This window comes from Nicotiana sylvestris, chromosome 7, assembly GCF_000393655.2.
Source record: "Nicotiana sylvestris chromosome 7, ASM39365v2, whole genome shotgun sequence".
NCBI lineage: Eukaryota > Viridiplantae > Streptophyta > Magnoliopsida > Solanales > Solanaceae > Nicotiana > Nicotiana sylvestris.
In genome coordinates, this window is record NC_091063.1 from 165,451,224 (window position 1) to 165,523,312 (window position 72,089).

The 72,089-nt window shown below is 38.9% G+C and overlaps 1 protein-coding gene and 1 pseudogene across 2 annotated transcripts; both read right to left on the reverse strand.

Annotated features, from left to right (window-relative positions):
- Positions 1-15,709: 15,709 nt before the first annotated feature.
- Positions 15,710-52,296, reverse strand: LOC104211253 (UDP-glycosyltransferase 73C4-like; annotated as a pseudogene).
- Positions 21,270-24,638, reverse strand: LOC104211252 (uncharacterized). Of its 2 annotated transcripts, XM_009760280.2 has the most exons (5): positions 24,458-24,638; positions 24,227-24,281; positions 22,170-23,271; positions 21,513-21,803; positions 21,270-21,448 (listed from the first exon to the last, which is right to left on the reverse strand). In XM_009760280.2, the coding sequence occupies exons 2-5, from the start codon at positions 24,238-24,240 to the stop codon at positions 21,347-21,349; spliced, it is 1,509 nt and encodes a 502-aa protein (XP_009758582.1). In that variant the 5' UTR covers positions 24,241-24,281; positions 24,458-24,638; the 3' UTR covers positions 21,270-21,346. The 2 variants fall into 2 exon arrangements, with proteins under 2 accessions (XP_009758582.1, XP_070008858.1); XM_070152757.1 differs by lacking the exon at positions 21,270-21,448 and having other exon boundaries at positions 21,469-21,803; positions 22,165-23,271.
- Positions 52,297-72,089: the final 19,793 nt, after the last annotated feature.

Genomic DNA, 72,089 nt, shown 5'->3' on the forward strand with positions numbered 1-72,089 from the left:
TATGCTGAAGTTATACGAAAAAGTGGGTACGCTTACAAATTATTTTTTTTGCAAAGCGAACACAAATTAAAACGTAACCCAAAAAGCGAATATAGATACAAATGCCCCGTTTTTTTTTCATTGAAAGGGTGAACCTAAAGTTCTATGGATTAGTTCACCCCTATTTTGTAAATTAGGGACCGGTGAATCACCCTACAAAAATAAAAACTTTAGGTTAGCTCGAATTGCTCAAGATTTGAACAGTTATCCAATATAGTCCTCTGTCTCCGAGAAAATTTTAAACGAGTTTAACTTATATACTATTAGGTCACACAAATGATATCTATAAATAATTTCATAAATAATTGAAATTTATAAGAAAGGTAAGCTACATGCTATAACAAGTAAATATGATATTCTAGTGTAATATTTTTTTTAGTACGTAAATTAATCTCAAAATAAAATGTAATTATAAAATTTGGTTTAAAAATATTCCATAACTACTTAGCAAATCAAGCATATGATGCAACATACATTGAAGACTAGCTACCATCCATTGAACAAAGATTCATAGCCTTTACAAAATGAAGGATATGTCTCTCCGGAAAGGTTACGTACCTTTCCCTAATAATCACAAATTAGTCCCAAAACTTTGCACCATTTTCATTATCAAGAGCTTTCTAATTGCGTTCTGCTTAGTGGCCTCCATTTATCTAACCTCCAATGCTCATCTCTTCAGCAAATAAGCTTATAGTGCTGCTGCGGCAAAAACCGATCGGTCGACCGATTGGTCGGTTTTTAAAATATTTTATTTTTTAAGTTTTTTACGAAACTGGCCAATTTTGGTCGTTTTCTTTGGCATAAAAATGCGTGAAACTATTTTTGAGTCCCTCGAAATTTATTTTCAAGAAACCAACCAACTTTGGTCGGTTTTAATTTTAAATAAATTAAAATTAATATTAAAAAACCGACCGAAATTGGTCGGTTAATTCGACTGGTCATTTTAAAAGACTGACCAACTTTGGTCGGTTATTTTCGTGCAAAAATACAAATAAAGAGTAAAAATGAAATAAAAGACAGTCTTAAAACAAAATGCACCAATGGTCTAGTGGTAGAATAGTATCCTGCCACACTACATACCCCAATTCGATTTCCACATGGTGCATTTTTTAAATTACATAATTAAAATACCGACCAACTTTGGTTGGTTTTTGTCACGACCCGAATTTTCCACCGTCGGGATCATGATGGTGCCTTGTCAAGACCCGATCCCCGAACCCGGTCGTGATGGCGCCTCTCGTGAAGACAAGGCCAGCCAGACCAAAATGGAACACCTCTTTTAAACAGTTTCATAAACAGTAATAACATATAATATAATGCTCATAAATTGCGTAATTTAACGATAATAACAGCAGGAACCATCCCGACACAGCCCAAACCGGGGTGTCACAAGTCACGAGCATCTATAAGAATGAAATTTCCACTTTACAGTCTAGAATACACTAAACAAGAATAATGAATAACATAGAAAGACAGTGGTGCTGCGAACGCCGGCAGTAACCTCGCTAAAACCTCTACAACTCTGCCTCCACACAGTCAATACCCGCTACCGGGTGAATAAATACATGCAACTGCACGCGAGGTGCAGGGAGTAAAGTGAGTACTCCAACTTAGTGAGTAATAAAGGTAAATAATAACTGAGCAGCATGAAATCACGTAAAGCAACCAACATGCTATATAGAAGCAGTGTAAAACTCCTTGAGAAAAAATTGGTGAAACTGTGCATTCTTAGAAAATATCTTGGCTCGGTTCTAAACCTCTTTTGAAAATGATCTTTTCAATAGTTGTGAAATAATTTCAAAACAATTAGTGCTGCTATGCAAGAAATCCGCCCCTCGGGCACAAATGCCACAGTTAAACAAGTAAAAGACAAGTAAGTATGCAAGATGAACACATAAACCTCGCCCCTCGGGCAATCATATAGAATAGTACCAGCCTCTCGGGCACAAATTAGTTCCTGGTCAACCATTGTTATCTGACCGCACGGTGTTATTCCTGGTCAGTCATTGTTACCTGACCAATGTCACGACCCAAAATCCCCACCCAGTCGTGATGGCGCCTCTCGTGAGCACAAGGCCAACCAATCAACAAAACAATACATCTTTTTATAATTACTTAGCAGGAATAAGTCTAAATCATGGGCAATATAATCTTAAATGCGAAATAAACATGATAGAACAAGAAAAACCCTCCCAACTCAGCCCGAGATCGGGGTGTCACAAGTCATGAGCTACTACAAAATTTACTAATATTTTACAAAGTCTGGAATTATCATAAATAACAAAGATAAGGGAGAAAACGGGGCTGCAGACGTCAACAGCTACCTCGTTACTCCTAGTCACCGCTTGGTCTGGAAAGAATCAGCGCTCAGGAGCGAACTCAGCTCTGCCTGTATCTGCACACATGGTGCAGGGAGCAATGTGAGTACTCCGACCCAGTGAGTAATAAAAATAAATAACGACTGAAAACATGAAATCTCATAACGGCACAATATAGCGCTATCCCAAGCAGTAAAATCAGTTATACAGTAAAATAGTGAGTATCAGATAATTCTTCTTTTAAAACAGTAAAGACAAATAATTTCCACAATAGGGATAAATCAAAAGCTTGCCCCTCGGGCTCAATATGTAAATCTCAGTATAGTATCAACCCCTCGGGCTCACTCCCAACTCACCAACACACAACATCAGCCCCTCGGGCTCACTCCCAACTCACCACACACAAGCAACGGCCTCTCGGGCCCACTCCCAACTCACCTGGGTACCCTGCGCTCACTGGGTATGTGTATAGACTCCGGAGGGGCTCCTACAGCCCAAGCGCAATATCAATAGGCCTGAAAGCCTTCACACATCACACACGAGGCCTGAAAATCTCCTCATATAACACTCGAGGCCTGAAAGCCTCCTCACATCACTCAACATATCCTCACGTATGGCCCTCGGCCTCAATCAGTCCAAAAAATAATCATAAGCCTCTTGGGCATCACTAACAATAGTGCTCAGCTCAACAGCATTATAAATATCATTAAATCTCGAGTTGAGTATAAATGTAGCTGAGTTCACAAAATAATATAATTCAATTGGACTAAGTTCGAATAATATTTCAATTCGTGAAGAAAATAGTGATGTAAATTCACAAAAGATTTCAGATAATTGGCACGAAGCCCAAATATGGCAATAAGCCCAATCATAATGAAAAACAATAAATCTTTATCAATTACGCGGTAAAAATATCAACTGAGATGGACCAAGTCACAATCCCCAATAGTAAATGACCCGGCGCTCGTCATACAACACGTGTCTCATCTCAACATAGCAGTATGTTGTGCAATCCGGGGTTTCAAACCCTCAGTGCATCATTTAAAATCATTACTCACCTCAAGACGGTCCAACGTCTACTCCGTTATGCCCTTGCCTCTCGAATTTACCTCTTCGCGCGTCGAATCTGGTCAAAATCACAACGAATACATTATAATAGGCTAACAGAATATAACCCAATCGAAAAGACTCTAAAAATATCGAAAATCACGAAATTTGCAAAACCCGAGCCCCGGGCCCACTTCTCGAAAAATTACGCAATTCACATCACCGGATTCCTCGTCTTGCCACGAGTCCGTACATATCAAATTTACCAAAATCGGAGTTCAAATGACTCCTCAAATCTCCATTTAATTCTCTTAAATTTCAAGCCCTAATCCACCATTTTTGTTCATAAATTACTTGAGTTTTCAGCTATAATCCATGTGTTTAACTTGGAAATAAGTAGAAACAACTCACCTTTGATGCTTGATGAAATCCCCCTTGAAATCCTCTCCAAAATAATCCAAGCCAAATGAAAGAAATAAAAGAAATAAGCCAAATCCGTGTTTAAAGAATCTGCTCGTGCTTCGTCGAGGTGTACCTTGCACTTGTGCTATACAAGTTGTACATCCTATTAAAATTTTCCCTTGTCGGACACCTTCTGCTTAAACACCCATAACGTCTTGTATAAATATCAAAATGACAAATGGTTTGAAGATTTAGAAACGAGACTCGAAGATATTTAATTTGATAGGTTGTATACCATATAACTCTTTATATATCCCGAGATATGAGCTTCTAAAGCGCATCCGTAAATTCTGTCAAAATCGCTCTACCAGCCATTTTCGATCCATCATAACTTTCTGAGATAATATCCAAATCATGAATGGTTTAACTTTCTGAAAACTAGAATATAAGGGATACAACTTTCGTGTTTTGCAATTTTTCTTATTTCTTATTGATTACAAGATATGAGCTTCCAAACTGGACACCTCGTGCCTAAAATTTTCTGGGCACAGGAGAAGCCTAAAATTTTCTGCAATTTTTTTTCAAAGATGAAATAGTCCGTTTAACCACCCAAAACTCACCCGAGGACAGTGGTACCTCAACCAATCATGCCAACATATCCCATAACATCGTTCAAAGTTGTTCCAACTTTCGTAACGCTCAAAACAATATCACAACACCAAATTCGCATCGGATTCAAACCTATGAACTTTGAAACTTCTAACTTCCACATCCGATACCGAAATACGTCAAAACTAGTCCGAATGACCTCAAATTTTGCAAACAAGTCCAAAATGACATAACGAAGCAACATCAACTCTCGGAATTCCATTCCGACCCTCAAATCAAAATCTCACCTATCAACCGGAATTCGCCAAAATACTAACTTTGCCAATTCAAGCTTAATTCTATACCGGTCATCACAAAAATATTCCGGACACACTCCTGAGTCCCAAATCACCTAACGACTCTATTCGAACCATAAAATTTGCATTTCGAGCTCTCTAACACAAAAGTCAATATTCGGTTGACTTTTCCAACTTAAGCTTCCTTAAAAGAGACTAAGTGTCTCAAACCTTACAAAAATCATTCCGGAATGACTTCAAATTTTGCACACAAGTCACATTCGACATTATGGAGTTGCCCCAACTTTCGGAATCGCATTCCGACTCCGACATCAAAATTTCCACTTCCGGTCGAATTTTCTCAAAAACCTTCAAATTTCTATATTTAGCCAAATGACTTCAAAATGACCTTCGGACATCCGAATTCACTTACGATCGCGCACCCAACTCCAGAATCACCATACGGAGCTATTCCCAGACTCGGAATCCCAAACGGACATCTATAACTCTGAAATGCCTTCCAACCCAAATTTATGAAATTCTTCTAAAATACTAACCTCCACAATATACGCCGAAATGCTCTCGGGTTATCCAAAACCAAATCCGGACATATGCCCAAGTCCGAATTCATCATACGGACATGCTGGAACTTTCAGATCCCAATTCCGAGGTCGTTTACTCAAAATTCCAATCTTAGCCATTTTCTTCAACTTAAGGTTGCCGCAATGAAAAGTTTCTTTCCAATTTGACTCTGAATTTCCCAAAATTCAACTCTGACCATACGTACAAGTCAATACACCTGAAATGAAGTTGTTCATAACTTCCAACTGCTGAATAATGTGCTAGAGCTCAAAACGACAAGTCGGGTCGTTACAACCAAATTGCATCATACAGTGTCATTTTTACCATTGTAACCTCACAATCACTCATATTAGCCCCTCGGTCATAGTATCAATCACTCAGCATAATGGTCAGCCAATGTTACCTGACCAAATTGCATCATACAGTGTCATTGTTACCACTGTTTCAAATCACATGGGTACCCGTGCTCACTGTGGGTGTGCAGACTCCGGAGGGGCCCCTTACGGCCCAAGCGCTATATCAAGCCACCTCGTGGCATCATCACTCAACATATCCTCTCATCACTCAAGACACCTCGTGGCATATAAAGTATCTCAGGCCCTCGGCCTCATATCACTCAGCATATCCTCACATATGGCCCTCGGCCTCACTTAGTCTGAAAATCATCACAAGCCCCACGGGCATTAGTAAAACAGTAGTTCTCAGCCAAAACATCATTTAGAAATATCATTTAAGTTTCAAATCTGAGTAAAAGTGGCTGAGTTTGAAAACAGTAGATATAAAGAGGACTGAGTTCAAGTAATAAGTCAAAACAGTGAGGAAACAATGATAAAAATCCCCGAAGGGTTCAAATAGTTGGCACGAAGCCCAAATATGGCAATCAGCCCAAATCATGATGATAACAAATGAATTTCAGTCAAATATTCAGTAAAATCATCAATCGGGATGGACCAAGTCACAATCCATAGTAGTGAAAGACCCCACGCTCATCATCCAGCGCTTATCTTGCCTCAATATAGCACTACGATGTGTAATCCGGGGTTTCAAACCCTTAGGACATCATTTACAACCATTACTCACCTCGAACTGGCTAATTCTCTAGCTCACGATGCCTTTGCCCCTTGAATTGGCCTCCACGCGCGTCGAATCTATCCAAAATCAGAACGAATACGTCACAATATGCTAAGGGAACAAAGCCCAAGCGAAAATATTCGAAAAATATCAAAAATCTCGAAATTAGCAAAACCTGAGCCCAAAGACCACGTCTCGGAATCTGGTAAAATTTACATTTTCAAAATCCTCATACCCTCACGAGTCTAACCATACCAAAATTATCCAATTCCGATACCATTTGGTCCTTCAAATCATCATTTTACATTTTTGAAAGGTTCCACAATTTTCTTCCCAAATTCCATCTCAAATCACGAATTAAATGATAAATTCAGTGATAGATTCATGTACTCTAACCAAATCTGAGTTAGAATCACTTACCCCGACCAATTTCTTGAAAAACCTTCGAAATATTGCCAAAATCCGAGCTCTCTAGGTCAAAATATCAAGTAAAACCCAAAACCTCGTATTTATAGAGTACCCCTAGGATTCCGACACCGCTGACCGCACAAAAATGACCGTGGTCTGAGCAAAATCAGCGGGGTCCTCGCAAAAACGACCGCGGCCGCGCAGGTCTTGCTCTCCAAGGATAGGCTTTGGTATTTTGGCCATACCTTTCGCTACAGATGTCCCAATTGCAATATCTTTACCTTTCTGGAAACTAGACACGAAGGGCTAGAACTTTCGTTTTTGAATCACCTCAAAATTACTTGTGGATCAAAAGATATGAGCTTCCGCAGTATGACCAGCAACATGCAGTCTTCACGACTGCGGCCACGGCCACTCACTAGGCCAGCACGCCCAGTGCGAAAAGGAGCACGGTCCGCGCCAAAACTGTTGCTCCCTCCATTTTTCTAAGTTCCGGGGTGTCCGTACTCGCTCAAAACTCACCCGAAACACACCTGAGGCCCCCGGGACCTCAACCAAAAGCACCAACGCATCCTAAACATTATTCAACCTCGTTCCAATCATCCAAAACACTTTGACTAACACCAAAGTCATCAAATCACATCGAATTCAAGCCTATGAATCACAAGAAGTTCCAAATTCCATTTTTGATCAAAAACCCAACCAAACCACGTCCGAATGATCTCAAATTTTGCAGACAAGTCCAAAATGACATAACAAAGCTACAACAACTCTCAGAATTCCATTCCGACCCTCGAATCAAAATCTCACCTATCAACCGGAATTCGCCAAAATACTAACTTTGCTAATTCAAGCGTAATTCTATACCGGTCATCACAAAAATATTCCGGACACACTCCTGAGTCCCAAATCACCTAACGACGCTATCCGAACCATAAAATTTGCATTTCGAGATCTCTAACACAAAAGTCAATATCCGGTTGACTTTTCCAACTTAAGCTTCCTTAAAAGAGACTAAGTGTCTCAAACCTTACCAAAATCATTCCGGAGTGACTTCAATTTTGCACACAAGTCACATTCGATATTATGGACTTGCCCCAACTTTCGGAATCGCATTCCGACTCCGACATCAAAATTTTCACTTTCTATCGAATTTTCTCAAAAACCTTCAAATTTCCATATTTAGCCAAATGACTTCAAAATGACCTCCGGACATCATAATTCACTTCTGATTGTTCTCCCAACTCCAGAATCACCATACGGAGCTATTCCCAAACTCGGAATCCCATACGGACATCTATAACTATGAAATGCCTTCCAACCCAAATTTATGAAATTCTTCTAAAATACTAACCTCCACAATATACGCCGAAATGCTCTCGGGTTATCCAAAACCAAATCCAGACATACGCCCAAGTCCGAATTCATCATACGAACATGCTGGAACTTTCAGATCCCAATTCCGAGGTCGTTTATTCAAAAGTCCAATCTTAGCCATTTTCTTCAACTTAAGGTTGCCGCAATGAAAGGTTTCTTTCCAATTTGACTAAGAATTTCCCCGAAATTCAACTCTGACCATACGTACAAGTCAATATACCTGAAATGAAGTTGTTCATGACTTCCAACTGCTGAATGATGCGCTAGAGCTCAAAACGACCAGTCTTGTCGTTGCAACCAAATTGCATCATACAGTGTCATTGTTACCATTGTAACCTCACAATCACTCATATTAGCCCCTCGGTCATAGTATCAATCACTCAGCATAATGGTCAACCATTGTTACCTGACCAAATTGCATCATACAATGTCAATGTTACCACTGTTTCAAATCACATGGGTACCCGTGCTCACTGTGGGTGTGCAGACTCCGGAGGGGCCTCTTACGGCCCAAGCACTATATCAAGCCACCTCGTGGCATCATCACTCAGCATATCCTCATATCACTCAAGACACCTCATGGCATATAAAGTATCTCAGGCCCTCGGCCTCATATCACTCAGCATATCCTCACATATGGCCCTCGGCCTCACTTAGTCCGAAAATCATCACAAGTCCCTCGAGCATTAGTAAAACAGTAGTTCTTAGCCAAAACATCATTTAGAAATATCATTTAAGTTTCAAATCTGAGTAAAAGTGAATGAGTTTGTAAAACAGTAGATATAAAGAGGACTGAGTTCAAGTAACAAGTCAAAACAGTGAGGAAACAATGATAAAAATCCCCGAAGGGTTCAAATAGTTGGCACGAAGCCCAAATATGACAATCAGCCCAAATCATGATGATAACAAATGAATTTCAGTCAAATATTCAGTAAAATCATCAATCGGGATGGACCAAGTCACAATCCACAGTAGTGAAAGACCCCACGCTCATCATCCAGCGCTTATCTTGCCTCAATATAGCACTACGATGTGCAATCCGGGGTTTCAAACCCTCAGGACATCATTTACAACCATTACTCACCTCAAACTGGCTAGATCTCTATCTCACGACGCCTTTGCCACTTGAATTGGCATCCAAGCGCGTCGAATCTATCCAAAATCGGAACGAATATGTCACAATATGCTAAGGGAACAAAGCCCAAGCGAAAACATTCGAAAAATATCAAAAATCTTGAAATTAGCAAAACCTGAGCCCCAGGACCACGTCTCGGAATCTGGTAAAATTTACATTTTCAAAATCTTCATACCCTCACGAGTCTAACCATACCAAAATTATCCAATTCCGATACCATTTGATCCTTCAAATTATCATTTTACATTTTTGAAAGGTTCCACATTTTCTTCCCAAATTCCATCTCAAATCACGAATTAAATGATGAATTCAGTGATAGATTCATGTACTCTAACCAAATCTTAGTTAGAATCACTTACCCCGACCAATTTCTTGAAAAACCTTCGAACAATCGCCAAAATCTGAGCTCTCTAGGTCAAAATATCAAGTAAAACCCAAAACCTCGTATTTATAGAGTACCCCTCGGATTCCGACATCGCTGACCACACAAAAATGATCGCAGCCCATGCAAAACCAGAGGGGTCCACGCAAAAACGACCGCGGTCGCGCAGGTCTTGCTCTGCAGGGACAGGCTTTGGCATTTTGGCCATACCTTTCGCTACAGATGTCCAAATTGCAATATCTTTACCTTTCTGGAAACTAGACACGAAGGGTACAACTTTCGTTTTTGAATCACCTCAAAATTCCTTGTGGATAAAAAGATATGAGCTTCCGCAGTAGGACCAACAACCTGCAGTCTTCACGACCGCGGCCGCGGCCAACACTAGGCCAGCACGCCCAGCGCGAAAAGGAGCGCGGTCCGCGCCAAAACTGCTGCTCCCTCCATTTTTCTAAGTTCCGGGGTGTCCGTACTCGCTCAAAACTCACCCGAAACACACCCGAGGCCCCCGGGACCTCAACCAAAAGCACCAACGCATCCTAAACATTATTCAACCTCGTTCCAATTATCCAAAACACCTCGACTAACACCAAAGTCATAAAATCACATCGAATTCAAGCCTATGAATCTCAAGAACTTCCAAATTCCATTTTTGATCAAAAACCCAACCAAACCACGTCCTAATGACCTCAAATTTTGTAGACAAGTCCAAAATGACATAACGAAGCTGTAGAAACTCTCGGAATTCCATTCCGACCCTCGGATCAAAATCTCACCTATCAACTGGAATTTGCCAAAATACTAACTTCGTCAATTCAAGCCTAATTCTACACCGTACCTCCAAAACCATTTCCGATCACCCTCCTAATTTACAAATCACCTCCCGAAGCTAACCGAACCATCGGAACTCATATCCGAACCCTCTAACACATAAGTCAACATCCGGTTGACTTTTCCAACTTAAGCCTTCTTAAAAGAGACTAAGTGTCTCATTTCTTACCAAATCCTCTCCGAACTTGAACTAATCATCTCGATCCCATAAAACACGGATAACGAAGCGTAAAGAAGCTGAAATGGGGGAAATGGAGCGGTAACCCATGAGACGACTGGCCGGGTCGTCACATGCCTACTCTTGAAAGCTAGGCAAGCCAACAGATACATTTCTAGCGCATTAATTATTAACCCAAACAGTAATAAATCATGACTAAAACTAAGCAAATATAAAGTGCGGAAGTTTCATAACAACTCAAAGTTCTAAAACAAGACTACCCCAATGATCTGGTGTCACAATTTCACGAACATCTAAGGAATTCTACAAACACTGGTTTAAAAGGAATACAATTGTTCTCGAAATGAAAAGAAACAGAAAATCTAAAACATAAGGAAGGGGACTCCAAGGTCTATCGACACCGACAGATCTACCTCGAGTCTCCTGTAGACTGAAGGCAGCCACCCAAACTCTACTCACGAGGTCTGTCACCAAAATCTGCACAGAAAATGCATAGTACAGTATCAGTACAACCGATCCCATATACTGGTAAGTGTCGAGCCTAACCTCGGTGAATTAATGACGAGGCTAGGACACGACAAACAACATAAACCTGTGCAGTTAAACAATATACTAACAGAATAACAATAATAGAAGCTAAACAGAAATTAATGGGAAGGGTAAACATGCTATGAGGGAATTAGACTAAGGAATCACAGTAATAATGGAAATTAAACAATTAGTGCACTTGAACCGATAACAACAAATAATCACAGCAAATAGTAAATGCACGACATCACCATTAGTGCTTTATCACTCTTCTTCACCATATGAATAATAGAAATATGCATGGCATCACCCATTGTGCTTTATCTCTCTTTCTCACCATATGCGTAAATGTAAATGTAAATGTGCACGGCACACCCTTCGTGCTTTGTCACTCTTCCTCAGTATATGCATAAAGATGAATGTGCACGGCATCATCCTTCATGCTTTATCACTCTTCCTCACCATAAGCATCAACATAAATAATAACAACCCGACAAGGGCATCTCAATCAAATAACTCCGTTTCATCATTAAATTTCACAACAAAAATCTCAACTTGGGCCAATACCCAGCCAATATCCAAAACTAGGAAAAATATAGTAATACTTACTTAAGATGAGTAATAACCAGTTTCAGCAGGAACAATACGTATAAAGGAACACAACTGTCACATGTGTAGAACTCACTTGCATGCTATGACCCGACAACGACATATAGATACTCATCACCACATTTATACGTTGTACTAAACAACTAACATGCAGCAAATAGGGCAAACAATACCTAAACCCTCAAGTTAAGGTTAGCCACAATATCTCTGAGATACTTTGCATACTAAGGCACTTCCTGCAAAATTTTCACTAGAGGAAAATTCACACGCACTTGGCTTAAAATATCTAAGAATTTCTTGTACTTAGCATCTTCTTTTTTCTTCTGCAGTCTTTGTTAAAGGGAGGTGGTGACCTTGTCACAATTATTGGCTCTGATCCTTTGCTCTCTTTCTCGTTCTCCTCAACTGGCTTGGGAACTAATTCTCCTTCAGGACAAGCTGTATACTTCTTTTTCTTTGGAACTTCTTCTAATACTCTTCCATCTCTCAAGGTAACCACATTTACTTGATCTGTAGGGTTAGGCTTAGTATCACTAGGAAGAGCCCTAGCTGGCTGATTATTTTGGACACTAGCAAGTTGCCCCATTTGTCGCTCCAAATTTCTCATCGCTGATGCTTGGGTTTGCTAGTCATCCATTAATTTCTTCATTATCTCCTCAAGGTGACTCGTAGAGTTTGCATGTTGTTCAGCCTAAAGTGGTTTATATTGTTGTTGAGGTGCTGGTTTCCACCCCGAGAGATGTTTGGGTGGTTCCTCCAATTAGGATTGTAAGTGTCCCCATAGTGATTTGTCTGGCCTCGATTTTTATTACCCATAAAATATACAGACTCTGGATTTGCTAGGCATAGATTGATCATGTTACTTTCTCCACAGACTTCACAAAATATCTGGACCTGTTGCATTGGCTAAGCTTGTTGCTTGTTAATAAACAGGATCATTTGATTGACTTGGTTGTTCAATATAGAAATCTGCACTGATAATGCAGAGACGACATCTAACTCGAGAACCCCTGCAGATTTTTGCATTGTGTGTCTTTGCCCATCTATCCTTGCTAATCAGGATTGCTTTTGGAGAATTTGTTCAATAACGCATATATCTGATCAAAGCTTTTCTCCAACACTTGACCTCCAACTGCATCATCTACCATAATCTTTGTCTCATGATGTAGCCCTTCTATGAAAGAGTGAGCTAGCACTTTGTTTGTCTGATTGTGATGAGGACAATCTCTTAGCAACCCCTTGAACCTCTCCCAAGCTGATTATAACACTCCCCTCTTACTAATTGAAGGCGACTATCTCACTTCTAATCTTTATAGTTTTGCCTGAAGGGAAGAACCTTGCAAAAACTTTTCTTGCCAGATCATTCCATGATGTAATAGAATTAGCTGGTTCTGCCTTCAGCTATCACTTTGCTTCACCCAACAGAGAGAATGGGAAAAATATGAGCCTCACAGAGTCTGGAGTGACTCCGTTAGTGATGTAAGTATCACTAATCTCCAAGAAGCTCAGGATATGCTATTATGGATTCTTGTGTGGAAGAAACTGCCTATTCGCATATAGTAGCTGGATCATGCTCTCTTTTAGCTCAAAGTGCACGGTGATTCTGGGCATCACAATGCTTGAGGTGACATTAGCAATGCTGGCATCACCACCTCCTGAACATCCATATGTTTCTCCTCTACCATATTCACAGGAAATTGAAGAAGTGCCTGAAGATTATTTGTGTCCCTTGCTTCCCATAACCTTCTATGAAATGTTCTCTCAGGTTCGGGGTCAAAGCGTTGAAGTCTGTCATGGCTTCTGACCCTTCGCATTCAATCAAGGTTCCTAAGAGCAGAGCAACAATCAAATAACGTTAAACTTGATGAAATAAACAATTAAAGCAAAAACTAGAATGTAGTCAGTATTCAAGTCCCCGCAACGATGCTAAAAATTTGTTGTTCCCAAACACACACGCAGGAATACATGATTGTACAAGTAATAAAATGATAAGTCAAGTGTCGAACCCACAGAGACTTGTATTAACTACCACTAAATTCACCAAGATTCTTATTCAGTCGAGCCGAGTCGAGTTCAAAAGTGTGATTATACTAAACAATAATTCAAAATAGTAATTAATTTATCAAGCAACAAAATAATTGTTGTGTACTCCGTAGAGACAAATATTTCAGGGTTATGATCAAGCAGCAAAATAATTGTTGTGAACTCTCCCTTTCATATAATTCACTCATAGTTGCTAATTAATCAAACAATTGCTCTCGTAGCCTTCTTCTGATGTACTACTTGCCTATTCAAAATAGATTAACGTAAATATTCCTATGAAATCAATCTATTAAGAAGGCATTAAGATTATGATATTTAATTAATCACGGTAACTAGGTATATTCCTATCCTAACCACAAATCCCCCCCCCCACCTCAAAGTTAAGATCGCGCCCTCTTCAATTTTTCTCTAATCTAAACATAGTTTTCCCAAGCATTGCATAGATAGTAAATAGAACCTAACTGCTGGCCAGACAATTAAGCAATTAATTACAGATTTGAAGAAATAACATATTGGTGAATTATAATCAAGGTTAAGTCAATGTTAAACAACAATATTCATAGCTAAGTCACAACCCCAAAACTATGGGTTTTAGCCACTCATGATAATATCAAAAATTTCATAAGTGTTGGATAATTGAAAATACTAAGAAAAGATGAAGAAAACTGAGATCTCCTCGCTCCTGAATATTTCTCGTGTGTAGTTTCTTTTCAAAGTGGCATCTCCCTTCTTAAAAAGTCTTTCTTTTATACGCGTTAGGTAAGTCTAGGGCCGAAATAACCTTGTCTCGGGCAAACATGGATAAATTCCCGTCAGCAGCATCCAGGGAATCGTTGGGCGCTGGCTTGCTGAAGTTTTTGCCCATGGCGCTATAGGTGGCGCGGCCTGTGGCGCTGAAATTCCACATTTCCCATTTTTCCTTTTTTGGCTCTAATCTCACACCTTTCGCCCCAGATTACTTTCGGATGATTCCTACACATAAAAATACTACGGATTAATATAAATCAATACATTTTTCATCCTAATTCCATGAAACACGAGTAAAACATGAGGCAATATTCATATAAATATATATACTTTAAGCTAAATATCAATCATTTTTGAAACTTTAGCTTGTAGTCTCGAGTAAAGTATTCAGCCCAACAACTAGCATCAGAGCCAACGGTTTGATGGCAAAAATATGGAAATGGCATAGTGTTGCGTGGGGGGGGGGGGGGAGTGCCTTTGCCTGTCATGAGCCGGTTTACCACCCTTGCCCCTAGCTTCAAAGTCGCATGGGCTTCAGTCACTATAAATACTCGGATCATGTGGATTGCACCCGTAACTTCAAATACGCATACACAACTGCTGTACTTGTAAAGCGAAGTGATCTCTTAAAGGTTCAATTCCCATTTCTATTTTGTGATTTAAATAAGTAATTTTTTTCTGGCTTTCTTTCTCTATTTGGTTTATTATTTCGAAATCCCCAAGTTTGACATGAAATCTCCATTCTTGTTTTTTTAATCAATGATTCAAGTAATTCTCCAAACATTTTCTTACCTAGATATATACGCGAAAAATTACTTTAAAAAAAAAGACTTGATTTATAATTTCAAAAGTAAATCACGGATATGTCTATTCATAATAGTGCATTGATTGTGAAATCCTGGATCTGCCGCTGATTTCATATACTCCCTGCTTCCTAAAAACCTGATTTTGAAGTCCACATATTGCAGAGTACGGATTATCTCTATATTTCCATGCTGCCATTTGCCATAGCTTTAATATCCACTGCGTAAAACAAAGGCGAAAGTGCCCGTCTAAATGGAAATAGACAACGCCCACTACAGATTGTAAACAAAACATACTGTATCATTATCAGTTTGCTAAAGCTTCAAATGAAAAATGTGTGCAGTACGTATATTTCATTATCCCAATCAAACATTAGACTTCAAATAGATTTCCCAAAATTAGCTTGCTCTTTGACATCTTGTATTAGTTTTGTCAAGTTCAGGTAAGAGAACCCCCTTCCTCCACAGTCTTTCTTGCAATTTCTCCAAGCTTTTTAGCTCTTTCTCTTCTCATTTCTGCTTCCTCTTCTTCACCCATTAATTTTTTAATAACCATTTTAATGTCATCTTTGTTCACTTGTGTATCCACTTTTTCCTCCTCTAAAAACATAACAGGATTCTCGACGCCAGACTATACTCCTATCTTGAGAACATTTGCAATTAGCCTCTCGTTACAAAATTGCTCAGCAAATAATGGACAAGTGATCATTGGCACGCCAGCAGATATTCCTTCTATACTCGAATTCCATCCACAATGAGTCACGAATCCCCCGACAAATGCAAGTGATAATATTAGTACTTGTGGGGCCCAACCATGGATTAAAATCCCTTGTTCTTTAATTCTTTCTTCAAAATTCTCTTCATTTAACCATTTTCTGAATTCATATGAGATATGTCTAACAACCCAAATAAAAGGTCGTTTTGAAAACTCTAATCCAAGTCCGAGTTCTATTATCTATGATGTTGGCAAGCGCGATAAACTTCCAAGACAAACAAAGAGGACAGAGTCTGGTTCCTTAGAATCGATCCATTTCAAGCAGTGGTGTTCATCTATTGAGGCTTTGCTTCCTCTTTCAGCTTTGTCTTGTTTCTCTTTGTTGCATAAGGAAACCGGACCAATTGTCCAAATCTTCTTACCTGTTCGAGACATAATATAATTTAGTAATTAAAAGTATGCTCCTTCTAATAACTTAATGTTAGGGATATACTAGATATGCCCTAGATCCAATGTCATATTTGATGATTTGAACATATTTTTTTGTGAACATTATTTCATATAATATATATATATATATATATGGCATTTGATATTCTTTTACATTGTTATTAATTACTTGATTTGATTAATTTGATAAGGTCCTTGGTTAAATTTTGAGACTTGACATTGTGATGGAGATCATGATAATGAGAGTGAAGTTTCTTATAATTTAATCTAAATTTTGTTCTTGATCATAAGATTATTAATTTGGACATTAATAATCTGGTTAGATCAATATCTATGTGATCATCTTTATTGGATAAAGATTAGTTGATCTCATTAACTAAATCAAATAGATAGATGATGCATATAGAGATATGATCATTGCACCGACTCATTGGATAATTCCTAATGGTTAGAATTACCATAAAATGTCAATGGGATATTCTCTGGAAGAATGTGATGTAAGAACTTCCTTTGACCTGATATCATCATAGTAATTGACAATTTATTTATTGTACTTTGATACTAGACACCTATAGCCCTAGGGCGATAGTTGAAAGGATATTGAGTATGATTAAATACTTGTAGAATTAGTGATTGATCAAGATGGAATCTGTCAACTCTTGGTAATGAGTTTATGCTCCATGTTACCATGAATTATAACCGACCAAATTAAGACCTTGGTCAGGGCGATTGAATGAAAAAGAAAAGAGTTTCTTAGGTCATTCAATGGTTGATTATATTTTGACATGAACACATAGTTGGTCGCCTATTAGGATTTGACAGTTGAACCATATCCTAGGGTGACCCAAAGCTATAATGACAGAAGGAATTAATAAATTATTCTTCTACAGGTTCTTGAGAGTAAATTGTATACTTCATGCTATCTGGTCGTTAAGGAGTGTTGCTAGACGCCACCCGTGATTAGTATATTGATGTGATTAATTTATTACCGGCTTAGTATTGAACCTATGGAGTCGCACAGTAACGAGTGTTCTGATCATTGCTAAAGGATTAATTGCTTTATTATTTGATAATTAAATTAAAGAATTTAATTAGTCAAATAAATTTAGTTATTATATTGAAATATTATTATATTTTTTGCTAGCACAGAGGATATAATTAATATTGTGAACAAATTAAAATATTCTATTTGGAATAGAAAAACGAAATTATAACTCTTGGTTAATATATATATATATATATAATTAGCACTTATTTTATATAAGAGATGTTATATAAAATATTAATAAAGTCTTGTTAGTAAATCCAATTTTTAATTGGATTAATTAACATGGAAAGTCCTTATGGTATTGTCTACAATTGTCAACCCATTTGATATGGGAGTTAATTTTTTAATAGGAAAATATTAATAAGTAGAATTCAATTTAAAATTGAATTCTATAAATGTGTTGCATGTTTTTATTTTCAAATATTGACTAAGTTATAGAACTCAATTTAGAATTGATTTCCATAAATGAGTTACATGTTTTTACTTTAAAATGGTGACTAAGTTGTAGAATTCAATTTAGAATTGAATTCCATAAATTAGTTACATGTTTTTTTAAATGGCGACTAAGTTGTAGAATTCAATTTTGAATTGAATTCCATAAATGAGTTACATATTTTTATTTTAAAACGTTGACTAAGTTGTAGAATTCAATTTAGAATTGAATTCCATAAATAAGTTACATGTTTTTTTTAAATATTTACCATAAGACATGTGATTTGTTATTTCCAATGAAAATTATGTACATATATATGTGTGAGTCCTAGTTAAGAATTAGTGACATAGATCTTATATATATTGTAAAGAAACCAAGAGAGTTATTCTTAAGAAGAAAATTACCTTGAGAAAATAATAGTGCAATATAAAACCAAGATAGAAAATACTAGTACAAGAAAACTGTTTCTTGTTCTTCTACCTTTGAGTTAAGATTTTTGAGAAATATTTCAACACAATATTTTCATTCAATTTCTTTACGGGGTTTCATTGATCAAAGAGTTGCTAGCAAGGACCAGTCTCGGTGTGGATACGCATAGGGTCTTCGCTCTATCGAAGAAATTTTGAAACAAGATTCTCTTCACCAGGTATGTCTTAGATCCGATCTTTGATATGTAAATAAATTTTAAACACGAAAACTTTTACCAAGGATTATTATTATCTTCCGCTGCGTGTTATGAACACCTCTATGCAATCTAACACTCAAGCTTTTAAATAAGATGATCACTCAACTCAGTGTGATATTAGAACAAGTATGGGTCATGATTTAATTCAAATCTCACCACTACCCCAAAAGCAAAGAAAATTTTCATTTGCTTATCCCAAGAAATAGAACCAAACCACATATGTTTGAGATATAATTTAATTATTGCAATTAAAATTTATATTTTCTGTAACAGCTTAAACTTTTAGATAAGATGCTCACAGAATTCAACATGGTATTAAAGCAAATTGAGGTCATCGGTGGCATAATATAATTCTGCAATTAAAAGTGTATTTTCTCTAACAATGTTAAACTTTTAAATTAGATAGTGACACAATTCAACATGTTATTGGACTTAGCAGAGGGCGTGGCTTCAAATCTCTATCGACATCCAAAAGCAAAGAATATTGGAAGTTTTACATTCCTATGCCATATAGTAAACTATATTACCCTCCATGCTTAAATTTTAATATAATTACCTTCTATATACCTAATTACCATTTATGTACCATTTTAGGATTTTAATGGTATTAATTAGTCTCCTAATTTTACTCAACCATATATTCTCACTCTCCCAAGTTTCTCTCTCCAAATCCCCATGATTTCCTCTTCAAACACCCACGTTTTCCTCTTCTAAAACTAGCGAAAATCTATAACTCCTCCGCCATTGACAACCATTAAAACGTTTTGAAGCTTTAAATTCGAATTTGGATTTTCAAAAGATATTGTTTGTTTGGATTGAATGTTGTTGCAAAGAATTGGAAATTCTCTGCACGTCTCTCTATCTCGCGATCCCAAATTTTAGTAATATAAGAGGAAAGGAAAAGAGAGTAGCAATTCCACCATTGACAGCCATTAAAAAGCTTTGAAGCTTTGAATTCAAATTTGGGTTTTCAAAAATTATTATTTGTTTGGATTGGGTGTTGTTGTAAATAATTAGGAATATAGTTTGGAGTTTATATCTCAATTTTGAGGGGTTTTGGTGAAGATTAGACTTGGTTTTGTCTGAATTTCAGATTGAAACTCGAAGAAGCAGAAGACATGACATACATTATATTGCAGAAATTGTAGATAAATTGTAGACTATTATTTTTGAGCTTTGTGTTTTTTGTGTTAACAGTTTTGATGGGAGCTTGTTATTCCACTTCGTCTGTTTTGGAGCTAACTTGTGCAGAGGACAAGATATTTTTTAAGTTATATATATTGCTATACCTTTAAATTCAAGAAAGTATGGTTGTATTGTATTTAAAGAGGTGTGAATTTATAGAATAAGTTGAATGTGAGGAATGAGTCAAATAAGACTCACAATGCCTTATTTTCTACATTTAATCTACAACAAAACTACATATTATTTGAAAAATTAATATGAAAATACAGAATTTCAATATTTCTACAAATTATCTACAAAGTTTCTACAAACTGTTCATAACAGAATTTATCTTTATTTCATGCATGTCCGTCTGAAACACTAAAGTTAATTGATATGCCAACATCTCCCGTTATAGAGGAATGCAACTTACCTACAATTTTCTACAACTTTTACACATTATTTTCACCTAGTTAAATATAACTACAATAACATAAAATTTGAGGTTTGTGTTTTTGTGTTAAAATTTTGGATGGGAGTTTGTTATTCTACTTCGTCTGTTTTGGAACTAACTTGTGCAGAGGAGAAGATATTTTTCAGTTATATATATTGTTATACCTTTAATTACAAGAAAGTATGGTTGTATTGTATTTAAAGAGGCGTGAATTTGTAGAATAGGTTAAATGTGAGGAATGAGTCAAATAAGACTCACAATGGCTTATTTTCTACATTTATTCTACAATAAAACTACATATCATTTGAAAAATTAATATGAAAATACAGAATTTCAATGTTTCTACAAAATTTCTACAAACTGTTCGTACACTACAAAAAAACAGCGTTTAACGACGGCCGTTTTCCGTTGCTAAATCAATGTTTTCCGTCGCTACAGTTGTTTAGCGACGGATTCAAGTTGGTCCCTAAAATGCTCGTAGCTAGGCTTATAGCGACGGAAAATACCAAACCGTTGCAAAATTAGCGACAGATTAGCGATGACATATATCTGTAGCAAAGGTTAGCGAGGGGAATAACAGTCGCTATATTTGCTTGTTTCTGTCACTATTTTGAACCTTTCATCGCTGCAATACATAGTAAAATTCATCGTTTATGCTTATAGCGACGAAAATCGTCAGTCGCTATACGTTATAGCTAATTCTCCCAAAGTCTTTTGTCACCAATTCGTCGCAAGATTTAATTTTACGCGATAAATTTAGCTACGAAAAGTATCTGTCGCTAATTAATTTTTAATATATTGCTGATTTTTAGAATTCTTTTTATTTAATATTTTTAAATGTACCATGTTCTAGCATATTACATAAAAGCTATTAAATACACTTAATAAAAAGTCACTGATATTGATATAAATTAACAATATATTCAACAAGGTCCAAAATATAGCATAATGCATATAACAGTATCGTTAAGTACAACAATCCACAAGGATCAACAATAAAGTCCAAACAAAGTAGGCTAACTATGCGAGGCTGGAGAGTTACGATCATCATCAGAACCCAATGCATGAACCTCATCAATGTTAGCAGCAGTAGAAGATATAGGAACTGTAGGTGTCACCTAATGGGCGGTTGGTAAGATCAGTATTTGGCTTATGCGAGGGTAAGGAAACTAATTCGCGTACCTTGTCAACGATTACAGGAACTATATGATCTGTCAGTGCAGGAATCAATCGCATCACTAACTCATCCAGATTCCCTGCCGATGTTGATTGAGCATGTGGAGGTGTTGCTGACGATGTAGCATCAGATCCAAAAGAGCCATCAAGATTTGGCCCGTAGTAGCATTTTGCTTGAGATCCAAGACCATATACTCTTCTTTTCTTTTCTCCTCCCGCGGCTTGATAATATGCTTTACAATGATCAATATCAGATTGAGTTTGTGTTTGTTGTTGTAATATCTCTTGATATTTTTCCTGTAGAAGAGTTAAAAATTAGTGAAATAAAAAGACTAAATAATATTGAGAATATGCTGGAAAGTCATTGATTGTCCACATCAAAGCGGCCCTTAATTGAAAATTTTATTTTTTTGAGATGTCAAATGCTTCTACACCCGTCTCCCACAACAAGGCCAATTCCTTTATTAAATGTTGTAGATAAAGATCATTTTTTCATTTAGGGTTGTTTGGCCCTGGAACAATGATAGTTAAGAACATGTACGCCTCTTTCATACACATCCCTGGAGGCAAATTGTATGGAGTGAAAATCACTGGCCATGAAGAGTATTTCCTTCCTGAATGACCAAAGGGCTGAAAATCATCAGTACATAGTCCCAACCTTACATTTCTTGGTTCAACAGCAAAAAAAGGATGCGTTTCGTTGAAATGCTTCCAAGCCTCAGAGTGTGATGGATGACGCATTACGCCCTCCTCTTGTATGTGCTCATGATGGCATCTCATATCAGCGGCTGTAGCTTGAGATGCATATAACCTCCGCAATCTAGGAATCAAAGGAAAATAATACATTTTTTTATAAGGGATTAACCTCAGCTTACGAGAACCGACACGACGTTTGTACCTCTGGTGGCCACAAAACTTGCAAGATGTGAGGTCCTCATCTTCACCCCAATACAACATACATCCAGAATTACAACAATCAATCTTTTCAACCGGCAAACCCAAGCTACGCACTAGCTTCTTGGTCTTGTAATAGTTATCAAGCATTGTGTTATCTTCTGGTAAAGCCTCTTTCAACAAATGCATCATTTGGTTATAACCTCTTTGGGATAAAGTATTCTCCATTTTAATATTTAGCATCTTGGAAACCACTGCGAGTTGAGAGAGGGAAGAACCAGGGTATAATTTTGTATCAGCGGCCTGTAGCAAATCATAAAACCTTTGGCACTCAAGATTTGGATCCTCCTCCATTGAAGGATTAGGCTCCTCATCCATTGAAGGATTAGGCTCCGCCTCCATTGAAGGATTAGGATCCGCCTCCATTGAAGGTTCATAAGAATAAGACGACTCAGGTTCAGTATTATTATAAGACTGCCAGCTCAAACCATGGCCAAAATTGGGTCCAGCTGCATCCAAGACCATTTGTCGATATGGATTCTCATATCCCGATTCAGGTTGAGCACCACTATCCAAATCACCACTAGAAGACATCTCACCGGTCACATCTTTTTCTCCTTGATACTTCCAAAGAAAATAGTTCTCAACAAATCCATACTGATAAAGGTGCAATTTAACAGTTTCAACATCCATGTATTTAATGTTGTGACATTTTTTACATGGACATCTAACATTGTCACCACTCATGCGATTGCGCTGAGAACAAGCAAACTGGAGAAACTTGTTCACACTAGTTATGAAACTTGAATTAATGCCTCCTCGGCCATCCAACCTTTTGTACGTCCAATCACGCTCTAGATTATCCTTGTTCCTATTTAATATTAAAATGAACAAGAAGTTGTTAAAGCTTGTTAAAGTTGCAGGAGGTATAAAAGCAAGTGCAGCTGCTGCTGCTATGACTGCTGCAGCAACTGCTGCCAATTCAGGATCCAACTGCAGCAATTGAAGGCTTTTCAGCAAGAAGTAAAAATGTTTGAATAAATGTCATCATTGATTTGATTAAACTTGTATTGACTTTATGAACGAGAACTCATATATTTTCATATGATTTCTCCTGGAAACACTGAAAATCTGAAATGATTGTTCTTGGATACCAAACAACTTGAAGTTTACAAGTTTGTGTTTTCAAGTGTTTGAATGAATGTCAAGATTGATTTGTGATGAAACTTGTAATGATTTTATGAGAAAGAGATTATTTACTTCTTTTTTTTATATAATAGTATCACTTCCTACAAAACTGCACTAGGAATTTCGGTTCAATTTTTGGACATGATTATTGAACAAAACCATATCTCAAAAAGTTCAGCAGCTCAATAATATTAACAAAACCACTTCACATTCTCCTTCGCATTTACATAGGGAGAACATAAGAAACATGCGAGATTTTGGCAAACTGAAGGAAGTGACAAATACTAATTCTAATATAAAAATGATGTGCTTCCTTCATATTTCACAAAACCAATTCGGCTTTCAATACAAGACGTTGTTACCAATCAGATTTTAGATTAAGAGACATTTCAATCACAGAGAAAAGGAAGATAGATCATATCCATATATTAAGGGAAATTCAGAGAATGAGCTTTCGATTAAATTTAGTAAAGAGTCCAACCTGACCTAAAATATAATAAAATTAGCAAAGAAATCTGAAGGGAGAGTAATATCTGCAGCAAGATCAATTCCAGTGAACAAAAAGGCAAATGGAGAAAATTTGAAAAGAAAACACCAAAGTAAAGCACAAAATAAGATAAAATCACAAAGAAGTTTACCTTATCAAGGACATGCAATCCCTAAAATCAACGCACGACTTCGAGTTTCAGAATTCTACAAACACACGACTTCGAATTTCAGAGATACGCAGCAAAAAATTGCAATTTCAAAGGTTTTCTTCTATTTTCAGATAGGTATAAAAATTACTTTTTTTAACACAAGAAAAGTAACGAAATTGTCAAAGATTTGACACTTAATTTGTCAAATATCAGAAGAAAGCAAGCCCATACCTCTGAGAACAAAATCCCTTTGCAAAAATGGGAAACCGTCGACTGAAAACCTACGCTGTTGAGGTCTCCGTCTTTGTTGAGGACCGTCGACTGAAAAAATTGGGGTGCTGAAGTCTCAGCGTTTGTGCCTTCGAAGAAGAGGAAGAGAAGAAAGAGGAAGAACAGCGGAGAAATTAGGGTGTTTGTGCCCTAATGGTTGGGAAGGTCTTTTACCTAGGGTAATTTAATTTTGGGGACGAAAATTTAACGACGGAATAGCGACAGACCGAAATGTTGTGGCTAATAATAATTAATGAAATTATATTTTAGAAAATTAGCGACAGAATATTTTGTCGCAGATAACTTTTGAATGCCTTGATAAGTAAAATGAATTCTGCGACGGATTATTGAACGTTAAATCCGTCGCTACGTTTCAATAATTTTTGTCGCCTAGCATTCGTCGCTAATTTTGTAGGTAAAATAAAGGCGCTAATATTTAGCGCCAATTTTAGCGACGAATATAAGCTTTTGTCTCAAATCCGTCGCTATATTTGGTACGAATTATCCTCTAGTTTATTTTGCGACAAAATACAAATTTCATCGCTAATCCGTCGTTATTTAGCTACGGAATATCTCTTGTCGCTAAATTCCATCGCTAAACGCTATTTTTTTTTGTAGTGATAACATAATTTATCTTTATTTTCATGCATGTTTGTCTGGAACACTAAAGTTACTTGATATTCCAACATCTCCTGTTATAGTGAAATACAACTTATCTATAATTTTCTACAACTTTCATACATTATTTTCACCTAGTGAAATATAAGTACAATAACATAAAACTTACATACAAATATTATACAATATGCCTTTTGTATATTTTGTATCTGATTTATACATAGTAAAAATAATTTTTATACAACTAATTATATATTATACAAATTGTCTACAATTTCGTACATTATTTCTACTAAGTTATATACAACTACAATATAATACCACTTTAATATAATTTTTATACAATGTTGTTTAAATTTCATACAATATGTAAATGAATAAAAGAAAAATAAATAAACAACAGTCTACAATTTTTCTACAATTTCTGCAATATAATGTATTCTTCTTCTTCGAATTTCAATCCGAAATTCAGCCAAAACCAAGTCTAATCTTCATCAAAACCCTTCAAAATTGAGATATAAACTCCAAACCATATTCCCAATTATTTTCAACAACACTCAATCCAAACAAATAATGATTTTTGAAAATCCAAATTTGAATTCAAAGCTTCAAAACTTTTTAATGACTGTTAATGATGGAATTGCTGCTCTCTTTTTTTTTGCTTTGTATTACTGAAATTTGGACATAATTGCGTTTGTTGCAGAAGAATTGTAGAAGATTTAGTCATGTTTGATTTGTGAAATCAGAAAAAAGGTTGAAACAGAGTGTATCGCAAAAACAGAGTATGAAAAATTTGAAACGAATCCGACGATAATTATGAATGTGCGTGATTTGCGTTGTAGAAGATCTGGAAGAATATTTAATTCCCCAATTTTAGCGCGCATAAATAAGTAATCCTACAGCTACAATGATTCCTTATTTAATGCATTGTCTATATTTTGTAGAAATACTATTAGCATGAAGGGTAATATGCAAACTATGAACATATTTGGTTATATAGTTTCCTATATGGTATAGAAATGAAAATTATATTTTGACCTGTTTGATGCATGAAAATAATTAGGCCCTTACATATTGATACATAATATAAGTAATTAATAACGTAATTAAAAGTATGCTTTCCCTGACAGTATAAGTGTTCAGATAAGACGGTCACACACTAAAGCAATTCAACATTACCTTTGGCCTTTTTCAATCTTTTTACATATTCTGGTTCCAACTCCTCAAAGCTATTCACCACTATACCATAAGCTTCATCTTCTGCCTCCTTTATTTTGTCCCCAAATTCTTTCCCACTACTAAAAATTAGGTGATTTCCGTCCAAGGCGTTCCGACCTAAATCGGTCGAAAATAAGAGTATTTGATCGCAAAAGTCAATACAAATTTCCTGACAGCAAACAAATAAAATTTTCGACCGAAATTGGTCAAATATTTCTTGTATTATGTACAAAAATAATTATTTATTAAAAATTTACCAAATTTCCGACCGAATTCAGTCAGAAATTGGTCAGTATTTTGGTCATACTTGTATATTATGTACAAAAATAATTATTTATTAAAAGTTTACCAAATTTCCGACCGAATTCGGTTAGAAATTGGTCAGATATTTGATCATACTTGTTAATTACGTAAAACAATAATTATTTATTAAATATTTACCAAATTTCCGACCGAATTTGGTCAGAAATTGGTCATATTTGTATATTATGTACAAAAATAAATATTTATTAAAATTTACCAAATTTCCGACCGAATTCGATCGTAAATTGGTCAAATATTTGGTCATTCTTGTATATTATGTACAAAAATAATTATTTATTAAAACGTTATCAAATTTACGACCGAATTTGGTCGAAAATTGGTCAAATATTTGGTCATATTTGTATATTATGTACAAAATAATTATTTATTAAAAATTACCAAATTTCCGACCGAATTCGGTCGGAAATTGGTCAAATATTTGGTCATACTTGTATATAATGACAAAAATAATTATTTATTAAAAATATACCAAATTTCTGACCGAATTCGGTCAGAAATTGGTCAAATATTTGGTCATACTTGTATATAATGTACACAAATAATTATTTATTAAAATATTTCCAAATTTCCGATCGAATTCGGTCGGAAAGTTTGAATTTTTTGTTTCCCGCCCAAGACAAAAATTATATATATTTAATTAACCAACCAAAATAATTATAATTCAATATTTCCGATCGAATTCGGTCTGATAAATGCTTTTATACAAATTAAAATATAAATTTAATAATATTTGTGTGTGTTAATAATAAAGATGTTTTAAATAAATAATATTTAATACTTATATATATATATATATATATATATATATATATATATATATATATATTTGTGTGTGTGTGTGTTTTAAAATTAATTTTATATGGACACTATGTACTATATCTATGTATGTGTGTGTGTATAAATATATATATATAAATGAAAAAAAAATAAAGTTATCGACGTAGTCAATCCTACTGCATTTACATAATAATTTGAATTTTGTTCTTACAGTACCGATGGACTTCCGTCGGTAATTTAACAGCTTGTTTGGATGGTGTCACGACCCAATTCCCGAACCTGGTCGTGATGACGCCTCTCATGAAGACAAGGCCAGCCATTCAAACCAATTCATCCTTTTAAGATAATTAATTAACACAATTATAGTATAAACATGGTTTAATAATATCCAATAGCGGAAAGTATAGATAAAATACGGAAATCCAACCCAACTAAGCCCTAACCGGGGTGTCACAAGTCATGAGTTACTACAGAGTTTACTAAAATTCTACAAAGTATGGAATTAGGAACAAAGTTTGAAGATATCATAAATAACAGAAGATAAGGGAGAAAACGAGTCTGCGAACGCCATGCAGCTACCTCGATAACACCGATGAAAGTTGAACAGTAGAAAACTCGCTCTATGCCTCAGGAATACCTGTACCTGCACACATGGTGCATGGAGTAATGTGAGTACTCCGACCCAGTGAGTAATAAATATAAATAATGACTGAAGGTACGAAAACACGTTAAGGCGCACAACATTCTATACAGAAGCAGTGAAATCATTTAAAATAACAATTCAGTGAAATATCATGTGAAATTTCTTTTAAACCAGTAAAACAGGTAATTTGGCAGTAAAATGACGAGTAGAAATCTGCCCCTCGGGCTCAATATCAAAACAACAAGTAGAAATCTGCCCCTCGGGCTCAGTATCAAAATAATAACTAGAAATCTGCCCCTCGAGCTCAGTATCAAAATAATAAGTAGAAATCTGCCTCTCGGGGTCAGTATCAAAATAATAATTAGAAATCTGCCCCTCGGGCTCAATATCAAAATAATAAGTAGAAATCTGCCCCTCGGGCTCAGTATCTCCGAACAGTATCAGCCCCAGAGGCTCAGAACAGTATAAAGCAACCAGTCAATAAAATAAGAGCACATAATTATTATGGCAGATAATGCAGATAAAGAATAAATGCATGAGTGCAATGCAATGCATATGACGGTACCCTCTGGTACCCACTACGGCGTGCAACCCGAGCCATCCATATTTATTTATCGTCGACGACGCTCACTGGGGGTCTGTACAGACTCCGGAGGGGCTCCTACAGCCCAAGCTCAATATCAAGCCATCTCGTGGCATCAAATCTAGGCCCTCGGCCTCATATCAATCTCAGTATAATCACCGAGGCACTCAGCCTCAATATCAATGTAATCAACCAGGCTCTCGGCCTCAATATCAATGTAATCAACCAGGCTCTCGGCCTCAATATCAATGTAATCAACCAGGCTCTCGGCCTCAATATCAATATAACACTGCTGCAGCGCGCAACCCGATCCATGCTCAGTTCAGAAATCATCATAAGCCCCTTGGGCATTTGTAAAACAGTAGTTCTCAACCCGAAATATCATTTAAGTTTTCAAATCTTAGAAAGATGGCTGAGTTTGCAAAACAGTATTTAAAACCTTGGACTGCGGTCAAATGATATGCAAAATATGCGAAAGAAGTAATATCAATCCCTAAATGATTCAAATAATTGGCAAGAAGCCTACAATTAGAAACATGACTGAGGATATAAATTCTTTAACAAAATAAGTGAGGAAAACTAGTCAAAAATCCCCTAAGGGTTCTACAGGTCGGCACAAGGCCCCAAGCATGGCAACAAGCCCAATTCACAATAATAAAGTATACGTCTCAACCAAAAATTTAGTAAAATATCTCTCGAGACGGACCAAGTCACAATTCCCAACGGTGCTCTACCCCACGCCCGTTATCCGGCGTGCAAGTCACCTCAATATAGCGTTACGATGTGAAATTCCGGGGTTTCAAACCCTCAGGACATCATTTACATCAATTACTCACCTCAAGACGGTCAAAGTCTAGCTCGCTATGCCCTTGCCTCTCAAATTACCCTCCTCGTGCGCGTCGAATCTGGCCAAAACCACAACGAATACATCACAATAGGCTAAGGCAATATAACCCAATCGAAAAGACTCGAAAAATATCAAAAATCACGAAATTTGCAAAACCCGAGCCCCGGGCCCACGTCTTGAAATCCAGAAATTTTTACATCAAAATGTTCCTTATCTCGCCACGAGTCCATACATACCAAATTCACAAGAATCGGAGTCCATTTGACCCCTCAAATCCCAAATTTAGAATTTCAATCTCAAGCCCTAATTTCTTATAATTTGGCTATGTTTTCATGGATTTCTAGGATGATTCTTCAATAAAATCATGTATTTAACTCATAAAACTTACCTCCAATCGATCTTAGTTGAAACTCCCTTCAATCCCCGTCCAAAACCTCTCAAAATGACTAAAAATGGTGGAGAAATGGGGTGTTTTTCGCGAATGAAATGTAAACATTCTGTCCAGAATTTTTCGGAATTACTGTTCACCCCGTGTTACTGTTCACCCGTGGTACTGTTCATCAGTGTTACTGTTCACGGATACTGTTACGAGGTACTATTCAGGACACTATTCACAGATACTGTTACGGGGTACTATTCATGGCACTATTCACGGATACTGTTACGGGGGTACTGTTCACGACACTATTCACGGATACTGTTACGGGGTACTGTTCACGGTACTATTCATGGATACTGTTGCGGGGCACTATTCATAACTACTGTTCACAGTGCTGTAAAAAAATGCAGCAACTTTATTTTTGTCGTGCCTAAATCGATCCGTTAAACTTCCGAAATACACCCGAGGGCCCCAAGACCTCAACTAAACACACCAACATGTCTTAAAACATTATCCAAACTTGCTCCAATCGTCAAAACACCTCAAATAACGCCAAAATCATCAAATTATATCGAATTCAAGCCTAAGTTCTTTTAAAACTTCTAAAACACACATTCGATCAAAAACCCGACCAAACGATGTCCGAATGACCTGAAATTTTGCACACATATCCCAAATGACACATTGAAGGTATATCAACTCTCGAAATTTCATTCCGACACCCGGATCAAAATCTCACCTATCAACCGGAATTCGCCAAAATACTAACTTCGCCAATTCAAGCCTAATTCAACACCGGACCTCCAAAATTACTTTCGGTCATGCTCCTAAGTCACAAATCACCTCCCGGAACTAACCGAACCGTCGAAATTCACATCCGATCCCTCTAACTCATAAGTCAACGTCTGGTTGACTTTTCCAACTTAAACCTTCTTAAAAGAGACTAAATGTCTCATTTCTTATCAAAATTGCTCCAAATAAATTCTAATGCACCCAATACCGATAATGAAACACGAGGAAGCAGAAAATGGGACGAACGAGACAGTAACTCATGAGACGACGGGTCAGGTCGTCACATTCTCCCCAACTTAAACAAACACTCGTCCTCGAGCATACTCAGAGTTGTCCTAGAAGCCAACCAAAAGCTGAATGACCTTATCAAGCATAAACCCGGGGATGATCCCATGTCACCCTATCTCACATGGGTCCGATAACGTGTTGTAACTAAGATCACACAATCTAGTCTATCCCATAAATCATAGAGCCACATTTCACCTTTTCGGAATCATAGACAAGATCAGAACCTCACACCTACATTCAGAATAAGTTTGAACCAGCTGTAATAGACCATGCCTGCAACCTTAGGTGCAATTGTATGATATACCAATAACTCAAACAAATGCAGCAATAACTTCCATTCACAGCAGCTGCCCACAACAACCAAATACCGATAGAAATCTCTTATTAGCCAATGTCTCATTCCAACACTCTCATATACTGCCAATGATAATTGAAACACGCAATAAATCATAACCATTGTTCAGATCAACCATTCATGAGGCCATTTCTCCTCTAGCAATTAGAGTAACAATTGTTTTTTTTAAACCGAAACTCGATATTTACCCATCAAACATGCTGAAATCAAATCCATTCGTATTAATCAATGACCCCAATGATCACCTCGAATCCAACACACCACTCTGGTGATATGACACCTCAATACAGGCCTAAGCCACAACTTTCATAATACGCGCACCAATAAGAAACGGCTTGAACATACTCAAGTCATGAAAAATAACTCAAATAAAAGAGCCGTACCTCAAGCTCATCAGTACCATCAGCGGACCCAACAAGAACATGTCGCAATACTACCGAAATATCATTAGTTTAATAACATTACCTTTTTATGAGACATATACTCTCGTCAAGTCACTTTCAATTAGCAATACTATTCCCCAATCATCCGAAGATCATTCGCCCTAATCATCTGAAGCTTTTTTTTTCTCTAATCACCTAAAAGAAAATCGCTACACATCTCATGTTCTGCATGATGTACATAGGTATTGTTCTAAATATTACAATATTGACATGACGGATGAGGTATGCATAAATTCATGACCACTGTCGAGACAACAATTCCTTGGTTCTATACTCCTGACAAGAACTATCACCTCATTTTGAGCAAAATCATGGTCTTAGCTCCTTAATTTACTTCATATACTCAGATTGCACTAATCTCAAATTCAATGATCTCGTCTTACCCAGTACGAACTGCTCATGCAATAAGCCACCCCAGACATAATCAAAAGTCGCATATGATGCCTTAATATTCCAATAAGCTACCAATTCAAACACGGTACAAAAGGAAAACAAACTCTGGAAGGAATTACCAATCTCACACACAAATACAGACTTTCCTTAGAAAATAGGAAACAAGGCATACAAAATAGCATATAGAAAACTATACTCAACATCACACTGTTGCGGCGTGCAACCCGATCCAGATAACATACCCATGGCGTCGTGCCGCCCGATCCACACATACATCTCACATAAGGAGATGCATATTGAGCCAAATTTGCTCATTACAACAAAATACCGAGTATCAGTCGTAAGCATGCTAAGTGCATAATAATATCTCTGAGGGACATATAGCGTTATAAGCTACAAAACTCAAGCACAACTGAGGTGCGATGTACAATCTGAATTTCAAGAGCCAAGATGCTCATATAACGTCATTCCTACACAGATTCTCAACACATAGCAATTTCTCAAGTCGTCTCACAACTCACACGGCGCAATGTATCACTACGCGAAATATCTGACAATGAAACATCAACCTAACTACTCCTCCATGAGGACCGCGTTACTAAAATGCACACATCTGGCCTGATATAGAGCCATTATTCACATTAAATCTATCCATCGACTTCAAGCCGATTCTGATCACACTGAACTAGTTTGATAACCTTTCAAAGGTCCATAATAACTCCCATTTTTCTCATAACACACAAGAACAACAATCATAATTGGGGTAATCCTCCCCAGTTCACAACCCAATATGCCAAGTGCCCTCCAGGAATGAATCTTTAATTTAACGACACCATCACAAACTTCATACTTGGTTTACATCTTTAATCAATCAAGTGATCACATGCCACACTTATATAATCTTCCCGTAAGACACACTCCCACAACCTACCACAACAATATCTGGAGCGTACCTCCAAACCATCGATCGCACTAATGCTGAAGAGCGATCAACAGTCATTAACCGGGACGCAAAAACCTTTTTACAAAACACCGATCTTAGGTGTCGCTGAAGACAATTCCAACTTATCGTAAACATCGAAACTTATCTCCTACTCATTCGAGCTCATGACATCTTGTCAAAAAATTTCCTTCACTCGTGCCATTCTCGGCCTAATTTCCACAACCAGAACTGATTCACCAGCATCCATCAAATTGGAACTAACATAGTACATAACCGTACAATCCGCTAACCAATAGCAAGCTCCCCAACTTGGCTCGAAGCCATAGATCACAACACATATACTCTATTGCTGCCGTAATACCATGGTGAGATTAAACTCACTCCTTCATAAGCTTGTGGAAACACGAATCATCGGAAATTTTAACTCTTCTGCAATTTTTGCATTCATTCACACAACCGTTAAGCCCACTCTTTAGGTGACAATTTTTTTTTACTAAGTCCCAAATTTTTCAAAAATTTCAGCAGAGTTTCCTTTGTAATTGGGCCTATCCACCTGCCAGAGAATCACCAAAACCATCCTAACAACACGTCCACAACTTGACAAAGCATCACAATGCATATAAACAACATTAATCTCAATATTACATGTATTATATTATAAAAATTGATAAATGGACATGCGTTGCACCTATTTGAATCATAACACATAGAAAATACATTTCAATCCTCCATTATTGGGCTATTCAACCGAGTAAGAACATATTCTTTCTTTGATGTTTTCTACCCTCAAGGTGGTCTCCTTGACTCAACGATTTCGTCATAATACATTTACAGAAGCGATCTCAGCTCCCAGACTTATCTAACTAGTATGACAAATAGATTCCCCTCATAAGCCAATTACCCACTAGCTTTACCTTTAGTTAATATTTTTTGTATACCTTCCACTGCCATACACATTACACAATCACTTAATCTTCCTGAGTCTAAACTCATACTGTAACATGAAATTTACTTCACTCCAAATAGGAGACATAAAAAGATTCTTCACGCACCCATAACTTGGGACTACACATCCTATCACAATGGAAATCATACACTCAATAGTTCATCTATCATCCAGTAGACCTTCCTCGTCACTTCCAAGTCATATAGATACATCTCGCAGTACTATCATACTCCTCACGTAGCTATCCAGCCATGATTCCCACTAATAGGGACAATACCGAACATAAAGGTTCAAAACACTTGCTCGCACAATCAGCACCTCAGTGCTCAAGCCATAGGCAAGATCCGGCCTCAAGTCCTCCAGACTAGCCTAACATCAAACTCACCGAGATCACATCTCGCCCTTCTATCGGGGAATTACAAGCCATCAAGGTAAATCGAATACTGAGTGCTCGTTCGCGCATACGAACATGTGGAAGGAATCGTAAGAGTTACTTTTCAAGCTGAATCAAGGACGCACGATAAGAATTCAAGAATGTGAAGTTTTCCTAAAGGTTCTGCAGCCTCTCGAGGATAAATACAGACGTCTCGGTACCGATCCACGAGACTCTACTAAACCTGCTCATGACTCGCAAGACCTAGTAACCTAGGCTCTAATACCAACTTGTCACGACCCAATTCCCGAACCTGGTCGTGATGACGCCTCTCATGAAGACAAGTCCAGCCATTCAAACCAATTCATCCTTTTAAGATAATTAATTAACACAATTATAGTATAAACATGGTTTAATAATATCCAATAGCAGAAAGTATAGATAAAATACGGAAATCCAACCCAACTAAGCCCTAACCGGGGTGTCACAAGTCATGAGCTACTACAGAGTTTACTAAAATTCTACAAAGTATGGAATTAGGAACAATGTTTGAAGATATCATAAATAACAGAAGATAAGGGAGAAAACGGGTCTGCGAACGCCATGCAGCTACCTCGATAACTCCGATGAAAACTAAACAGTAGAAAACTCGCTCTATGCCTCAAGAATACCTGTACCTGCACACATGGTGTAGGGAATAATGTGAGTTCTCCGACCCAGTGAGTAATAAATATAAATAATTACTGAAGGTAAGAAAACACGTTAAGGCACACAACATTCTATACAGAAGTAGTGAAATCATTTAAAATAACAATTCAGTGAAACATCATGTGAAATTTCTTTTAAACCAGTAAAACAGGTAATTTGGCAGTAAAATGATGAGTAGAAATCTGCCCCTCGGGCTCAATATCAAAACAACAAGTAGAAATCTGCCCCTCGGGCTCAATATCAAAATAATAACTAGAAATCTGCCCCTCGAGCTCAGTATCAAAATAATAAGTAGAAATCTGCCCCTCGGGCTCAGTATCAAAATAATAATTAGAAATCTGCCCCTCGGGCTCAGTATCAAAATAATAAGTAGAAATCTGCCCCACGGGCTCAATATCTCAGAACAGTATCAGCCCCTCAGGCTCAGAACAGTATAAAGCAACCAGTCAATGAAATAAGAGCACATAATTATTATGGCAGATAATGCAGATAAAGAATAAATGCATGAGTTCAATGCAATGCATATGACGGTACCCTCTGGTACCCACTGAGGCGTGCAGCCCGAGCCATCCATATTTATTTATCGTCGACGGCGCTCATTGGGGGTGTGTACAGACTTCGGAGGGGCTCCTACAGCCCAAGCGCAATATCAAGCCATCTCGTGGCATTAAATCTAGGCCATCGGCCTCATATCAATCTCAGCATAATCACCCAGGCTCTCAGCCTCAATATCAATGTAATCAACCAGGCTCTCGGCCTCAATATTAATGTAATCAACTAGGCTCTAGGCCTCAATATCAATATAACACAGCTGCGGTGCGTAGCCCGATCCATGCTCAGTTCAGAAATCATCATAAGCCCCTTGGGCATTTGGAAAACAATAGTTCTCAGCCCGAAATATCATTTAAGTTTTCAAATCTTAGAAAAATGGCTGAGTTTGCAAAACAGTATTTAAAACGTTGGACTGAGGTCAAATAATATGCAAAATATGTGAAAGCAGTGATATCAATCCCTGAAGGATTCAAATAATTGGCAAGAAGCCTACAATTGGAAACATGACTGAGGATATAAATTCTTTAACAAAATAAGTGACGAAAACCAGTCAAAAATCCCCTAAGGATTATACAGGTCTGCACAAGGCCCCAAACATGGAAACAAGCCCAATTCACAATAATAAAGTATATGTCTCAACCAAAAATGTAGTAAAATATCTCTCGGGATGGACCAAGTCACAATCCCCAACGGTGTTCGTCCCCACGCCCATTATCCGGTGTGCAAGTCACCTCAATATAGCGTTAAAATGTGAAATTCTGGGGTTTCAAACCCTCAGGACATCATTTACATCTATTACTCACCTCTAGCCGGCCAAATACTACTCCGTGATGCCCTTTCCTTTTGTATCGACCTCCTCGCGCGTCGAATCTGGCCAAAACCACAACGAATACATCACAATAGACTAAGGGAATATAACACAATCGAAAATACTCGAAAAATATCAAAAATCACGAAATTTGCATAATCCGAGCCCCGGGCCCACGTCTTAAAATCTAAAAATTTTTACATCAAAATGTTCCTTATCTCACCACGAGTCTATACATACCAAATTCACAAGAATCAGAGTCCATTTGGCCCATCAAATCCCAAATTTAGAATTTTAATCTCAAGCCCTAATTTCTTATAATTTGGCTATGTTTTCATGGATTTCTAGGATGATTCTTCAATAAAATCATGTATTTAACTCATAAACTTACCTCCAATCGATCTTAGTTGAAACTCCTTTCAATCCCCGTCCAAAAGCTCTCAAAATGACTAAAAATGGTGGAGAAATGGGGTGTTTTTCGCGAATGAAATGTAAACATTTTGCCCAGAATTTTTCGGAATTACTGTTCACCCCGTGTACTGTTCACGGGGTACTATTCATGGATACTGTTACGGGGTACTGTTCACGTCACTATTCACGGATACTGTTACGGGGCACTGTTCATAACTACTGTTCACAGTGCTGTAAAAAAATGCAGCAGCTTTATTTTTTTTGTGCCTAAATCGATCCGTTAACCTTCCGAAATACACCCAAGGCCCCCGAGACCTCAACTAAAAGCACTAACATGTCTTAAAACATTATCCAAACTTGCTCCAATCGTCAAAACACCTCAACTAATGCCAAAATCATCAAATTATATCGAATTCAAGCCTAAGTTCTTTTAAAACTTCTAAAACATACATTCGATCAAAAACCCGACCAAACGATGTCCGAATGACCTGAAATTTTGCACACATATTCCAAATGACACAATGAAGCTATAACAACTCTCGGAATTTCATTCCGACACCCGGATCAAAATCTCACCTATCAACCGGAATTCGCCAAAATACTAACTTCGCCAATTCAAGCCTAATTCAACACCAGACCTCCAAAATTACTTCCGGTCCTGCTCCTAAGTCACAAATCACCTCCCGGAACTAAACGAACCGTCAAAATTTACATCCGAGCCCTCTAACTCATAAGTCAACATCCGGTTGACTTTTCCAACTTAAACGTTCTTATAAGAGACTAAATGTCTCATTTCTTATCAAAATCGCTCCAAATAAATTCTAATGCACCCAATACCGATAATGAAACATGAGGAAGCAGAAAATGGGACGAACGATATAGTAACTCATGAGACGACAGGTCGGGTCGTCACAGATGGTTGTTACCAATTATATCTGTCACGAACCAAAATCCACTAAGGATCATAATGGCACCGGACACCGTTGTCAGGCAAGCCAACAATAAATAACTAGAAACTTATTGTTTTAACACTTATTGAAATCATTCCTTTTATACATTTAAACAACAAGTAACGAAATTCATCGAAATAAGGAAATGTTTTTAACCAAATTTAATATTGAACAGTCCTATAACCATCCCAGAACCAGATGTCACAAGTGCATGAGCAATTTCTAAGAAAAAATGTAATCCAACCTTACGGAATAAAATATTAGACCGAAAATAAATACAGTAATCTGAAAGAGGCTTTCTGGCTGCGGGTTGTCTCGGAAATGTAGCTCACCTAGGTCCTCGTGTCAACCATGCTGCTAGGCTTACTAGGCCACTAGAGATGCGTGTGCCTGTGCAACAAAAAATGCACAGAAGTGTAGTATGAGTACGAAAATAACGTGTACCCAATGAGTATCCCGTCTAATCTTGAAGAAGTAGAGACGAGAGTTCGACTTCGACACTTACTAGTGGTCCAATAATGACATATCAATACTGTATTTGTCACGACCCAGAATTCCCACTCTCGGAAGTCGTGATGGCGCCTACTAATGTGAGCTAGGCAAGCCAATCTTTAATAGCTTACTTCATTAACAAATCACTTCTTTTAACGATTATCAGTGATAACATAAAAATAACGGAATTTAATAAATACACGGAAGACTTAAATTAAAGAAACTGAACAATAATACGGAAATGAACATATGCCTCTACCCAAGAACTGGTGTCACATTACTCACGAACTTCTAAGAGTACTAAATACAACCATTTGAAAGAAAAATATAAATTGTTTGTCTCGAATACATGAGATAACAGACTGAAATAAAAATAGAGGAGACGCCGGGCCTGCAGATGCTTGCAAGGCTACCTCGGTGTCTCACTGGACTGAAAGCTGGCTCCCGCGCTATTGCTGCTGTCCAAGACCTGGATCTATACAAAAGAGCACAGAGTGTAGTATCAGCACAACCGACCCATGTGCTGGTAAGTGTTTGGTCCTAACCCCAGTGAGATAGTGACGAGGCTAGGACCAGACTCCAGATAAACCTGTGCAGTTATATACTATATGACAGAAAAGTAAAAAGGTAATAAACAATCAAAGCTGGGAAAGGGGAAACATGCTCCGGGGGTAGCAGATAAAACAGAATATCAAAGAATAGTAAGGAAACTACAATTTAACTTCTAACACGGATAAAGAGAAATAAGGCAACTTTCACTTTCAGTTTCATCTTGTTGCAGATGTGCAACCCGATCCTATTCCTCATATCTTGTGGTAGGCGTACCACCCGCTCCCATTTCAATATATCCTGTGGTAGGCGTACCACCCGCTCCCATTTCAGTATATCTTGTGGTATGCGTACCACCCGCTCCCATTTCATCATATCTCGTGGTAGGCGTACCACCTGCTCCCATTTCATTATATCTTGTGGTAGGCATACCACCCGCTCCCATTTCATTATATCTTGTGGTAGGCGTACCACTCGCTCCCATTTCATTATATCTCGTGGTAGGTGTAACACCTGCTCCCATTTCATTATATCTTGTGGTAGGCGTAGCACCTGCTCCCATTTCATTATATCTTGTGGTAGGCGTACCACCCTCTCCCTTTTTCATTTCATCACACAATCACAAGAAATCCCGGCAAGGGAACATAAATAATATAATAACTTCCCGGCAAGGGAACACAACAATATTATAATTTTCCCGGCAAGGGAACAACAATATCGAAATAGTCATTCCGGCAAGGGAACACAACAATATTATAATTTTCCCGGCAAGGGAACAACAATATCGAAATAGTCATTCCGGCAAGGGAGAATCAGCTATAACCAATCTCACTTAGCTGGTACTCGGTCCAATTAATGAAAATGCTCAATCATCGAAGATCATTAAGTAAAGCACCCAAGTGTCATTTAAGAACACAACAACTTTCAATTTAAGACTCACGGTCATTCTTGACACCAACGTATAGATACTCGTCACCATGCCTATACGTCGTACTCAACAAGAAGCAAGTAGCAAGTAGCAAGTATGACTCAACTCCTAATCCCTCAAGCTAGGGTTAGACCAAACACTTACCTCGATGCCTTGATTACCACTCAAGTCTCAACTATAGCTTTACCCCTTGATTCCACCACCAATCCGCTCGAGTCTAGTCACAAGTTACTTAATTACATCAATAAGTGCTAAATGAATCAACCCCAATGCATGAAAATGAGTTTTCTAAAGTTTTACTCAAAAGTCAGAAATCACCCCCGGGCCCACGTGGTCAAAATCCGAGGTTCAGACCAAAACCCGGTTACCCATTCCCCCACGAATCCAAATATATAATTTGTTTTGAAATCGGACCTCAAATTGAGGTCCAAATCCCCAATTTTAGAAAAACCTAGGTTCTACCCAAAACACCCAATTTCCCCCATGAAAATCTTTGATTTGAAGTTGAAATCATGTTAAAAGATGTCAAGGAGTGAAGAAATGAGTTACAAATCACTTACCAACGTTTTGGAGAAGAAAAGTTGTTTGAAAAATCGCATCTTATGTTTTGGGATTTTGAAAAGTGAAAAATAACTGAAATTGCCGTTTATTTATACCCCTCTTAGACCCCCAGTGCGGACCGCATCAAAAGGATTGCGGCCGCACAGCCTCCACCGCGAACCGCGGCCGCGCTAGCCCCCTCCTGAAGACCTGCAGTTCAGCACCCTATGTGGACCGCACAAAGGCGACTGCGGCCGCACAACTTCCACCGCGGACTGCACAAAGGCGACCGCGGATGCGTTGGCCCCTCCGCGGTCACAAGCGATTTCTCGCATACCGCAATAGAGGGTTCAGAGACTCTGGCTTCCTGAACCTGCAACACCTGACTTTCTAAGCTTAAGGCATCCCGGAACCTACTCGAAACTCACCCGAGCCCTTGAAATTCCAACCCAAGTATACACACAACCTCAAAAACATCCTACGGACATATTCGTGTAATCAAATTACAAAACTAACATCACGAGCATCGAATTAAACCTCGAGATCACTAAAATTTCTCAAAACTCTTTTAAACATCAAATTTCTCAATTAAGGTCTGGATCGCGTCAAACGACGTCCGTTTTAACCAAATTTCACAGGAGTGACTCAAGTCATATGTAAGACATGTACCGGGCACCTGAACCAAAATGCGGGCCCGATACCATTGCTTTCTAATCAGTTTTTATTTCAAATTTCCTTAATTAATTTCTGGAAACAATTTCACTTAAAAAATTATTTCTCGGGCTTGGGACCTCGGATTTCGATTTCGGGCATACGCCCAAGTCCCACATTTTTCTACGGACCCTCCGGGACCGTAAAATCATGGGACCGGGTTCGTTTACCTAAAATATTGACCGAAGTCAAATTTATTCATTTTAAATTCAAAACTTAACATTTGTTCACATAATTTCATATTTAAGCTTTGTGGCTATGCGCCCGGACTGCGCACGCAAATCAAAGTAACTCTAAATGATGTTTTCAAGACCTCGGAAGCACATAATGGGTACGAAAATAGGTGATGACCCTTTGGGTCGTCACAGTATTAAATCGTGGATTTTTATAAACATGATTTCTATTCAATAGAATGAAGCAAGTAAACAATTCTTTATTTTATAGGAAATTTCCAAGTTCCTTGTCATCATTTACACATATATTCTCAAGCCAGGAAGAAGCATTAACAACTTCAATAAGTTTCAATGCAAGCAATACATGCATGCACAAATCATGTCGAGGTCGTACGGGCCCGATCCAACATTAATATAAAATGTGCACTGCCGAGGGTCGAACAACACGAACCATAGATGCATCTATTTCCCCTCTCGCGAACCATACATGCGACGCGGTCAACATAAATAAACAAATACCCTGCTCGCGAATCATAACTGACGGAAATAGATGATTAAGTAAATAAACAAATACCTATTAACAATGGATGAGATCCAAATACCCGTTATTTGATGGTCCTGGAGGGTCCGTAGGAAAATATGGGACTTGAGAGTATGCCTGGAATCTAATTCCGAGGTCCCAAGCCCGAGAAATGAATTTTTGAAAGAAATTATTTTCTAAAATTATTTATAAGGTTTTGAAATGAAATTTTATTAGAAGATGATGGTATCGGGCCCGTTACAGGTCTTATATATGATTTAAGATATTTCTGTAAAATTTGGTGAAAAACGGATGTCATTTAATGTGATTCGGACCTAAATTGCTAAAGTTGATATTTGAGAAGTTTGAGAAAATTCTATGATTTTGAGGTTTAATTCATTGTTATTGAGGTTATTTTGGTGATTTTATTACACAAATAAGTTCATAGGATGGTTTTGAGGTTGTGTATATATTCGGGTAGGATCCCCGAAGGCTCGGGTGAGTTTTGGATAGGCCACGAGATGTATTTTTGAACTTAAAAAATTGTAGAAATTGCAGCTGAGCATAGCAGGCCTGCAGGCTTCGCATTTGCGAAGACTGGCTCGCAAGTGCGATATCGCAAATGCGAGTGGCTTTACGCAATTGCGAAGTAAGCCCAGACCATATCCTTCTCGCAAATGCGAGGACGATCATCGTAAATGTGATGCCCCTGCTGTCGCAAATGCGACCTTTATTTTGCAAATGCGAAACTTTCCAGCCTAACCAGTGATCGCAAATGCGACCAATGTGTTGCAAATGCAGAAGTCACAAATGCGAAGGTCCAGCATTTCTGAAGGGTTCGCAATTCCCATAACTGAGACCTGCAACTTTTATACTTAGCCGATTTTACAACCCATTTTTCATATTCCCTCAAACATTAACACACTTAGGCTATTTTTCAAGGATTCCTTCTTCTCCAAATTAATTGTAAGTTATTTTTAACTAGTCTTCTTCAATCATTAACATCTTTTAACATGATTTCGACATCAAATCAATGATTTTCATGGGGGAAATTGGGTGTTTTGGGTAGAACCTAGGGTTTTCAAAAATTGGGGATTTGGACCTCGATTTGAGGTCCGATTTCAAAACAAATCATATATTAGGGTTCATAGGGGAACGGGTAATTGGGTTATGATTCGAACCTCGGTTTTTGACCATGTGGGCCCGAGGCGATTTTTGACCTTTTAGGTAAAACTTTAGAAAACTCATTCTTATGCATTCAAATTGATTCATTTAGCGTTTAATGATGTAATTAAGTAACTTGTGACTAGATACGAGCGAATTGGTGGTGGAATCAAGGGGTAAAGATATAATTGAATCGTGAATTCTGTTCGTGGCATCGAGGTAAGTGTTTGGTCTAACCTTAGCTTGAGAGATTAGGAGTTGTGTCCTATTTGCTATTTGCTTCTTGTTGTGTACGACGTATCGGCATGGTGACGAGTATCTATATGTTGGTGTCAAGCATGACCGTGAGTCTTCTATTGTGATTTTCATGACTTCGTTGTATTATTCATTCCTTGGTGAAGATTTCTATTTGTTGTGTAAAGTTGTGGAAAAGAATTGTGACCTATGAACATTGAGGGGCGTTGGCTCCAGTTGTATAACGAATTGTGAAAGTATAAGTGATAATTAAAACTCTAGAGCATTGGCTCGAGTTGTGAAGTGAATGGTGAAGTAAAAGTGAGAAAGAGAAGAGATCATTATGTTGCTCTCTTGCCGGTCTATTGTTGAGTTGTGGTTTCCTCGCATTGTGTTCTTAAATGATATTAGGTGTCAGAATGAGGTTGGTTATAGCTGAGGTAGTTAGGTGTGGTGACGAGTTTGGTTATAGCTGAGTTGGTTAGATGTTGTACAAGTTTGGTTATAGCTGAGGTAGTTAGGTGTTGTAACAAGTTTGGTTATAGATGTGGTAGTTAGATGTTGGAACAAGTTTTAATATAGCTGAGGTAGTTAGGTGTTGTAACAAGTTGGGTTATAACTATGGTAGTTAGATGTTGGAACAAGTTTGGTTATAGCTGTAGTAGTTAGATGTTGGAATAAGTTTGGTTATAGTTGAGGTAGTTAGGTGTTGTAACATGTTTGGTTATAGCTATTTCTCCATTGCCGGGATGTAATAACTAATGCCGTCGAATCCTTTGCCGGGATAGTGTAGACCTTATTGATCCCTTGTCGGGACACTCGTTATAATTGAAACAATATTATATATGGATCGGGTTGCACGCCGCAACAATATTATAATTGGGAGCGGGTAGTACGCCTACCACAAGATATAAAGAAATGGGAGCGGGTGGTACGCCTACCACAAGATATACTGAAATGGGAGCGGGTGGTATGCCTACCACGAGATATAAAGAAATGGGAGCGGGTGGCACGCCTGCCACAAGATACAGGATATGGGATCAAGTTGCACGCCTGCAACAAGATGTGAAAAGAAAGTGAAATCTGCCTTTGTTTTCCTTATTTTTGTTAGTGGTTGGATTTTGATTTCTTTATAGTTCTCTTGATATTCTGTTTTTACCTGTTATTCCCTGAACCATGTTTCCCCCTCCCATCTTTACTTGTTTATTCCTACTCTACTTTCCGCTGTATATTATATAACTGCACATGTTTATTTGGTGGTCTGGTCCTAGCCTCGTCACTACTTCGCCGCGGTTAGGCTAGGCACTTACCATCACATGGGGTCGGTTGTGTTGATACTACACTCTGCACTCTTTTGTGAAGACCCATGTGTTGTGGACTTCAGACCGCAATGAGATTGTTGATTCTTGATCATTAGGCGACCCAAGGTAGTCCTGCAGTTGTTCACAGGCCTTGACATCCCCTTCTATCTACTTTCCTGTTACTTATACGTATTTCTGGAGACAGTGTTATATTTAATTCATTCAGACCTCTATGTGTAGTATTCTTAGGCTGTCTGTGAAACTGTGACACCAGTTCTGGGTAGATGAGACTCAAATAGTTGTATTAGATATTCATGTTCAGATAACTTATTGTTTTTCTTCTGCTTGTTATATTCCGCTGTTTAAATGATATCCCTTCGCAATTGTTAATGAATATAAAATGGGTTAAAGAGGTAAACTGTTCACATAATTGGCTTGCCTAGCTCACATTAGTAGGCGCTATCACGACTCCCGAGGGTGGAAATCCGGGTCGTGACAGGTTGGTATCAGACCTCTAGGTTACATGGGTCTCACAGTTCACAGACAAGCTTAGTAGAGTCTGAGGGATCGGTACGGAGATGTCTGTATTTATCCTTTAGAGGCTATAGAGTTGGGAAAAACGTCACATTCATTCTTTCCCGTTGTGCAATTTTGTTCTCTTAGTGCTAAATTGAAACCCCTACCCTTGTCCTTTCATGAATGGCGAGGTCATGTACTGCTTATTCAGCCAAACAACAACACAGACCGGTGATAGATCAGCTACGTCTTCGGAGGCTTTGTGGAGGTTGGATATGTTTCACCAAGCTCTTCACTACTACTTTCAGCGGTGCATCTTCTGAGGATCCCCAACATTATCTAGACAGATGTCATGAGGTTCTCAGGAAACATGGGGATCGTGGAGACCAATGGAGTCGATTTTGCTACTTTTCACTTGTCTGGATCCGCCAAGACCTGTTGGAGAGATTATTGATTGGCTATACTAGTTAGGTCATCAGTTTTGACTTGAGGACAGTCCATGCAGCTATTTCTGGAGAATTTTCTCCCCATCAAGAGAGATGTCTATCGGAGGAAGTTTGAGCGTCTCTAGTAGGGTTCTATGACTGTTACTCAGTACGAGATCAGATTCATCAACTTGTCTCATCATGCTCTTACTATAATTCCCACTATGAGAGAGAGTGGGGAGGTTCATTGAGGGACTCGACCAGCTCGCTCAGTTAGCTAGAGGTGGAGGTAGAGGTAATAAAGGTGGAGGTAGAGATGCTAGAGGTGGAGGTAAATGTATTAGAGGTGGAGGTGAAGGTACTGTTCTGGTTTGTGGTAGAGAAGCTTCGGTTTTATTTTACGACGTATCTGGTCATGCCTAGGTGATTCTATTGTTGTGGATTGCGTCCATTATTTATGTATAGTGGTTATCGGAGGTCTTGAGACTCGTGTAGATTTGCTTCTTCTGGACATGGATGATTTTGGTATCATATTAGGGATGGACTGGTTATCACCTTACCATGCTATCTTGGACTGTCATGCCAAGATTGTGACCTTAGCTTTGCTGGGTTTGCCTCATTTAGAGAGGAGAGAGACTCCTGGTCATTCTACCCGTAGTGTTATCTCTTTTGTGAAGGCTCGACGTATGGTCGAGAAGGGGTGTTTGGCCTATTTGGCATATGTTCGTGATTGTAGTGCTGAGGTTCCTTCTATTGATTCTGTGCCCGTTGTTCGTAATTTTCCTGAGGTATTCCCTTTAGATTTGCCGGGTATACCACCAGACAGGGATATTGATTTTTGCATTTATTTGGCTCCGGGCACTCAACCCATTTCTATTCCACCGTATCGTATGGCCCTGCCAGAGTTGAAAGAGTTGAAGGAGCAGATGCAAGACTTGCTTGATAAGGGTTTTATTAGACCTAGTGTTTTGCCTTGGGGTTTGCCGGTGTTATTTGTTAAGAAGAAGGATGGGTCGATAAGGATGTGTATTGATTACCGGCAGTTGAACAAGGTTACAATCAAGAATAAGTATCCATTGCTGAGGATTGATGATTTGTTTGATCAGCTTTAGGGTGCGAAGGTATCTTCAAAGATTGACTTGAGATCTGTTTACCATCAGTTGAGGATTAGGGCATCCGATGTCCCTAAGATAGTTTTCCGCACTAGGTACGGGAATTATGAGCTCTTGGATTTGATGAATCGAGTGTTTAGGCCTTACTTGGATTCGTTCGTGATAGTCTTCATTGATGACATATAGATTTATTCCCACAGCCGGGAGAAGCACGAGCAGCATCTCAAAATAGTTTTTCAGACCTGGAGGGATAGTCAATTATATGCTAAGTTCTCGAAGTGTGAGTTTTGGTTGAGTTCAATTGCATTTCTGGGTCATGTTGTATCAACAGAGGGTATTCAGGTTGATCCGAAGAAGATTGACGTAGTTAAGAACTGGCCTAGACTAGCATCAGCTATAGAGATTCGGAGTTTCTTGGGATTGGTAGGCTACTATCGTCGGTTCGTGGGGGAGTTTTCATCTAGCGCAGCCCCGATGACCAGGTTGACCCAGAAGGGTGCCCAGTTCAGGTGGTCGGATGAGTGTGAGGCGAGCTTTCAGAAGCTCAAGACAGCTCTGACTACGGCACCAGTGTTGGTTTTGCCAACAAGTTCAGGGCCTTATACAGTTTATTGTGATGCATCTCATATTAGGCTTGGTGCAGTGTTGATGCAGGATGGCAAGGTCATTGCTTATGCTTCGCGGCAGTTGAACATTCATGAGAAGAACTATCCGGTTCATGATTTGGAGTTGGAAGCTATTGTTCACGCATTGAAGATTTTGAGGCATTATCTGTATGGCGTGGCATGTGAGGTGTTCACGGATCACAAGAGTCTTCAGTATTTGTTCAAGCAAAAAGAGTTGATTTTGAGGCAGAGGAGGTGGTTGGAGTTGTTGAAGGATTATTATATCACTATCTTATATCACCCGGGAAGGGCCGATGCCTTGAGTAGGAAGTCAACCAGTATGGGCAGTCTTGCTTATATTCTGGTCGGTGAGAGACCGCTTGCTTTGGATGTTCAGGTTTTGGCCAATCAGTTCTGAGGTTGGATGTCTCTGAGCCCAGCCATGTTCTAGCTTGCACAGTCGCTTGTTCATTGTTATTGGAGCGTATCCGTAATCGACAGTATGATGATCTCCATTTGTGTGTCCTTAGAGGCGCGGGGCAACGTGGAGGTGCCAAGCAGGTTACCTTAGATGTTGATGGTGTTTTGAGATTGCAGGGTCGAGCGTGTGTGCCTAATTTAGATGGGCTTCGGGAGTTGATTTTAGAGGAGGCCCATAGTTTCCGGTAATCTATTCATCCGGGCGCTGCAATGATGTATCTGGATCTGCGACAGCATTATTGGTAGCATAGGATGAAGAAGGATATTGTTGCATATGTGGCTCAATGTTTGAATTGTCAGCAGGTTAAGTATGAGCATCAGAGGCCTGGTGGTTCATTTCAGAGGATTGAGCTTCCCGAGTGAAAGTGGGAGCGGATTACTATGGATTTCGTTGTTGGACTCCCGCAGACTCGGAAGAAGTTCGATGCAGTATGGGTCATTGTTTATAGGTTGACCAAGTTAGCACATTTCATTCCTGTGGCAGTCTCCTAATCATCCGAGAGGTTGGCAGAGATCTATATCTGGGAGATTGTTCGTCTTCATGGTGTGCCCGTGTCTATCATTTCGGACCGAGGTACGTAGTTTACCTCGCATTTCTGGAGAGCAATTCAACGAGAGTTGGGCACACAGGTTGAGTTGAGTACAACATTTCATCCTCAGACAGATGGGAAATCCGAGCGAACTATCCAAATTTTGGAAGATATGCTCCAAGCTTGTGTCATTAACTTTGGAGGCTTGTGGGATCAGTTTTTGCCTTTACTGGAGTTTGCCTACAACAACAGCTACCAGTCGAGTATCTAGATGGCTCCTTATAAGACTTTATATGGTAGGCGGTTTCGGTCTCCGGTTGGATAGTTTGAGCCGGTAGAGGCTCGGTTGTTGGGTACGGATCTGGTTCAGGATGCCTTGGACAAGGTCAGGATCATTCAGGATAGGCTTCGTACAGCTCAGTCCAGGCAAAAGCGTTATGCCGACCACAAGGTTCGAGATTTGGCTTTCATGGTCGGTGAGCGGGTATTACTTCGAGTGTCGCCTATGAAGGGCGTGATGAGGATTTGGGAAGAAGGGAAAGCTCAGCCCTAGGTTCATTGGCCCGTTTGAGATTCTTGATCAAGTGGGAGAGGTGGCTTATAGACTTGCATTGTCGCCGAGCTTATCAGTCGTGCATCCAGTGTTTCATGTGTCCATGCTTCAGAAATATCACGGCGATCCATCCCACGTGTTAGATTTTAGCACTGTCTAGTTGGACAGAAATTTGTCTTATGAGGAGGAGCCGGTAGCTATTCTAGACCGGTAGGTTTGTCAGTTGAGATCGAAGAGTTTTCCTTCTGTTCGTGTTCAGTGGAGAGGTCAGCCTCCTAAGACATCGACCTGGGAGTCCGAGTTCGATATGCGGAGCCATTATCTATGATTTTGAGGTTTAATTCATTGTTATTGAGGTTATTTTGGTGATTTTATTACACGAATAAGTTCGTAGGATGGTTTTGAGGTTGTGTGTATATTTGGGTGCGAGCCCCGAGGGCTCGGGTGAGTTTTGGATAGGCCACGGGATGCATTTTTGAACATAGAAAATTGCAGAAATTGCAGCTACGATATTGCAAATGCGAGTGGTTTTTCGCAATTGCAAAGTAGGCCCAGGCCAGCCCCTTCTCGCAAATGTGAGGATGATCATCGCAAATGCGATGCCCCTGCTGTCGCAAATGCGACCTTTATTTCGCAAATGCGAAACTTCCCAGCCTGACTAGTGATCACAAATGCGACCAATGTGTCGCAAATGCGAAGGTCCAGCATTTCTGAAGGGTTCGCAATTGCGAATCCCAGTTCGCAATTGCCATAACTGAGATCAACAACTTTTATACTTAGCCGATTTTAAAACCCATTTTTCATATTCCCTCAAACATAAACACACTTAGGCGATTTTTCAAGGATTCCTTCTTCTCTAAATCAATTGTAAGTCATTTTTAACTAGTCTTCTTCAATCATTAACATCTTTTAACATGATTTCAACATCAAATCAATGATTTTCTTGGGGGAAATTGGGTGTTTTGGATAGAACCTAGGTTTTTCAAAAATTGGGGATTTGAACCTCGATTTGAGGTCCGATTTCAAAACAAATCATATATTTGGGTTCGTGGGGGAATGGGTAATCAGGTTTTGGTTTGAACCTCGGGTTTTGACCATGTGGGCCCGTGAGCAATTTTTGACTTTTTGGGTAAAACTTTAGAAAACTGATTTTCATGCATTCAAATTGATTCATTTAGCGTTTATTGATGTAATTAAGTAACTTGTGACTAGATACGAGCGAATTGGTGGTGGAATCATGGGGTAAAGCTATAATTGAATCGCTAATTGTGTTCGTGGCATCGAGGTAAGTGTTTGGTCTAACCTTAGCTTGAGGGATTAGGAGTTGTGTCCTATTTGCTAGTTGCTTCTTATTGAGTATGACGTATAGGCATGGTGACGAGTATCTATACATTGGTGTCAAGCGTGATCGTGAGTCTTATATTGTGATTTTCATGACTTCGTTGTATTATTCATGCCTTGGTGAAGATTTCTATTCGTCGTGTAAAGTTGTGGAAAAGATTTGTGACCTATGAACATTGAGGAGCGTTGGCTCCAGTTGTATAACGAATTGTGAAAGTATAAGTGATAATTGAAACTCTAGAGCATTGGCTCGAGTTGTGAAGTGAATGGTGAAGTAAAAGTGAGAAAGAGAAGAGATCATTATGTTGCCCCCTTGCTGGGCTATTGTTGAGTTGTGGTTCCCTTGAATTGTGTTCTTAAATGATATTACGAATGCTTAGGTTGAGAATTCTTTGTGTTGGGTGGGGATTATGGGTATAGCTGAGGTAGTTAGGTGTCAGAATGAGGTTGGTTATAGCTGAGCTAGTTAGGTGTGGTGACGAGTTTGGTTATAGCTGAGGTGGTTAGATGTTGTACAAGGTTGGTTATAGCTGAGGTAGTTAGGTGTTGTAACAAGTTTGGTTATAGCTGTGGTAGTTAGATGTTGGAACAAATTTGGTTATAGCTGAGGTAGTTAGATGTTGGAACAAGTTTGGTCATAGCTGTGGTAGTTAGATGTTGGAAAAAGTTTGGTTATAGCTGAGGTAGTTAGGTGTTGTAACAAGTTTGGCTATAGATGTTTCTCCATTGCCGGGATGTAATTACTTATGCCGTCGAATCCCTTGTCGGGATAGTGTAGACCTTATTGATCCCTTGTCGGGACACTCGTTATAATTGCAACAATATTATATATGGATCGGGTTGCACGCGCGCAACAATATTATATATGGATCGGGTTGCACAACGCAAAAATATTATATATGGATCGGGTTGCATGCCGCAACAATATTATAATTGGGAGCGGGTGGTATGCCTACCACAAGATATAAAGAAATAGGAGCGAGTGGTATGCCTACCACAAGATATACTAAAATGGGAGCGGGTGATACACCTACCACAAGATATACTGAAATGGGAGCGGGCGGTATGCCTACCATGAGATATAAGGAAATGGGAGTGGGTGACACGCCTGCCACGAGACACAAGATATGGGATCGGGTTGCACGCCTGAAACAAGATGTGAAAAGAAAGTGAAATCTGCCTTTATTTTCCTTATTCTTGTTAGTGGTTGGATTTTGATTTCTTTATAGTTCTCTTGATATTCTGTTTTTACCTGTTATTCCCCGAAGCATGTTTCCTCCTCCCATCTTTACTTATTTATTTCTGCTCTACTTTTCATTGCATATTATATAATTGCACAGGTTTATTTGGTGGTCTGATCCTAGCCTCGTCACTACTTCGCCGAGGTTAGGCTAGGCACTTACCAGCACATGGGGTAGGTTGTGCTGATACTATACTCTGCACTCGTTTGTGCAGTCCCCAGTGTTGTGGACTTCGGACCGTAGTGAGATTGCTGATTCTTGATCATCAGGCGACCCGAGGTAGTCCTGCAGCCGTCCGCAGGCCTTGGCATCTCCTTCTATCTACTTTCCTGTTTCTTACACTTATTTCCAGAGACAATGTTATATTTAATTCTTTCAGACCTCTATGTGTAGTATTCTTAGACCGTCTGTGAAACTGTGACACCAGTTCTGGGTAGTTGAGACTCAAACAGTTATATTAGATATTCATGTTCAGATAGCTTATTGTTTTTCTTCCGCTTATGTTATATTCCGTTGTTTAAATGTTATCCCTTCGCAATTCTTAATGAATATAAAATGGGTTAAAAAGGTAAACTGTTCACATAATTGGCTTGCCTAGCTCACATTAGTAGGCGTCATCACGACTCCCGAGAGTGAAAAATCCGGGTCGTGAAAATATCGGAAATTAAACAACTTGATAATGGATTTAATTCTCGCAACAAGTCTACTACTTGCGACTCAAGCATTTGAGTAGCAAGAAAGAAATTCTTCATCATATCTATAGATGGAAGCATGTCACAGTTTTCGCAACCTTCTGGTAGCCCTGCTTCTATGCTTGGAAAATAGAGGTCAATTACTTGAATTTTTAGTCCTGTTTCTGTAGCGCGGGTAATGACTGTATTGAATCTGTTGGCATTTGAGGGTGTTAAAAGAATTGTGATAATAGCACCTCGTTGTGCTAATAATCGAGCTATGTCTATCATAGGTATCATATGGCCTTGTGCCATGAGAGGAAATAACACAAAATGTGGTTGCTCATGAGTAAGAACTGCCATTTGTGTTGAATTTAGTAGAGAGATTGGAGAATATGAACTGTTATTACCTTATTTTATATGGAAATGCTCGCTACAAGCCTTGGGGAAAACGGAAAATTTTGTGGCGGGACATTTTTTGGCAAATTATCTTAATTTCTTTTGCTAATTAACTTGGAGGCCACGTCTCCTTATGAGCTTCTGTTCAGAGACATGCATCTAAAGCAATTAAAAGTTGTTCTGTGGAAAAAAAAAATAAAGAATGTGAGGGAGTTTATTTAGTGTGGAATAATCTCTTCAATACTTTATTAATTGAGAGTAAGATTCGGCGATGGAGTCAGAATTTTTCACTAAGGAGATTCAAAGTTTAAATAAACAAACACACATCGAGGGTATATATCATCTTGAAGGGGAGCTTTAGAGCAAAGGTAAAATTGTCTTCGTGTGACCTAACATGTTCATTATGTGGAGGCAACCTCTAATGCTTGCTTGTGGCCCTTTCCCAAACCCTGGCGATCGCAGAATCCCTTATGCATCGAGCTGTCCTTTTTTTAATTATTATCTTGACCTCCTATATGTTGCGGAAGCCAAATGTATATAGTGTGAATGAGTCACAACTACTATACCAAAAAATATGGCAGCCACCAAATAATAAATAAGACAATAAAACAACAATAAAAAGAACACCAGAATTTACGAAGTTCGACCAATTTTGCCTACTTCCTCGGACACAACTAATATTTTATTCCACTTCAAAAATACAAGTGAAATAATACTAAAGAGAGAAGATACAAATGCCTTAAGAAGATAAGAAGGCAAATGAGAGGTGTGTTTAAATCTTAAACATTAGGACTCCTTTTATAGGGTGAAATTCCCCCCAAATTTTATGTCCAACTGATGTGGGATGTTTTGATATATTCAACAAATCTCCACCTTGGCAAAATTTCACATCTTCAATTTTTTCTCAATAACAAATTTTTGTTGTGTCTTCATCTTCAATCTTCAGTGTTCAACAATGTTGATCAAATCCAAACAATGTTGAAACTTGACCGCAGTCACCACTTTTGTTAGCATATCAGCAGGATTCTCCGTAGTATGAATTTTCTTCACCGTGACTCCACCTTCTTCTATGATTTCTCGTACGAAATGGTACCGAACATCAATGTGCTTCGTCCTTGCATGATAAACTTTGTTCTTCGCTAATTGAATAGCACTTTGACTATCACAAAAAATTGTGATACTTTTGTCTCCAATACCAAGCTCTTTTAGCAATCCCTGAAGCCAAATTGCCTGCTTCACAGCCTCTGTAATAGCCATGTACTCTGCCTCTATTGTAGACAAAGCAACTGTTGACTGCAAAGTAGACTTCTAACTAACTGGTGCCTTTGCAAAAGAAACACATAACCAGTAGTTGATTTTCGTTTGTCCAGATCACCCGCAAAATCTGAGTCACAATATCCAACTATAGACTGATTGCCTTCCTACTCAAAAACTAACCCAACATTTACAGTATTATGATTATACCGTAGAATCCACTTCACAGCTTGCCAATGCTCCCTTCCTGAATTATGCATATATCTGCTAATAACTCCAACAACTTGTGAAATTTCAGGTCTCGTACAGACCATTGCATACATCAAGCTACCAACAACATTTGCGTATGGTACCTTTGACATATACTCTTGTTCAGCTTCATCTTTTGGCGGCGTAAAAGTACTTAGCTTAAAATGGGGAGCAAGTGGAGTACTAACTAGCTTAGTCTTCTCATCTATGCTAAAACGTTGTAGTACTCTTTTTAAATATTCTTTCTGAGATAAATAAAGTTTCTTTGAATGTCTATATCTTATTATCTCCATGCCAAGAATTTTCTTTGGCTCACCCAGATCCTTCATCTCGAACTCCTTCTTCAGTTGAATCTTCAACTTATCAATTTCTTCCGAATTCTTGGAAGTTATCAACATATCATCAACTTATAGGAGAAGATATATAAAGGAACCATCTTTAAGCTTGCACAAATACACACAATGATCGTACTTGCTTCTCTTGTACCCTTGCCGCAACATAAACTTGTCAAATCGTTCGTACCATTGTCTATAAGATAGTTTTAATCCGTACAACAGTTTTTCAAGTTTGTACACCATATTTTCTTTTCCAGCAACTTTGAATCGTTCTGGCTGAGTCATGTAGATTTCCTCCTCCAAGTTTACATCCATCTGAACTAGTTCCAAATCCAATTGTGCTACCAAAACCAACATAATTCTAATGGAGGAATGTTTTACAACTGGAGAAAATGCTTCATTATAATCAATTCCCTCCTTTTGAGCATATCCTTTGGCCACCAATCTTGCTTTGTAACGAATACCTTCTTGGTTAGGAAAACCTTCTTTCTTTGCAAATACCCATTTGCACCCAATTGCTTTCTTTCCCTTCGGGAGAGTGGCCAATCTCCATGTATGATTCTGATGAAGGGATTGTATTTCATCATTCATGGCAATCCTCCACTTATCATCTTCTGAGCTTTAGACTACATCTTTATAAGTGGTAGAAACGTCACCCGCTACAATTGAGGTGGCACAAGCAACCGTCTCTATAAGACGAACATGTTTTGTTATTGTCTTTTTTGGCCTGCTGGTTGCTATTGATTCAAGTTGTTGTTGAGGTTCCTGAGTTTGAATCTCCCTCTCTACTTGCTCTTCTTCCAGGGGATAATCTTCATTTGTTTCTTCCTCTGCTTCTTGTGTAGGAAAAATGAATTTTTCCTCAAACTCCACCTGCTTAGAAGCACCCTCATTTTGTTTGGTATATTCTGTTACCTTAATTACCATAGCAGATTCATGAAAGGTAACATCCTTGCTGAATATTACTTTCTTTGTCATAGGATACCATAAGCGGTATCCTTTGACTCCAGAAGTAATCCCCATAAAAATAGCATTCTTTGCCTTTGGATCCAATTTTGACTTTTTTCACATGATAATATGCAGTTGAGCCAAACACGTGCAAAGAGTCATAATCTACAACAGGCTTTCAATACCATTTTTCAAATGGTGTCTTGTCGTCAATAGCAGCAGATGGTAGACGATTAATGAGGTGACATGCATATGTAATTGCCTCAGCCCAAAATTCTTTGCCCAAGCCAGCATTGGACAACATACACCGTACCTTCTCCAGCAAGGTCCTGTTCATAAGTTCTGCCACTCCATTTTGTTGTGGTGTATGTCTGACAGTGAAGTGTTGGACGATGCCATCATTTTCATAGACCTTATTGAAATGATCATTTTGTATTCACCTCCATTGTCTATGCGAATACACTTGATCCCCCTGCCTGTTTGATTCTCCACCATCGTCTTCCATTTGAGAAAAATTCCCAACACATCATCTTTACTCTTCATTGTATACACCCACACTCTTCGGAAAAAATTATCAACAAAGGTTACAAATAGTGCTTCCCACCCAATGAAGGTGGTTTGGAAGGACCCCAAACATCAGAGTGTAAATAATCCAAAATGCCTTTAGTATTATAGATCGATGTACCAAATTTAACCATTGTCTGTTTCCATTTGACACAATGTCGCAAAACTCCAAGTTGCAAACCTTTACTACCTTTAACAATCTTTAATCTGATAGAGTTTTCAAGGATTTTACTCCAACATGTCCCAAGCGCATGTGCAATAACCTGGTTGCTTCTGCCTCTTTTTCGTCACTGGATGTCACTGTCGTTGTCCCAATAACTATACTACCGCAATAACGGTACATGTTAATATTTTTCTGATTGGCTTTCATTACTACTAGTGTACCGGAACATACTCTCATCACACCATTTTTTGCAATTATTTTGAACCCTTTTGATTCTAGGGCTCCCATAGAGATGAGATTCTTCTTCAAATCCGGTACATATCGAACATCTATTAATGTTCTGATCATTCCATCATGGTTCCTTAATCGTATTGAACTAATTCCATATGAGGTAAAAGGTTGTTGTCTGCTGTGTGGATGACTCCATATTCTCCTTCTTGAAAATCCACGAACCAGTCCCTGTTGGGACACATATGATCGCTACAGGACGAGTCCATCAACCATATGTCTGATGATGTTGGTGACTCTGTTGTAACTAGTGAGAAGTCTGAATCATCACAATCAGCTACTTTTGAATCCATAATGGCCTTTCCATTGTTGTGTTTGGCCTTATTTTTCAACTTCGGACAGTCTTTCTTCCAGTGCCCCTTTTCTCGACAAAAGGCACATTCATCTTTGCTGGGTCTAGATCTTGACTTGGATCTTCCCTTCCTTGTCCTCGTTTGATTTTAAGGACGACCCCTCACAATCAGTACTTTTCCTTCTGCTCCCTTCTGTTTTTCTCCCTTTCTTTGTTCATAGCTCTACAAAGCCGAACAAACTTCTCTAAGAGAAATTTCGTCATTTCAATGGAGTAGAGTAGTTTCAAGGTGCTCGCAATCATCAGGAAGTGACCCCAACAACATCAAGGTCAAGTCACCATCATCAAAAGTTGCATCCATATTTTGCAAATCTGTGACCAACTTATTGAAACTGGTGATATATTCATTCATCGTAGTACCAGGAACATAGGTGAAGCGAAACAGTCTCTTCTTCATGTACAATTTATTTTGACTGTTTTTTTTCAAAAATTTATCCTCCAGTACTTTCCATAATTTACTTGCAGAAGTTTTCTTTGTGTATGGATATTTCTGCTCTCTAGCAAGGTAGGATCGAATGGTACCGCAAGCAACACGGTTGATAATTATCCAATCTTCTTCTCCAATAACATCTGGTCTTTTTTCTTCAACGGCAAGATCTAGCCCTTGTTGAAAAAGGACATCTAGAACCTCACCTTGCCACATCCCAAAATGTCCTGACCTGTCAAAAATTTCTACCGCAAATTTCACATTTGACACAATTCTTGTCATAAGAGAAAATGCCAATGATGACGTATTGTTGACACTTGATGTAGATTCTTATTGTTTATTGTCTCCCATCTTTGACACAAATATTATTTAATAGCTGACGACACAAATCAAGATTATTTCCTTTCTGGTGTGGAAGATCAGACTAAGCTGCAACTACAGAGCATACTTAGACAGAACCTTGACTCAGTTACCAAGATAAATCTTTTCTGATGTGAAAGTTCAGACTATGCTGCAACCACAGAGCATACTTAGACATCACCTTGGCTCTGATACCAATTGTTGCGGAAGCCAAATGTATATAGTGTGAATGAGTCACAACTACTATACCAAAAAATATGGCAGCCACCAAATAATAAATAAGACAATAAAACAACAATAAAAGAAACACCAGAATTTATGAGGTTCAGCCAATTTTGCATACTTCCTCGAACACAACTAATATTTTACTCCACTCCAAAAATACAAGTGAAATAATACTAAAGAGAGAAGATACAAATGCCTTAAGAAGACAAGAAGCCAAATAAGAGGTGTATTTAAATCTTAAATATTAGACCTTCTTTTATAGGGTGAAATTCCCACCCAATTTTCTCCCCAACAGGTGTGGGATGTTTTGACATATTCAACACTATATACATTGTAATTTTTTTTGAAGGAGGTTTGAGTGAACCCTTACGTCCTACTATCTCCATATATATATATATATATATTAACTTTGTATATAAAATGTAATTTTTCAGCGAAAGGGCTCAAGTAAACCCCTTGAACTTTCAAAATTTCTTATTTTTGGTAATGGAGTATATATTGTTTCTACTCATCTTGCACTCTGTTTTTATGACAAATAAGTATTTTTCACGTTAAAATCTTCGTTTTTATTTCAAATATTTTTTGTGAATTGAAGAGGGAGCATCCGATATGGTGGTAATTTCAGTTTCAAAGACAAATAAGGTGATGTCAGAGCAGACATGTCCACTGTTTGTTTGTGGTTGCTGGCAAGTAGCAAAGAGGACAAACTGAAACGTCTCATAACCAGTACATGGATATATGGCTATTTTTTAATTTAATTTTTTCTCTTTTGTTATAACCACAAATTTTAATTTCTTGTAAAATCCTAGTTCACATAGATGCGTGGCCCATTTGTATGCCGTGTTCAGACGAAAATAAACAACATACCTAATGTAGTCCCATTAGCAGGGTATAGGGAGGGTAGAGTGTACACAAACTCTATCTCTATTTGTTTTTATACCTGTTTTTTGGGTCACGTTTTAACTTCTGGTTGCTTTGCAAAAAACATTGCAAGCGTACCTACCCCCTTTTACGTGTAACTTCAGCATACGGGGCTGAAGTAGCAAAGACAATCACGCAAAACTTCAGCATTCTAGTAGACGGGCCTGAAGTAGCAAAAATTACTGAACGAAGTGTGCTGAAGTTTTTGTTTGTAATTGCTGAACTTAAGCATAGTAGCTGAAGTTTTGTTCTCTATTTGCTGAAGTGTTTTTTTTTTTTGTAATTACTGAACTTAAGCATAATAGCTAAAGTTTTGTTCTCTATTAGCTGGAGTTTTTGTTTGTAGTTGCTGAACTTAAGCATAGTAGCTGAAGTTTTGTTCTCTATTTGCTGAAGTTTTTGTTTGTAATTGCTGAACTTAAGCATTCTAGTAGCTGAAGTTTTGTTCTCTGTTTGCTGAACTTCAGCATGTTTTCGCTGAAGTTTTGGTCTATATTTGCTGAACTTCAACATGTTTTCATGTAATTGATTTTTTGTACGGATAATAAGTCTATCATAAGTAGAATTAATAACTTAAAAAACTAGATAATGATTTAGCACAACATGTTAAAATGCATTGATAATGTACAAAACTGAATCCAAAAAAAAAAAATAGAGTGTGAATTAAAGAAAATGGACTTATATTTACATACATGTACATACTTACTTTAGAAAGTTATTTATAATTTATATTTAAATAATCTGATAAACATACTTATGGAAACATCATCCCCCATGAACTGAAGTTTCATAGCAGCACCAACAACATCAGAAGAACGAATAAAAGAAGAAGGAGGAGAAGGAGGAGGAGAAAGGGGCTGAAGTTTTTTAAAAAATGGGTACAAGTTAAAGCTTTTAAAAAAAATGTGTATAGGTTAAATGGGGGCGACCAAAGAAGATAGAGAGACTGTTTCCGGCAGATCCTCGTCTCGGGAAAGAATAAAGGGAAGGGGCAATAACAATCAAACCAATCTGACAGCCGAAGCGAAAATACAAAACTAACACAAGTAATAGCAGAAGTCTAGGGATACGAAAGACACTAAGTGGTGTTTCAAAACTATTATTACAAACCAGGACAACACTTGGCTACCTAATCCTTTACCTTTATTCTCAACCTCCACATTTTCCTATTCCTGATCATGTCCTCAATAAGCTGGAGCAACGCCATATCTTGCCTAATCACTTCTTCCCAATACTCTTTTGACCTGCCTCTATCTTTTCGTTGGCCCTCCAATGCCAACCTCTCACACCTCCCCACCTCTGCCGGTGGGCCTACTACAAACTAAACAATCCCGGAAGTTAGACCATAACTTTCACAATTAGAGATATATAGTTTCTTTTCTTATATCTTTTTGTTTATCTTGCTCATGCCTCTGGGTTTTCCCCTCTTTTGGGGGAGGGTAATGTGGGGTGAGGATGGGGCTTGGTTTTTTTCCCGACACACCCAAAAAGTAAAAGATTTTTTTTTTTTTAAAAAAAAAAAAAAGAGAGAGAGAGAACGAAGAAGAGCTAGACAATGCATGCATGATGAAATAGAATTTGATGGTTTTAATCATCAATTAAAAAGAACAAAAGAAACCCCACATGCACAGAAGAAAGTATCTTGTGGAAATATTAAGGCCCTACAACTTTAATCTTTATGGAAGGCCCTTGGACATCCATCACAAAGCACACCATCTGCGCATATGGTGCACAAGTCATCGCTGTCTTTGACAGAAGACTTACGACCTCTCAACCTTGATATAGCAAATTCATGTAGAGACACCCAATTGGAAGTATATATGTATCCATAGGGTTGTTTGAATATAAAATTGTTTCCATTTCTGCATAACTTTGTAACGAACATCGTCTCTTAACCAAACGTCTTATAACCTACCAGGCAAAGGCTAAGCCATGATTTGAAGCTAATGAATTCAGGACTCTATTTATTCTAAGTAGAGATTCTCAATTTATAAATGTCGAAGAAACATATGAAGGTGATTTATTCTTTTTAGTAGTTTTTTTCTTTTCCTTCAAGAAACAAAGTCCTAATAGTTAATAGAATCCTAACAATTCCTCCCTTGGCATGAATTTACTGGCAAAATAAGATGATTGTTGCTTGCCATGTATAAAAATAATAAGTATAGGTATCTTGGTGTTTAATGAAAAAAGTTGAAGAATGGGTTAAAAGGAGCACATGCGTTAAAATAAGCATGTGTTTAAACTAGCACGGGAGCCCATATGTTACAAGTAGACATGAGTTAAAACTGGCATTAGTTAAAAGTGGTCCAAACATGGGTTAAAAAGGAGTTTTAATTTTTATAAAGATGTAGTAGCAGTGGTTTTGAATATTTGTGATTGTAAATTTATCTCCACTTCCTTGCGACAAGGGCCTATTGGTAACATCCTCTGTACATTTACGGTAGGGGTAAGGTCTGCATATACATTACCCTCCCTAGACTCCACTTGTGGGATTATACTGGATATTTTATCGTTGCTGTAAATGTATCTCCACATGTAGCATCACGTCTAAACGTTTTTGGATAAATCTTCTTAGTGTCCTTATATTCAACCTCGTTTGGTTCTGATACCATTGTTGGGAACAAAATAATATGGTGTATGCAGAAACTAACACTACAAAGTTTGGTGGACGATGAATTAGACAACAAATAAAGAAAATATACTAAAGAAGCACACTATATTAATATGGTTTGGTCAATTGGCCTACATAAATCTACTAATAGTATTAATAAAAAAAAATTGAGAGAATAAATTATTCTCTATACAAGACTCCTTTAATACTACATTATGTATATTATTGTTGTTATTGTAAAAAACAGAGATCCTCAATTTATAGATGCTGAAGAATTTTTTTCCAAAAAAAGAATAAAGCATATGAAGGAGATTTATTTCTTTAAGGCGTCTTTTTTCCTTCCTTTTCCACAATTAATCATCCAAATTGGCGTCCGACAGAGTGCTATACTAGTAGAACTATCGTAGGGCCTCAGAAATAAATCTAAACCTGTCGAGAAAGATGTAATTGCACGTTTTTTGAACTTAAGAGTCTGTACTTAGTGATAGACGTGGATATTGGACAAAATATGATTTTACTTGAATCAACTTTAATTTAATTGAAACAAACCTAAATCAAGATTGGATTTTCTCTAATGGGTGCTTGGAACTAACCGAACAATAACAATAACAACATACCTAGTAAAATCTCACTGGAGGGGTCTGGGGGGAGGATGTACGCAGACCTTATCTATGATGACTCAAAAGGTTATCACTTGTTTGAAAAATAAATTCCGTGTTTCGAGGTCTTAAAAACCTCTTTCTGTCTCACCTCAATTTGCGTGTGCAGTCTGGGCGCGTAACCGGAAAGCCATTATGTGGAAATCTATGAAAAATGATGAGTTGTGACTTTAAAATGAATTAAAGTTGACTTCGGTCAATATTTTGGGTAAGCGGATCTGGACCCGTGGCCCCAAAGGGTCCGTAGGAAAATGTGGGACTTGGGCATATACCCGGAATCGAATTCCGAGGTCCCAAGCCCGAGAAATGAATTTTTGAAAGAAACTATTTTGTTGAATTAATTATGAAGTAAAGAAGAGAATTTATGTTTGAAACCATCGGTGATGGGCCCGAATTTTGGTTCTGGAGTCCGGTACAGGTCTTATATATAATTTGAGTCGAATCTGTGAAATTTGGTAAGAAACGGACTTGAAATGATATGAATTGGACCTTATTTGAGAAAATTGAAAATTTTGTTGTTCTTAAGAAAATTCATGATTTTGATGCTAAATTCATAGTTGTTGATGTTATTTTGGTGATTTGAATGAACGAGCAAGTCCATATGATATTTTTAGATTGGTATGCATGTTTGGTTTGGAGCCCCGAGGGCCTGGGTGAGTTTTGGATAGGTCACGGGGTGAATTTTGGACTTGGAAAATTGCAGGTTCCAGTAATTCTACTGAAGGCATGCAAAGCCTGGCTCGCAAATGCGAAGGCTATGTCACAAATACGAAAATAACCCAGGCCAGCCTACCTTGCAATTGCGAGGAATTTATCGCAAATGCGATGTTTCCCCCATTTGATCAGCCGTCGCAAATGTAACATATGGTTCGCAAAAGCGACTTCGCAAATGTGAAGGTCGCCTCGCAAATGCGATCTTAGCAGAAGTCTGGGTTCATAATCGCAATTGCGATATCTCCGACCTGCAATTTTATAACATAGCATAAAATCTTATTTTTCACACCCTTTCAAAACCAAAACACTCTTGGGCAATTTTTCAAAGGCAACTTCTTCTTCTCCAAATCAATTGTAAGAGATTTCTAACTAGTTTTCTTCAATCCTTAACATCTTTTCACATGATTTCAACTCAAAATCAATAATTTTCATGGGGGGAATTGGGTGTTTTGGGTAGAACCTAGGTTTTTCAAATTTTGGGGATTTAGACCTCGATTTGAGGTCCGATTTCAAAACAAACAACATATTTCGGTTCGTGGGGAATGGATAATTGGGTTTTGGTTCGAACCACGGGTTTTGACCATGTCGGCCCGGGGGCGATTTTTGACTTTTGGGGTAAAACGTTGGAAAATTTATTTTCATGCATTAGAATTGATTCATTTAACATTTATTGATGTAATTAAGCAACTTGTGGCTAGATACGAGCGAATTGGTGGTGGAATCAAGGGGTAAAGCTATAGTTGAGACTTGAATTGTGTTCATGGCATCGAGGTAACTGTTTGGTCTAACCCTAGCTTGAGGGATTAGGAGTTGTGTCCTATTTGCTATGTGTTACTTGTTGAGTACGACGTATAGGCATGGTGACGAGTATCTATACGTTGGTGTCAAGCATGACCGTGAGTCGTAAAGTGAAATTATTGTGTTCTTAATAAATATAAATACTATGAATACCTAAGTTGTTGATTCTCTATGTTGAGTAAGGATTATGATTATTCTTGTGGAAACTACTTATGAATGAGTATTGGTGTTAGTTGAGGAAGTTAGATGTTGGAACAAGTTTGGTTATAGCTGATTTTCTCTTGCCGGGACGTATTTACTTATACTGTCGATTCCCTTGCCGCGATAGTATTGTTTCTTTATTGATCCCTTACCGAGACTCTGTTTGTGATTGTGTTGAACCGTATATGTGGATCGGGTTGCACGCGACAACAATATTATATATGGATCGGGTTGCACTCCGCAACACTACTATATTTGGATCGGGTTGCACTCCGCAACACTTATAATTGGATCGGGTTGCACGCCGCAACAATGATATAATTGGATCGGGTTGCACGCCGCAACAGTGAGGAATCATATGAATCGGGTTGCACGCCGCAACAGTGAGGAATCATATGGATCGGGTTGCACGTCGCAATAATGTTTTTATGATTTGGATCGGGTTGTGCGCCGCAATAGTAGATAATAAAAATGTTTATTGGTTGGTTACGATTTCCTTCTCCTTTTGCTGCGAATTCTAAATTGTCTTTATGCTTTTCTCTAGAATTATGATTGATAAATGATATTCCCCTGCAGCATGTCCCCCTACCATCCTTACTTGTTTATTTCAGTTTTATCTTTCCGATGTATATTATATAACTGCGCATGTTTATTTGGAAGTCTGGTCCTAGCCTCGTCACTACTTCGTCGGGGTTAGGCCAGACACTTACCAGCATATAGGATTGGTTGTGCTGATACTACACTCTGCACTATGTGCAGATCCCAGAGCAGCAGCAGCTTTTTGACCTTAGCTCGGGTAGCTGCCTTCAGTCCATTCGGAGATCCAAGGTAGTCCTGCAAACGTCCGCAGGCCCTGGCGTCTCCCTCTATCCCTTTATCTTGTTTCCTTTACTTATTTCAGAAACAGTGTATCATTTATCTTTCAGACTTTGTATGTAGTATTCTTAGATCGTCTGTGAAACTATGCTCCAGTTCTAGGTAGTTTGTTTAAACAGTTGTATTGGATACATATTCAGATAGTTTACTGTTTTTCTTCCGCGTATTATAAATTCCGTTGTCTACACATTATTGCTTCATAATTGTTAAAGGATATAAAATGGGTAAAAAGAAAATTTGTTCAAACAGTCGGCTTGCCTAGCTCACATTAGTAGGCGCCATCACGACTCCCGAGGGCAAGAATTCTGGGTCGTGACAAGTTGGCATCAGAGCTCTAAGTTACATGGGTTTCATAGTTCACATACAAGCTTAGTAGAGCCTTAGGGATCGGTATGGAGACGTCTGTATTTATCCCCTAGAGGTTACAGAGTTAGGAAAAGTTTTACGTCTATTCTTCTCTGTCGTGCGGTTTTGTTTCTCAATGCTAATTGAATTTCTACTCTATTTTTTCGCAGATGGCGAGAACACATGCTTTCTCATCCACCGATCAGCATCCTGAGCCCCCAGCAGCATCTCCCACAAGGGGTAGAGGCCGAGGCCGTGCTAGAGGCCGAGGTAGGGGCAGAGCTCAGCCCGGATCAGCAGCACCAGCGGCGGAGCCTCAGTTTGACTTTGATGACGAGGTTCCGGCCTAGACAGTTCCGGTGGACCCAGCTCAGGTCCTAGAGGGTTTTATTGCTACCCTAGTGCTCCAGGATGCTTTGGTCCATTTAGTGGGCCTTCTGGAGAGCATCACCCGGGTAGGTTTGCTTCTTGTAGCACTAGTCGTCTCTCAGGCTGGAGGAGGAGCCCAGACTCTTGCTACTCGCACTCCGGAGCAGATGGCTCCCCAGTTTCAGACTCCACCCGCACAGCCAGTTGGAACAGTTCAGCCGGGTGTGGTAGCTCATACTAGTGATGGAGTAGCTATGTCTGCCGATGCTTTGTGGAGGTTGGATAGGTTCACCAAGATCTTCATTACTACTTTCAGCGGTGCATCTTTTGAGGATCCCCAAGATTATCTAGATAGTTGTCATGAGGTTCTCAAGAACATGGAGATAATGGAGACTAATAGGGTCGATTTTGCTACTTTTTGCTTGTTTGGATCTGCCAAGACCTGGTGGAGAGATTGTTGCTTGGCTAGACCAGTCGGATCGCCAGCCTTGACTTGGGAGCAGTTTACTCAGCTATTTCTGGAGAAGTTTCTCCCAATCACTCAGAGAGAGGCCTATCGGAGGCAATTTGAGCATCTCCAGCAAGGCTCTATGACCGTTACTCAGTATGAGACCAGATTCATCGACTTGGCCCGTCATGCTCTCATCATACTTCCCACTGAGAGAGAGAGAGTGAGAGGGTGAGGAGGTTCATTGAGGGACTTATTCAACCGATTCGACTTTATATGGCTAAGAAGACGGGGAGTGAGAATTCCTTTCAGGAGGCGGCCAATGTGGTAGGAGAGTAGAGATGGTTCTGTCGCAGGAAGGTGGTCAGGGGTCTGACAAGAGGCCTCGTCATTCAGGAAGATTCAGTGGAGCCTCATCTAGAGGCAGGGATTCGTATGAAAAAGGCCATCCTCCTAGGCCTTTTTAGTCAGCACTACAGGTTTCTCATGTGCTTTAGGTGGTCGCGGTTCTCAAATGCAGTATTCTGATCAGCAATCCTACAGTGCACCACCAGCTCCTATTAGTGCACCGTCGCTCCAGAGTTTTTGGGGTTTCATTCAGGTCGCCAGGGTCAGTCTCAGTTTCCTCAGTCACATCATTCAGGTGGATGCTTTGAGTGCGGTAAGTATGGTCATATTCGAAAGGCTTGTCCGAGATTGGTGGGTATTCAGTCACAACAGCAGGGTTCCCATGCTATGGTTCAGGCGCCAGGTGTTCCACAGCCCGCCCAGCCAGCTAGAGGTGGGGGTAGAGGTGCTAGAGGTGGAGGTAGAGGTATTAGAGGTGGAGCTCAGGCCACTAGAGGTGGAGCTCAGGCCACTAGAGGTGGAGGCTAGCCAGCAACAAGCCGCCCCAGAGATATAGTTCAGGGTGGTGGGGCCCAACCCCGATGTTATGCTCTTCCAGCTAGGCCCGAGGCTGAGGCTTTTGATGCAGTTATCACAGGTACTATTCTAGTTTGTAGCAGAGATGCTTCAATTTTATTTGATTAAAGATCTACATACTCCTATGTGTCGTTTTATTTTTCACCGTATCTAGTCACGCCTAGTGATTCTTTTAGTGTTCCTGTATATGTATCTACACCGTTGGGTGATTTTATTATGGTAGATCGAGTCCATCGTTCGTATGTAGTTGTGATTGGGGGTTTTGAAAGTCGTGTAGATTTGCTTCTTCTGGACATGGTTGATTTTGATGTCATATTGGAGATGGACCGATTATCACCTTACCACGCTATCTTGGACTGTCATGCCAAGACTGTGACCTTAGCCTTGCCGGGTTTACCTCATTTAGAGTGGAGAAGGACTCCTGGTCATTCTACATGTAGTGTTATCTCTTATATAAAGGATCGACGTATGGTCGAGAAGCGGTGTTTAGCCTATTTGGCATATTTTCAGGATTCTAGTGTCGAGGTTTCTTCTATTGATTTTGTGCCCGTTGTTCGTGAGTTTCCTGAGTAATTTCCTTCAGACCTGCCGGGTATGCCACCCGACAAGGATATTGACTTCTGCATTCATTTGGCTCTGGGCACCCAGCCCATTTCTATTCCGTCGTATCGTATGGCCCCACTTGAGTTGAAAGAGTTGAAGGAGCAGTTGCAAGACTTGCTTGAAAAAGGTTTCATTAGACCTAGTGTTTCGCCTAGGGGTGCACTGGTGTTGTTTGTTAAGAATAAGGACGGATCGATGAGAATGTGTATTGATTACCGGTAGTTGAACAAGGTTACAATCAAGAATAAGTATCCATTGCCGAGAATTGATGATTTTTTTGATCAGCTTCAGAGTGCCAAGGTATTTTCGAAGATTGACTTGAGATCTTGCTACCATCAGTTGGGGATTAGGGCATCCGATGTCCCTAAGATAGCTTTCCGCACTCGGTACAGGCATTATAAGTTCTTGGTGATGTCATTCGGGTTGACAAATGCCCCAACAGCTTTTATGGATTTGATGAACCGAGTGTTCAGGCCTTACTTGGATTCGTTCGTGATAGTCTTCACTAATGATATTTTGATCTATTCCCACAGCCGGGAGGAGCACGAGCAGCATCTTAGATTGGTTCTTCAAACCTTGAGGGACGGTCAGTTGTATGCCAAGTTTTCGAAGTGAGAGTTCTGGTTGAGTTAAGTTGCATTCCTGGGTCATGTTGTATTAGCAGAGGGTAATCAGTTTGATCTGAAGGAGATAGAGGCAGTCAAGAACTGGCCTAGACCAGTATCAGCTACAGAGATCCAGAGTTTCTTGGGATTGACAGGCTATTATCATCGGTTTGTGGAGGGGTTTTCATCTATTGTGGCCCCGATGACCAGGTTGACCCAGAAGGGTGCCTAGTTCAGGTGGTCAGACGAGTGTGAGGCAAGCTTTCAGAGGCTCAAGACAGCTCTAACTATGGCACCGGTGTTGGTTTTGCCCACAGGTTCAGGGCCTTATACGGTTTATTGTGATTCATCTGGGCGCCGCGAAGATGTATCAGGATCTGCGGCAGCATTACTGGTGGAGAAGAATGAAGAAGGATATCATTGCATATATGGCTCGGTGTTTGAATTCTCAGCAGGTTAAGTACGAGCATCAGAGGCCCGGTGGTTTATTTCAGAGGATTGAGCTTCCCGAGTGGAAGTGGGAGTGGATCACTATGGATTTCGTTGTTGGACTCCCATAGACTCGGAAGAAGTTTGATGTAGTGTGTGTTATTGTTGATAGGCTGACCAAGTCAGTGCATTTCATTCCTGTGGCAGCCTCTTATTCTTTCGAGAGGTTAGCCAAGATCTATATCCGAGAGATTGTTCATCTTCATGGTGTGCCCGTGTCTATCATTTCTGACCAAGGTACGCAGTTTACCTCTTGTTTCTGGAGGGCAGTTCAGCGAGAGTTGGGCACACAGGTTGAGTTGAGCACAACGTTTCATCCTTAGACGGATGGGCAGTCTGAGCGGACCATTCAGAATTTGGAGGATATGCTCCGAGCTTGTGTCATTGACTTTGGAGGTTCATGGGATCAATTATTTCCTTTAGCAGAGTTTGCCTACAACAACAGCTACCAGTCGAGTATTCAGATGGCTCTGTATGAGGCTTTGTATAGTAGGCGGAGTCGATCGCCAGTTGGATGGTTTGAGCCGGGGGAGGCTCAGGTTTTGGGTATGAATCTGGTTCAGGATGCCTTGGACAAGGTCAGGATTATTCAGGATAGGCTTCGTACAGCTCAGTCTAGGCAAAAGAGTTATGCCGATCACAAAGTTCGCGATTTGGCATTCATGGTCGGTGAGCGGGTATTGCTTCGAGTGTACCTATGAAGGGCGTGATGAGATTTGGGAAGAAGGGCAAGTTTAGACCTAGGTTCATTGGCCCGTTTGAGATTATTGATCGAGTGGGAGAGGTGGCTTAAAGACTTGCGTTGCCGCTGAGCTTATAAGCCGTGCGTCAAGTGTTTCATGTGTGCATGCTTCGGAAGTATCACGGCAATCCATCCCACGTGTTATATTTCAGCACTGTCCAGTTGGACATGGACTTGTCCTACGAGGAGGAGCCAGTAGCTATTCTAGACCGACAGGTTCGTTAGTTAAGGTCGAAGAGTTTCCCTTCTGTTCTTGTTCAGTGGAGAGGTCAGCCTGCTAAGGCATTGACCTGGGAGTCCGAGTCCGATATGCGGAGCCGTTATCCCCATCTTTTCCCCAACTCAGGTACTTCCTTCTTATGTCCGTTCGAGGACGAACAGTTGTTTTAGAGGTGGAGAATGTGATCACCCAAAAGTTCATCACTTATTTTAAAAACAAATTCCGTGTTCCGAGGCCTTAAAAACCTCTTTCTATCTCACCTCAATTTGCGTGCGCAGTTCGGATGCGTAGCCGGAAAGCCATTATGTGAAAATCGGTAAACAATAATGAGTTTTGACTTTAAAATAAATTTAAGTTGACTTCGGTCAACATTCTAGGTAAGCGGACCCGGACCCGTGATTTGACGGTCCCAGAGGGTCCGTAGGAAAATATGGGACTTGGGTGTATGCCCGGAATTGAATTCTGAGGTCCCAAGCTCGAGAAATGAATTTTTGAAAGAAATTATTTTACTGAATTAATTATGAAGTAAAGAAGAGAATCTATGTTTGAAACTATTGGTGTCGGACCCGTATTTTGGTTCCGGATCCCTGTACAGGTCTTATATATGATTTGAGTCGAACCTGTGAAATTTGGTAAGAAACGGACTTGAAATGATATGAATCGGACCTTATTTGAGAAAATAGGAAAATTTTATGTTCTTAAGAAATTTCATGATTTTGATGCTAAATTCATAGTTGTTGATGTTATTTTGGTGATTTGAATGAACGAGCAAGTCTGTATGATGTTTTTAGGTTGGTATGCATGTTTGGTTTGGAGCCCCGAGGGCTCGAGTGAGTTTTAGATAGGCCACGAGGTGGATTTTGGACTTGGGAAATTGCAGGTTCCAGCTGCTCTATTGCAGGCTTGCAGGCTTCGCACAAATGCGAAGGCTATGTCACAAATGCGAAAATAGCCCGGCCAGCCTACCTCACAATTGCGAGGAATTTATTGCAAATGCGATGTTCCCCCCATTTGTTCAATCGTCATAAATGCGACATATGGTTCGCAAAAGTGACTTCGCAAATACGGCATATGGTTCGAAAAAGCGACTTCTCAAATGCGAAATTTGCCTCGCAAATGCGAGCTTAGCAGAAGTCTGGGTTCGCAATTGCGAACCCTGGTCGCAATTGCGACATCTGCGACCCGCAATTTTATAACTTAGCCGAAAATCTTTCATTTTTCACACTCTTTTAAAACCAAAACACTCTTGGGCGATTTTTCAAAGGCAACTTCTTCTCCAAATCAATTGTAAGTGATTTCTAACTAGTTTTCTTCAATCCTTAACATCTTTTCACATGATTTCAACTCCAAATCAATTATTTTCATGGGGGGAATTGAGTGTTTTGGGTAGAACCTAGGTTTTTCAAATTTTGGGGATTTGGACCTCGATTTGAGGTCCGATTTCAAAACAAATTATATATTTGGGTTCGTGGGGAATGGGTAATCAGGTTTTGGTTCGAACCTTGGGTTTTGACCATGTGGGCCCGAGGGCGATTTTTGACTTTTGGGGTAAAACTTTGAAAAACTTATTTTCATGCATTAGAATTGATTCGTTGAGCATTTATTGATGCAATTAAGTAACTTGTGCCTAGATACGAGCGAATTGGTGGTGGAATCAAGGGGTAAAACGATAGTTGAGACTTGAATTGTGTTTGTGGCATCGAGGTAAGTGTCTGGTCTAACCCTAGCTTGAGGTATTAAGAGTTGTGTCCTATTTGCTACGTGTTACTTGTTGAGTACGATGTATAGGGATGGTGAGGAGTATCTATACGTTGGTGTCAAGCATGACCATGAGTCTTAATGTGAAATTATTGTGTTCTTAATAAATACTATGAATGCCTAAGTCGTTGATTCTCTGTGGTGAGCAAGTATTATGATTATTATCGTGGAAATTACTTATGAATGAGTAATGGTGTTAGTTGAGGAAGTTAGATGTTAGAACAAGTTTGGTTATAGCTGATTTTCCCTTGTCGGGACGTATTTACTTATATTGTCGATTCCCTTGTCGGGATAGTGTTGTTTCTTTATTGATCCCTTACGGGGACTCTATTTGTGATTGTGTTGAACCGTATTTGTGGATCAGGTTGCACGTCGCAACAATGTTATATATGGATCGGGTTGCATGCCACAATACTATTATGTTTGGATCGGGTTGCATGTCGTAACACTAATATAATTGGATCGGGTTGCACGTCGCAACAGTATTTTTATGATTTGGATCGGGTTGCGCACCACAACAGTAGATAATAAAAGTGTTTATTAGTTGGTTACGATTTCCTTCTCTTTTTTCGGTGAATTCTAAATTGTCTTTATGCTTTTCTCTAGAATTACAATTGATAAATAATATTCCCCTACAGCATGTCTCCCTCCCATACGTACTTGTTTATTTTAGTTTTATCTTTCCACTGTATATTATATAATGGACAAGTTTATTTGGTAGTCTGGTCCTAGCCTCGTCACTACTTCGTCGGGGTTAGGCCAGGCACTTACCAGCACATGGGGTCGGTTATGCTGATACTACCCTCTGCACTGTTTGCAGATCTTGGAGCAGCAGCTGCTTTTGGACCTTAGCTTGGGTGACTGCCTTCAGTCCATTCGGAGATCTAAGGTAGTCCTACAGACGTCCGCAAGCCCTGGCGTCTCCTTCTATACCTTCATCCTATTTTCTTTACTTATTTCAGAAACAGTGTATCATTTATCTTTCAGACTTTCTATGTAGTATTCTTAGAGCATCTATGAAACTGTGACTCCAGTTCTGGGTAGTTTGTTTAAGCATTTGTATTGGATACATATTCAGATGTTTTACTATTTTTCTTCCGCGTATTATAAATTCTGTTGTCTACACGTTATTGCTTCATAATTGTTAAAGGATATAAAATGGGTAAAAAAGAAAATTTGTTCAAATGGCCGGCTTACCTAGCTCACATTATTAGGCTCCATCACGACTCCCAAGGGCGGGAATTCCTGGTCGTGACATTACCCCTATCCCGGAAGGGCAGAGAGGCTATTTCCGGGAGACCCTCGGCTC

Excerpts from the sequence above, each read along its gene's own strand:
- LOC104211252 (XM_009760280.2), bottom strand. Across the intron at positions 21,804-22,169 it reads TTGCTGTTGAACCAAGAAAT|GAAAAATATCAAGAGATATT; the intron begins GTAAGGTTGGGA and ends ACTCTTCTACAG. Across the intron at positions 21,449-21,512 it reads TTCCTGTAATCGTTGACAAG|GTGACACCTACAGTTCCTAT; the intron begins GTACGCGAATTA and ends ACCGCCCATTAG.